This window comes from Sus scrofa, chromosome 7, assembly GCF_054392235.1.
Source record: "Sus scrofa isolate SSC_HxYL_T2T_F1_AM1 chromosome 7, Sscrofa_HxYL_maternal_Yorkshire_Landrace_v2.0, whole genome shotgun sequence".
NCBI lineage: Eukaryota > Metazoa > Chordata > Mammalia > Artiodactyla > Suidae > Sus > Sus scrofa.
In genome coordinates this window covers 41,313,089-41,384,196 of record NC_139389.1, presented here as the reverse complement: position 1 = coordinate 41,384,196, position 71,108 = coordinate 41,313,089, and the positions used below count along the sequence as shown (strand labels likewise).

Sequence of the window (71,108 nt, the reverse complement as noted above, 5' to 3'; positions counted from 1 at the left end):
CCTATAGAAGCTGGAGAATCGTCTGTTCTTCTCGTAACATGTCCTTAAACTCCTTGAAACCCCCCAGCTGCCACGGTCGTGCTACTGTTCTGGGATTTGTGCACTCTGCGTTTGCCTTATTAAATTACGATTTTCTGAACTTCAGATTCCAACACGGATTTGACCAGACAGGAAGGAAGAAGACCTGCGATCTCGCCCCTCTGAGTCAGATTCCCCCAACTCAACTCCAAGATTTCATCTGAAGTAAATGCCTAGGGGGACAGACAATCCTGCTATGACATCATTAGCCAACATTCTCTTAGGTCTCCTGGGGCTATTTGTATCTGTACAAGGCAGGCAACATATTTTTGGTGCTTGGTTACAATATACTTTTGACATTTTATTATGTATCTTTTTGTCTGTTCTCCGATGGTTCCCTATGGCTTACTCTCATCTTTTCAGAAGACTGTAAATGTTGACCATACATCTGCGTCTAACACGGTCATCTTATAAGGCCTCAGGTCATCTTATAAGGCCTCTGTAAAACCCAGAGCTGCGGCAGGTGTAAAGAGGACCCTAAACTTGGAGACACATAAACTTAGAATTCTCCTCTGCCATTTACGGTCGGTCAGCCCTCTGGATCCACAGGTTCCACCTCTGAGGATTCAAAGCAACTGCAGGTGGAAGATATCTGAGGGAAAAAAAATTTGGAAAGTTCCCAAGAGCAAAACATGAATTTGCTGCCCTGGCAACGATTTACATAGCATTTACATTGAATTTACAACCTATTTACATAGTATTAGCATCATACTAGGTAGATGAGGCTACCTAAATCTCTTTAAATCTAGAGATGATTTAAAGTATAGAGGAGGGAGTTCCCATTGTGACACAGCAGGAAATGAATCCGACTAGGAACGATGAGGTTGCAGTTCGATCCCTGGCCTCGCTCAGTGGGCCTGGCATCCGGCATTGCTGTGAGCTGTGGTGTAGGTTGCAGACGCAGCTCGATTCCTGCGTTGCTGTGGCTGCGGCGTAAGCCGGCAGCTGTAGCTCCGATTCGATCCCTAGCCTGGGAACCTCCATATGTCGCAGGTGGGGCCCTAAAAAGCAAAAATAAATAAATAAATAAATAAATAAAGTATAGGGGAGGATGTGTGTAGGTGACATGCAAATACTCTGTTATATAAAAGGGATTTGCACATCCCTGAGGGAAGTCCTGGAAACCAATCCTGGGATGACTATATGAGCCATGTGACCTTGGTAAACTATATAATTTCTTTTTTGTTCTCTTTTTTTTTTTGGGCTGCACCCTGACATACAGAAGCTCCCAGGCTAGGGGTAGAATGAGAGCTGTAGCTGTAGGCCTACACCACAGCCACAGCAACACCAGATCTGAGCCATCTGTGACCTATGCCGCAGCTCATGGCAATGCTGGACCCTTAACCCACTGAACGAGGCCAGGGATTGAACCTGCATCCTCATGGATGCTAGTCCAGTTCATTACCACTGAGCCACACTAGTAACTCCCCAATTACTTACCGTCTAAGTCTTGGTGTTTGCATTTCTAAAGGGGAAGTGATTATATACTTGTAAAGTGTTTGTCCCATGCTAGGCACCCAATAAATGGTCATTCTCAGAAATGACATGCTGTATAACACCATTTAAATGAAATTCTAGAGCCGGCAAAACTAATCTATAGTGACAGAAAGTAGATCAGTGGTTGCCTCGAGCTGGTGGGGTGGGATGGGTAATCAGCTGCAAAGGGCCTGGGGAACTTCTGAGAGGGTGGAAATGTTCTCTTATCTTGATTGTGGTAGTTGTTACATGGGTGTGTACAATTGTCAAAACACGTCAAACCGTGCACTTAAAATAGGTGCTAGTTAGTGTACGCAAATGATCACTCAATAAAGTTAGCTTTAAAAATAATGTTCATTCCCCTCTTCTCTCCATCAATGAAAATGTGTTAGATTAAGGCACTCATTCGAGAGCCAAATATATATTTTACTTGTATTTTAGGTTATTCATATTACCGTATCATTTCTTCCACAGGTTGATAAATAAATGGGTAAATAAATGAGACTTGGCTTGATACCAAATCTCACTTTTTTTTTTTTTTTTCTTTTTAGGGCCAAATCTCAGCTGCAGCTGCTGGCCTACACCATAGCCACAGCAATGCCAGATCAGAGCGGCATCTGCGACATACACCACAGCTCATGGCAACAGCAATGCTGAATCCTTAATCCACTGAGTGAGGCCGGGGATATAACCTGCATCCTCATAGATACTAGTTGGGTTTGTTAGCACTGAGCCCCAGGGGGAACGACTCAAATCACACTTTTTAACTGACGTGTATTATAAAAATGTACAAATGGGAGTTTCCGTCGTGGCGCAGTGGAAACAACTCTGACTAGTAACCATGAGGATGTGGGTTCAATCCCTGGCCTTGCTCTGTGGGTTAAGGATCCGACATTGTTGTGAGCTGTGGTATAGATTGCAGACGTGGCTCCTATCCCATACCACTGTGGCTGTGCTGTAGGCCAGCAGCGGTAGCTCTGATTTGACCCCTAGCCTGGGAACTTCCATATGCAGCAGGTGCAGCCCTAAAAAGCAAAATAAATAAATAAATAAATAAATAAAATAAAATTGTACAAAATTGTCCTGGGGTGTGAGAGGGCAGACATTGGTCTCCAAGATACAATGAAAATATATTTTATGACCACACATTTTTAAAAAATCTGTAACTTAAGGGAAAAATAGTTTTCTGGTGAAACAGCAAAAGCTTGCCATAAAGTAAAATGAGAGAGGGAGTTCTTATTATGGCTCAGTGGTAAAGAACCGGACTAGTATCCATGAGGATACAGATTCGATCCACAGTTCACAGAAACCCCAGATCCTTAACCCACTGAGCAAGGCCAGGGATCGAACCCACATCCTCATGGATACTAGTCAGGTTCATTACTGCTGAGCCACAACAGGAACTCCCTCACAATACTTTTGCTTGCATTACATTGGACATAACTTGGTCGTGTGTCCACGGCTAGCTGCAAGGTAATCTGAGGGATTTAGCCTTCATTATTTTTTTTGGCCTTGCCCACGGCCTGTGGAAGGGTGTGGTGACAATGCCAGATCCTTAACCCCCCAATGTCACAAGGGAGCTCCTAGTTTTTATTCTCAAAGAAGGCTATATGACTAGCTAAAAATCAGAGGTTCTGTTACCAAGGAAAAAAAGAATAATAGATGTTGACATAGGCAATGAGTCATCTCTGTCCAAAGTCTTATCTGGTAATAGAATATTTCATATATAATGGTGGAAAATTGGAACCAAAATGAATAACGTACATTCATACTATGGCCATATCAAAATGACTGTTATCCACAGTTCTTGAAATGGAAACATTTTAATAGCACATTGTTAAGTGGGAGAAAAATAGGTTACCAAGAATATGAGCTCTGTTCTGTAAAATTATATATAGATAATGTGTGTGTGTGTGTGTATATATATGTGGATTCTCTAAAAGCATTTCTCTCTGGAGTGGTAGGATTACATCATATAATTTTGTTTGTTTGTTTGTTTTTTTAGGGCTGCACCCATAGCATATGGAGGTTCCCAAATTAGGGGTCAAATCTGAGCTACAGCTGCCAGCCATAGCCACAGCCACAACGCCAGATCCGAGTCTCACGTGTTACCTACACCACAGCTCAGGGCAATGCCAGATCCTTAACCCACTGAGCAAGGGCAGGGATCAAACCTGTAACTTCATGGTTACTAGTTGGATTTTTTTCCACTGTGCCACAGTGGGAACTCCTGCATCATATAATTTTAATTCACTTTGTACTATTATTTTTACTAAAAAACATGTATCAGATTTCCCTGGTGGTTCAATAGGTTAAGGATCTGGTAGTCACTGCTGTGGTTCTGGCTGCTGCTGTGGTGTGGGTTTGATCCCTGGCCTGGGAAATTCCACATGCCAAGGGTGCAGCCAAAGAAAAAATAAAAGTTAAAAAAATTTTTTTTTTTTTTTTGCTTTTTAGGGCCGAACCCATGACATATGGAGGTTCCTAGGCTAGGGGTCAAATTGCAGCTGCAGCTGCCAGCCTATGCCACAGCCACAGCATCTCAGGATCTGAGCTGTGTCTGTGACCTACACTGCAGCTCATGGCAACGCTGGATCATTAACTCACTGATCGCGGCCAGGGATCGAACCCGAATCCTTATGGATACTAGTCTGGTTCCTTACAGCTGAGCCACAATGGGAACTCCTAATTATGTATCATTTTTATAAGCAAAAAAATTCTTTTCACTTAGAAAATATGTGAGGAGTTCCCACTGTGGTGCAGTGGATTAATGATCTGGCAGGTCTCTGTAGAGGCACCGGTTTTATTCCTGGCCCAGTGCAGTGGGTTAAGGATTTGATGTTGGGAGTTCCCGACGTGGCACAGTGGAAACGAATCTGACTAGGAACCAGGAGGTTGCAGGTTCGATCCCTGGCCTCGCTCAGCGGGTTAAGGGTCCGGCGTTGCCATGAGCTGTGGTGTAGGTCACAGACACGGCTCGGATCTGGCATTGCTGTAGCTGTGGCATGGGCCGGCAGCTGTAGCTCCAGTTAGACCCCTAGCCTGGGAACCTCCATATGCTGCGGGTGCAGCCCTCAAAAGACAGAAAAAAAAAAAAAAGGATCTGGTGTTGCTGTAGCTGTGGCAGAGGTCTTGGATTCCATCCCCAGCCGGAAGAAAGGATGGGAGGGAGGGAGGGAGGAAGAAAGAAAGAAAAAAGAAAGATGTGGGCATCTGTGTTTCTCAGTAACTTCCTGAGCGGAGTCGAGAGGTGAGCAGCAGCAAGGTGGGATTCCATCATTGTCCTGCAGGTGCACAAGTGATATTCAGTTCCTGGGGTCCTGGAACAGTGGCATCTCGGAGGCTACTGATCTCCAGACCTGAACTTAGGAGAGAGGTCTGCGCTAGTGCTACGGGAATCGGCTTGGCTTGGCGAAGATGGTCGGCGAAGCAGGTGAGGGAGGCGTGGTCCTGCAGAGGCTGTGCCGCGCGTCTTCCCGGGGCCTCCGGAGCCCCGCTCCGCCCTTCTCCAGCTTGCTCAGCGCCTGGAAACGCCGACCTACGTGGACTATCACACCAGACTCCCTGCCTTCTGGCTTTCACTTGGAATCAGCCCCTAGGAGGCCCTGGTAGGAGGTAAGAGAGTGGGAAGACAGAAGCAGGGGCATTTCTTTCTCTGGCTCCCCGCACGCGGGATTAGCCCGGGCTGACTGCTTCTCTGGAATGAAGGTTACAGCCCAGGTCAGGCCGGCTCCTTCTCCTCCAGCCCTCAGGCCTGAGCCAGGAAGTGCGCCCACTGTTGGTAGCCTAGGGGTACAGCACCGCCCCGTGCAGTTTCCCAGCACCTGGGCCACACCTTTGTCAAGGGTTCTTTTTCACACTATCCCGGCACGACCCAATCAGAGTGAGCCATCTGTTTCCTGCCAGAATCCTGGCCAACAGAGAGAGCCTGGGGGTGAGGAAAGGAAAGAACACCCGCATTTAAAGGGCAAGGAGAGGCAGAGGAAAGTGGACCCAAACGGCAGGAGAGTCCAAGGCAAGGCAAACCACGGTTTAGGAAACCAGGGGAGGGGCCAGCAACTTTATGAAGATTGCAAGGAGGTCACCTAAGGATGGGCTCTCAAAGGTGTCTGGGGAAAGTCCACCGGGAGGAGGAGCTGGGAAGAGGAAGAGAGAGAATTGGGTGGGTGGTTATGGGAGGAGGGTTCTGAGTTGGAGAAGAAGATAAGAGATGAAGGGGGCTGGAGAGAAGGGGGTGGAGCAGAGGAGAGAACCCAGGCAAAGGTCAGAAGGAGGCAGACAGGTCACAGAGTCCAGGTGCAGAGGCAAGTAGTAGCTCCAAGAATGAGTGTGTATATACAGCAGCACGACACATACCTACACAATCCAACACCTCTACCCCACACACCACACACAGATACACATATTTGCACACATACACACAGCACACCACACTGCATACACAACACTTGCCAGATCATAGAACTCCCTGGAACCCAGGCAACAGTCAGATCTTTGCTTTGTTGTGACACTTTGCCTATTCACTGACATCACGTTGAGCCCTGAGAAATGCCTGGTTCTGTCTACTCACACGTGAAAAAGGAGTTTTCAGTGTTTGCAGCATGGCACAGTAGGTGATTTGTGGATAAATCTGGAATGGTTCCATGGTCACTAGCTCTCACCCTGGGGTATAGGGCAAGGGCTATCTATACCTGGTTCTATGTGCTGACTTCCTGAGCAGCTTAACCCAAAGGGCCTCTAAGGACTAGCCTCCAGGGAGTTCCCTGGTGGTCTAATGGTTAGGACTTGGTGCTTTCACTGCCATGGCCCAGGTTCAATCCCTAGTCTGAAAACTGAGATCCTGCTTCAAGCCACTGCTTGGGAAAAAAAAAAAGGCCCACCTCACAGACCACAACCCAAATGCCTGTCCATACAATGGAATATTATAGAGTGAAAAAGAACCACATGCTACAGCATACATAAATCTTTAAAACAATGTTGAGTAAAAAGAGCAAGTTCCAGGAGTTCCCATCATGGCTCAGTGGTTAACAAACCCGACTAGTAACTATAAGGTTGTGGGTTCGATTCCTGACCTCGCTTGGTGGGTTAAGGATCTGGCGTTGCCATGAGCTGTGGTGTAGTTTGCAGATGCCGCTCGGATCCCACATTGCTGCGGCTGTGGTGTAGGTCGGTGGCTACAGCTCCGATTCGACCCCTAGCCTGGGAATCTCCATATGCCGCGGGTTCAGCCCAAGAAATGGCAAAAAAAGACCAAAAAAAAAGAGAAAGAAATGTAAAAGGGGAGCTCCCAATGTGGTGAAGTGGGTTAAGAATCTGACTGCAGGAGTTCCCGTCGTGGTGCAGTGGTTAACGAATCCGACTAGGAACCAGGGGGTTGCAGGTTCAGTCCCTGCCCTTGCTCAGTGGGTTGACGATCCAGCATTGCCGTGAGCTGTGGTGTAAGTCACAGATGCAGCTTGGATCCTGCATTGCTGTGGCTGCGGTGTAGGCTGGCAGCTACAGCTCCAATTCGACCCCTAGCCTGGGAACCTCCATATGCCGAGGGAGCGGCCCAAGAAATGGCAAAAAGACAAAAAAAAAAAAAAAAAAAAGAATCTGACTGCAGCAACTCAGGTCACTGCAGAGGCACAGGTTCAGTCCCCAGCCTGGTGCAGTGGGTTAAAGGATCTGGTGTTAATGCAGCTGCAGCGTAGGTCACAGCTGCAACTTGGAGTCAATCCCCGGCCTGGGAAATTCCATATGCCTTGGATGTGACATGAGAGAAAGAAAAAAAGAGAGAAAGAACGGAAGGAAGGAAGGAGGAAAAATATGTAAAAGAATGCTAAACACAAAATTCAGGATGTTGGTTTATATCTGGGAGAAAGGATCGTATAGATGGGCGTCATTGTTAATGTTTTCTCTGGAATCGGGTAGTGGATTCACCACCCAGTGTAACATAATAATAACAGCAGGCCATGCTTGGATCAAGGATGAACCAAGGGTTATGATTAATCCAATTCTGTACATCGGATGTCCTGTTACAATAAATAAAAATAAAGACTTCTCTGCTTGACCCTAGTTCTGCTTATTTTTGTACTTCCTCCCGCAGCAACACTGAGGGGTCACTGCAACCTTGCTCTTGGCAATCGGGGTTACTAGCGCAAGGCCGGGCCGGAAATGAACTGGGGGATGAGGCCATATCTGCCTTAACACTGTTCTCGATGGGTCCTTTGTGGTAAGGGTTTCCAAGAACCAGCAGAGCAGTTGAGGGAGCTGAGTAACATTTACAAGAAATGCGCCCTCGCCCCACCCCTAACCACCGCCTCATCTCCTCTCTCCCCCTTTTACCACCTCCAGCTCTTCCTCCCCACCCAGGCCCAGGAGAAGGGTAGCTCCCTGGAGCCAATAATGAAGATTTCCACAGAGCAGAAGGGCGTCCCTGACTCTCTGGAGTCTGGGAAGTACTGCCTTGACCTCCATCCAGATTCTGGGCCCTGAAGGAAACTTGAGCTGACGAATCGCTCCAGCTATTTACTAAGTAGCACTGCAGCAGAGTGGCAATGAGCATGGACCACCTGTGTCCAAATTCTAACCCGGCCAGTCCTTAGGTATGTGACCTTTGACGAGGTGCTTACTGCTCTGCATCTCGGTTTTCCCTATCTGCAAAATGGGGATGAATAACATCTCCCTCATGGAGAGAAGTGAGATTAAGACATGCAAAGCATGCAGAACAATGCTGGATGCGTAGCAGGTACTGAATAAGCGTTAGCTATTACTGCTAAGTGTTATAAAACATGCAGATGAATCAATGGGACCACAGTCTAATGCAGGAGTTTGCAAACTTTTTTCTGTAAAGGGCCAGATAGTAAATACTCTCAGCTTTGCTGGCCATAAGGTCTTTGTCGTAAGGACTCAACTTGGCCATTGCAACATGAAAGCAGTCATGGACAATTCCTAAATGGATGAGCTCTATTTATTAGCGCTGATGATTGAATTTCATATGCTCTTACCTGTTAGGAAATACTATTCCTCATTCAGTCTTTTTCAACCGTTTAAAAATGTAAAGCCCAGTTTTAGCTTACAGCCCATACAAAATCAGACTTGGTTAGGAGGCTGGAGTTTGCTGATCCCTTGTCTAATAGCAGAAGAAACATTAGCCCCTCTGGATTTCTTTGCTTTGGCTGTATTTTCAGAGCCCTGTTGAATGCTGCCTCCTCTTTGAAGCCTTCCCAGATCAGCTCAGCCAAGGGCAATAATAACTTCATCTGCTGCCTCCTTTGTGATAAGCACCTTTTTTTTTTTTTGGTCTTTTTAGGGCCCTACACAAGGCATATGGAAGTTCCCAGGTAGGGGCTGAATCAGAGCTGTGGCTGCCAGCCTATGCCATAGCCACAGCCACACAAGATCTGAGCCACGTCTACAACCTACAACGAGCTCATGGCAAGCCTGGATCCTTAACCTACTGAGTGAGGCCAGGGATCTAACCAGCATCTTCATGGGATCAAACCAGCATCCTAGTCGGGTTCATTACTGCTGAGCCACAATGGGAACTCCAAGAACACATTTTTTTCATTACTTTAAAAATTTTATCATAAAATATTTAAGACAAACCAAAAGCTACAAAGAATGATGCAAACACCTTAATCTTCACCATCTGTTTTTTTTTTTTTTTTTTTGGCCATTTTCTTGGGCCACTCCCGCGGCATATGGAGTTTCCCAGGCTAGGGGTCTAATCAGAGCTGTAGCCACTGGCCTACACCAGGGCCACAGCAACACAGGATCCGAGCCGCGTCTGCAACCTACACCATAGCTCACGGCAACGCCAGATCCTTAACCTACTGAATAAGGCCAGGGATCGAACCCACAACCTTGTGGTTCCTAGTTGGATTCATTAACCCCTAAGCCACGATGGGAACTCTTTCACCATCTGGTTTTTGAAATAAAGCACTGCCCAGACAGCTCAAGGTCTCTGTGCAGAGACCCCTCCCCAAATCAGAACCTCTCTTCCTCTTCCCCTGAGGTAATAACCACCATTATGACTCTGGGAATGTATTGCCCTGTATTTCTTAGGACTTTTTTTTTTTTTTTCAGGGCCACACCTGCAGCATATGGAAATTCCCAGGCTAGGGATTGAATCACAGCTCACTGAAGCACTAGATCCTTTAACTCACTGAATGGAGGCCAGGAATCAAACCTGAATCCTTGTGGATATTAGTCTGGTTCTTAACCCACTGAGCCACAATGGGAACTCCCTGATTTTTTACTGTACATAATAAACATCCCTAAGCAAGAGGCAACATTTGTTTGCATATAAGTACACCCATTATTTAATTGGATTTTCTTAAAAATCCAATCAAGGAATATCTCTATTTAGAGATTAGTCTCAGCAGTAGTAAGGCCCAAGGCATCCAGGTAAGTAATGATGGAATTAGCAAGATCTCAGGCTGATTTCCAAGTCATACCCTAACCCCTGCTTCCCTCCACATTCCTGTGGCCACACAGTCATATTAGTTATCTGATACCTTTTCCACACTAGATTTTATTTTATGTAATTTACTAGCTGCGCCCATGGCACGCAGAAGTGCCCGGACCAGGGATCAAACCCATGTCACAGCAGTGACAATGGCGGATCCCCAGTCCACTGAGCCACCAGGGAATGCCCACATTAGGTTTTAAACTGCCCAAGAGAAGAGACCATGGTCTTTCCCCCTTCCTCTACGACCTCTAATAACCTTGCACCCAGTATCTTGCCCTCTTCTTCAAAGAGACAGTTTCTATCATCCCTACCAGTCTCAACAGAGGATGGGGAAACTGCCAGAAACTCACTTCAAGGGAAAGAAGGGTGGGGCTTTGATAGATTTCGTTACAAGTTTGGAGGAACTTTTGAGCCAAATGTCAACTTTACGGGAAGGGATGAGGCACGCAACCCTCACATTTCAAGAGATGAGGAGTTTCTCTGTGTTTGGCCTGGGAAGAGCAGTCAGGATAGAGAAAAGGGGAACTGAGACAATCAGCCCCCCTTCCTTCTTCTCGTGCTGCCACATGGGGGCTTGGCTAAGGTAAAGGTAGATGAGGACTGAGCAATACTGTGGCCTGGACCTGCAGACACCAAGACAGCATCCAGCTTCCAGGTCAGCGTCCAAAGGGTGTGGCCACACGTGCCAAGGGGAGAATGCAAGGTGACCCACAGAGCAGGAAAAACTGTTTTAAGCTACTACCGATGCTCCTAAAGAAACAGAAAACCATGAATTCCCTGGTGACCTAGCAGTTGGGGATTCAGCATTGTTGACTGCTGCGATGTGGTTCAAGCCCCAGCCCAGGAAATTTTGTATGCTGCAGGCACAGCCAAAACCAAATAAGAAACCAATGTTTATGCATACTTGATATGGACATCAGCAGTGGTACCGTTCCAGTGTGTTTTCGGGATTAGGCAGGCCACATGCATTAAGTGGATCCATGGGTCGGATTAAACTCAACTCTCGCAAAATTAACAAGGGGCTTAAATAGATCCCTGTAAAGAAACCACAGACTAAAAATGCTAATTATCCCAGCACAAGCAGTTAAGAAAATGGCAAGGCTAACATCTCCCTTCCTCTCAAGTACACTGGAGAGGGAAGCTCTGCTAAAAAACAACCAAAAAACCCCAAAAAACAAAAAAGCGTTTCCACCCATCAACTATCATCAATGACTAAACCCCACACTAAAGGTGAAGGGAACTTGAAACAGGAACTTAGAGTGACGTAGTTCCCCTGTTAACAGTATCAAGGGTACTTGCTCTAAATGTTTCACTAGCAGGAGAGACAACTGAAAAAAGCTTCAACTGGTAGTTTTAAGATTCTTGTTATCTCTAGTCAGCCTTGTCCAATGCAACTCTCAGCCATGATGGAAAGGTTCTACAATCCCACAGCTGGTAGTCACCAGTGGCTATTTTCATGAAATCTGACTAGCACTGGGAAATAGCTATGTACACGTTATCAGCCTAGCTTGAATAGAATCTGTACTGGGAAGAGGATGGGATTTCACGGGGCCTCTGGCCATGCAAGAGTGGTCCACCTATCCTTCGGCTGTACATCCATTTCAGAAAGGCGACTATCCCAGAACTCCTATTGAAGGTAACCAGAGTTAGGCTGAAAGTTCCCTTTTTCCTCCCAGGAAAGATTTTGGCATTTACCAGAGTTGGTCAATCAAGGCACATCGGCATGCCTCTGCATGGACAACACATAAGCCACAAATAAGACAAAAGGTTTTTATTCAAAAAATGCCAAGTATAAAAAAAAAAAAAATAAGATCTCTTTAATTCCCCTGTACAGTATTTCACTCAGATAAAACCAGCAGGCTACATGCTGCTCAAAACACAGCCCCAGAGAGGATCCGGAAGGCACACCATCCAGAACTGCTTTTCATATAGACTATCCTATGTACACGTCAGCAACGCCCCGGCCCCATCACCCACGGAACCCAGACCCACTTGGGGAAGCAGGCGAGGGGGGGCCCTGCAGCAGTCAGGGAGCTGCAGCAGCTGTCCCGCCCGAGTCCCATCACCCTACCAACAAACAGCAAGCGTTGCAGCCCTCTCCCAAATGTCCCCAAAGTCAGAGGAGGAAAGGAGAAAAGAAAACTATGGCGGCAGCTGTGGAAGCTTGGAGCAGGAAGGGAACCAAATAAATAAATAAATAAATACATAACGTTGACCTCTAGGTTAGAATGCGCATCTTTCAAAAAAAAACCAAAAAAAAAAAAAAAAAAAAAAAAAACAAACCCCAATAGGTAAAATAACTTAAAGGCAAAATTAAAAAAGAATTAGATCAACTATCATCTTTTGTACACTACCATGCCAACTGTACACACATTTACAGTTTCTGTTGATTTGCATTGTTTGTGCATTTGTGTGTGTGTGTGTGTGTATGTGTGTGTGTGTGTGTGTGTGTGTGAGGTCTTGGCTTAGAAACAGTTAAGTAAAAACCAAAAAGGAAGACCAGTTCACTTGGGAGTTTTACTAAGGGAGGTGGGAAAAGGGCAGGTGGCTCAGCGTTTGGCCCTGTAGCCTCTTCCATGGCACCTTTCATATGAAGGATGGCAGGAGGGGTGGAGGAGAAAGAGGGAACCAAACCCAGGCAGATTTTTGGAGAAGCAGCAGGTAAAAGAGGCAAGTTCAAGTATTTCTCCCAGCATAGCCGGAGTCCCCACAGAAGGCACTCAGAAGAGTTGGAAGAGGTGACAGGGACTTAAAATGGTGCTAGTCCTATCCCACCCCAACCAGATTTCCCCCTACCCAACCCATGGCGGCATTCAGCAGAACTCGTGGGGAAGGGAACAGTCCCAAGGCAGGGTTCTGACCCACTCCCACCCCCCACCCCCACCCCTGGGACTTTGCAGAGTCCAGCGATGCTGGACGCTGATGAGAGCATCTATGGGAAGAGCTGAGGCCTAGGACGCCTGGAGTGGAGTCTTTTCCTCCTGTTGGGAGGCAGCCTCCAGGGGCCTGGGTTCTGGAATGAGTTGTAAATGTTGTTCCTGTATCAAGCACTGTCCCGCTTGGAGAGAAGTGTCACTGGTACTCGGGAAGCTGGAAACAGACACTTTCCCTCCCTTGAGCATCTGACAGAGAGGGGAGAACCTGCCGGAGAAGCTATTTGCTGGGCCCCGGTGAGAGGCTGTGGAGATGGATCTCAGCAGTTTCCTGGGGCAGAAGGACATCCTGCATCCATGGATGGTTCTGGATTTCTTCGAAGGATGGCCGATCTGATGGTCTCAAGGCCAAGCACCATCTGATGAGATGCTGACACTCTGGAGAAAGCAAAATAGAGGTTATGAATGACTCAACTTGTTTTTTTGCAATGCAAAGATCTTTCCAGGGGCCAGCACGCCAGGGATCCAATAGAGACCTTGCCCTTTCTAGAACTCATATTCTTCAATGAGTAACATTTAGCTCCTCTAGTCTGCTTTCAGCTAAAAAAACCCAGCTCCCCTCTTAAGCCTGTGGTTTTCAAACTTCAATAGCTAGGGCCTTTCCCACGACACCCACTCACTAGAAATAGGAAGAATGATGACAAGGGATTCTGATGAGACGTGACGAGGTGATTCAATTCACCTACTGGCTTACAAATACGAACTCCACCCACAATGAGGTCACTGGAACCACAGTACTCAGAGACCCTGCCTTAATGGAGAAGGCTCAGGGAGCCCTTAATTTTTCACTCTTTGGCCCAACAGCCAGGGGTTGAGGGATCAGGATTCTCTGAAAGGTCTTTTTAAGTTTCTTTCAGAGGAACTAAATGGTCTTTTTTGTCTTAAAATTCTCAGAGCTCTTTCTCTGACACCCCCCCGCCCCCTGCCAAGGCACCCGCAAATGCACACCCTTTGATTCCTGGGGGATTCACAGCTCTCAAGGGTAAATCGTGCCCTAGAATCCTAAGCCAAGGGTCCAGTATCTTAGAGCAAAGCCCTCCAGAACTCAAAGACTGTCCCCCGGGATGAGAGCATTGTAATTCCTGCTTCTCCTCAGTAATGGGCTTCCTAAGGAGTTCCTGTTGTGGTTCAGTGGAAACGAATCTGACTAGGATCCATGAGGACACAGGTTCAATCCCTGGCCTCACTTCGTGGATGAAGGATCTGGCATTGCCACAAGCTGTGGTGCAGATCTAGGTCACAGACGCGGCTCGGATCCTGCGTTGCTGTGGCTGTGAAGCAGGCCAGTGGTTACAGCTCTGATTGGACCCCCAGCTTAGGAACTTCCATATGCCACATGTGCAGCCCTAAAAAGATTAAAAAATGGGCGGGGGGCGCTTCCCAGAAGTTACCTGAAGAGACCCTCTGCCTGAAGAACACTTGGCCCCTGATGATCTCCTCATCATGTTCAAAGGGAATATCTCCGCAGACCATGTCGTACAGCAGGATCCCCAGAGACCAGACCGCCGCCGACCTGCCATGGTAGCGATGATAGCGGATCCACTCTGGAGGACTATACACTCGGGTTCCTGAGAGCCGGGGGAATAGGAAGGAAAACACGCTTTTAGCAAAAAATAAAACACAAAGCAGCTGAGGTCTGCTGAGTAACTCTTAAAAAAACAAAACAAAACAACCACTACGCTACTTCCTCCCCCAGCAGCTGGGTGAACTCCTGTTTTGGCCTTGGGGCTAAAGGGAGTGGATGAGCAACTTATGGCAACTCTCCAACCCAAAGCATTTCCACCTACCCTCACCGTCCAGACCATTAGCTGAAATTCTTTACAAACAGCTCCAAGAAACAAACAGGGCCGGCCACAGACCCTGAGGCTTGTGTGTGGCAGGACCACCCGCCACAGAAAGAGGGGATGAAGGTTTGCACAATCAAGGGAGTTATTCCACAGACCAGCCTCAAACTGCATTAAACATCCTTGCCCAGGAGCCGGGTGAGGGTGAGTCTCACTTCTGATGTGATGCAGGCAAGGACACTTGCACAATATCCTAAGTCAGGGTGCCCTTTGAGAGGCTGTCCTCCCCACCCTCTGAACACAGAGGCAGACACCCACACCCCTTCCTCCCCACAAGGGAAAGGTAGACAGAGCTGCAGGGCTGGCTTCAGACCACGTGATTCCTGTTTACAAACTTTGAGTTGTAAAAAAAAAAAAAAAAAAGGTGGGGGCCATCCCGCTGGTGCTCACCAGGGGGCAGCAAAGACTCAAAAAAAAAAAAAAAAAAAAAAACCCGGGGAGGACCAGCCATTAACTGTTAAATACAAAAAAATACAGCCCAACCCAGCGTCCTCCAAGGGCAAATAAACACAAACCACAAGCCCCAGTCACAAGTTTTGAAAGGTTGTCGTTGGTGAGGTTAAGCCGCTCAGATGATGACCCACCCTCCTGTGCTTTGATCTCCGAGCTCTCCATTCCATCTTCTCTGAAAGGACCCGCTCCAAGCCCCTCCCTAGGATAGGTTTTCATCCTCTCTGCGGAGACACCCAACTAATTCTCTAACCAGCAAGAGATCTTATTTCACAACATTCATTCTTAATTCCCTCACCCTACAACACCCCCCAAAATTAAATAATCAACAAAACGAATTATTCAGCACAACTACTGTTTCTATTCCTTATCCTTCCCTAGATCAAAGGAGAGAAACTGCAGCTCTAAAACTACCTTACCGAAAACTAAGTCCCTTGTAAGACAAAACAAAAATTACAAAACCGGCATCAATTTTCATCTCTCCCGCTCTCTCCTCCTCCTTCCCCCTCCTATCCTTTTACTGGGGAGGAAACTGGGTCAGACTTCAGAAATCTGGGCTACGGCCGGTTGCCCACAACCTCTTATTCATCGGGAAAGGTTGGAACCCACTGAATTCCACTCAAAAAATAAAATCATGCCAGAAACATTACAGGTTCTGCTGGCTTGAAATCGCCGGCTTTCCTAGGCTGGGAAGCTCTCTTTCGCCCCACCCCTGCTAGCATCGAGCCAGGCGGCCCGATGACCTTTACAAAGGGCCGGAGAGGGGAGCCTGTGGAGGCCTCCAGGCCAGGCCGAGTCACCTGGGCAGCTCCCTCCCGCGCAGCTCCCCCAAGGCCTGGCTCACCATCGAAGTCCGTGTAGACGGTGTCCTTGAGAAGCGCCCCCGACCCGAAGTCGATGAGCTTGAGCTCGCCGCGGTTGAGGTCGATGAGGATGTTCTCGTCCTTGATGTCGCGGTGGAGCACCCCGCAGTTGTGGCAGTGGCGAACGGCCTCCAGCACCTGCCAGAAGAAGCTGCGGGCCAGCTCCTCCTGCAGGGCCCCCCTTTCCGTGATAAAGTCGAAGAGGTCTTGCACCGGCTCGGGCCTCTCCAGGATCAGGACGAAACTGTCGGGCCTCTCGAACCAGTCCAGGAGCCTAATGACGCCGGAAAAGCCCGAGCTCACCTTCTTCAGAAGAACCACTTCCATGGGCACTCGGGTGCCATTAGGCTGCAGAGGGGGCAAGGGGGCTGCGTTAGGGCGGGAGTCGGAGGGTGCCCCTCACCCCACCCATCCTTGGGGTCGCTCCCTCACCAGTTCTCCCCAGTCGGAAATCCGGTCCTTCTCCACGTGCTTGATGGCCACCTGGAAAGCCCCCCAGAGAGTCTGTTAGGTCCCCTCGCCAGAGCCAAACACACCCTGCCGCCCCCCTGCCCGGAGCGCCCTCCCCGTGGTGGGGCGCCCACTCACCGGCAAGTTGTCGGCGACACGGATGCCTGAGTAGACCGAACCGAAGCCGCCGCTGCCCAGTAGCGGGCCCACCTGGTACTGCGACTCCAGGGGCTCCTTATCCTTGCCTAGGAAAGGGGGAGTCACAGAGGACTCAGTGCCGGCCCGGGTGCCCCCAGCTCCCACCCTGGGAAGTCCAGTCGCCCCTCCATCCACGATTTGGGGGGGGGGGACTCACCGGGCGCCAGCTTGGTGGCGTGCAGGTCGTTGCAGGGCGCGGCGCGCAGGTGGGCAAGCGAGTTGATTTTGGACAAGAGCATCCCAACCTCCAGGGTGTCGGCGTAGGGACTGCGTCTGGAAGAGCTGCAGCAGCAGGAGCTGGGGCTGGGGTTGTGCCGGTGGCTGTGCCTACGGCTGGGGGTGAGGCTGCGGGTGGCGTTGCGGCTGCGGCAGCGGCTGGCGCGGAAGGCCGAGGGCGAGTCGGAGGACGACTGGGGGCGCCGCCGGGGCTGGAGACTGGCGGACACGCCGGCGGGGTCAGGCAACGCCGAGGGCGGCGGGGTGGGCGGCTCGTGGGACTCTTGCGGCAGCGCCGCGGCACAGGGAGCTTGTAGCTGCTGCTGCTGCCGGTCCCGCCACCGCCGCTGCCGCTGCTGCCGCCAAGTCCTCTCGGGCCTCCTCCGCCACCGCGGCCGCTGCAGCAGACGCCCGGCTCGCCCAGCCGCCAGGAGTAAAGGGGCGGAGCGCGCCGGCGGGGGGGCGCGCGGGCGGGCGGGGATGGGGCGGGGCCTCTCCAGGAGGCCTAGGCGGGGAGCCGGGCTGCCAGGCCAGCGGAGGGAGGAGAGGGGGTGGGGAAGCGGCGGGACAGGGCGACTCCCCTCCGCCCCCGCCCCGCGCGCTCCGGCGCCGCACCCCGGCCCCGCCCCCGCCGGCGCATCTCCAGCCAACCAGAAGCCGACCTATCTGCATAACACGGCGCGCCCCGCTCCCGCCCCGCCCCGCTCTCGCGGTCAGAATGGTCTCTACGCCGCCACGACGTGGCGGGAAGGAAAAGGCGCCAAAATGGAGGGGGAGGGGCGCGGGGCGTGATGGGAGGCGGGAGCTGGGTGTCTAGCAGCCAGGGAGGAAGGATGGGGAGGGGCGTATCGATTCAAACCCAAACAATAACAAAGCCATCAAAGGCCGCCCGAGGCCGGCTCTGCGGCTCTCCGTTTCTCGGGGTTTTTGGGTCAAGGGCTTGAGCTGGAGCATAACAAGTTGCGCAGAGACGACGGGCGTTGGTGTGACAGGCGGGGAGGCCAGGCGGCCGGCGCGCCGGGGTGTGAGGGACCGTGTGTGTGTGTGTGTGTGTGTGTGTGTGGCGGGGGGGATGCCGACGAGGGTGGTCTTTCTGTGTGACTCAGACGTGAGACCTCCAAGTCGGCTTGGGCTGGTTGATCACGCTCTGTGGGCTCGAGTTGGGTCCTCCGGGGTTTGTGTGTTGGGGGCGCGTGGGGGGCGAAGGATCTGCAAGATGTGAGTCACAGCGGCTTCACGCAGGGAGTGGAGGTGTCACAGGCCCGGAATAAAATGAGGAGAGCTCCGCTCACTCGGGGGAGGCGTCCCGATCGCGGTTGTCACAGCCCGTGAAAAGATCAGCTCCCCAGCCCCCAATCCCCTAGCAGATTTTATTTTTAAAATGCAGAAAGGTTCCAGTGAATCCTGATTCCTAAGCAGTGATGTGTGTCAGAGTGCCCGGTAAAGAGGAAATCACGAAACAAATGTTAGTATTGTGATGCCAGATGCTGTCTCAGCCCTTCTGTGAGGGCGGGAGCGAGAGATGAATTCCTCATCTAAAGCGGGGTGGGAGGGCGCGCTTGATTTAATCAGCTTTCGCGTTGTATTCACCTTTTCATCAGCCTGTTATTACCAGTCAGGCAATACTAGCAATTATTAGCAGCCCCCGATTCTTGACTCAAAGGAAATGCCCCTCCTTTCCCTGCCCCCCCTTGGAAATAACACGGAAAACTGACCAATTTGACTTTCATCCTTTGTCCTTTTAAACTTCATGTAGAGTTGATAACGACGTGTGAAATGAGTAAATTAGAATTCTATGTAATCCATAAATTGAAATGTCAGAGCCTAAATAATTGAAAGCTAACTACATCCTATTTTAATTGTTTTCAAGTTCCTGCCACTTAAAGGAAAAATGAGGAAGTCCGTGGATCTGTGTATCTGCTGGCATTAATGAGTTTAAATGTTTCATTAAAAGTTTCCTACAGTGCTTGTTTTATAAAGACACCCAGTTGTTTCACAACTTTTATGAATTTATCTTATAAGATATTACATATTTCCCTTTTGTTGTGTACTGTGGCCTAACTCATTCATTTTTGATGACTATGAGAAAACCCAAGGGAACAAGAATTATTCCCTTTTTTACAGACAGGAAAATGAAACATAAATAGGATGACACAGGGTCATACAACAGCTAAGGGAGGAAGAGATGAAATGACCCAAATTCAACTCCAGAGTATTCAAAGCTTTTCTTCTATTGGCATCCAAAACTGTCCTTGATACTAAGATAACAAGTATAAATTTATGTGACCACCATTTCCAACCCCTCTACCTTCCCTTTCCTTTCACAAGCCATACTGGACCATTCTCCCTTGTTCCCACTCACGCAGCACTTTAGACTTTGTGCCTTTGGAGAGGCAGTCAGCCTGCTCTGAGAATTCCCCCTCTTTTATTTAAAGCCTTTGCCGACTTGAGAACACAATTCTAGTTCCACCCCAGATTGCCCAACAAACTCCAAGCATGAAATTACACATCTACTCCACTTATCTGACAACCGCACGTTTTTTAGGTTTTTTTTTTAAATCTCTTTATTAACTTTTCAGTTATTTATATCTTCTCTCCCTAGTCCTTAAATGAATACTTTGTCCAATGATTGTTGACGAAAGGAAAGACTAAAATGGGTCTCCACAAAAAAGGTCATGATTATAAAAGTCAATTTAGACCAAATTTCAGCAAATTAAAATGGAACAGACAATATAAAGGTTAGGAACAACCTTTAAACTGAGTTACCTTGCTTTCAAATCTAGTTATGTGACGTTCGTCAAGTTACTTAACCTTTCTAAGCTTTACACTGAATGGAGATAACAGTTGCACCTACATTTTAGGGCTGTTGTAAGACACAGACCAGCACAGAGTGAGATTCTAATAAATATTAGTTATGAAGTCAATGATGCTGATTGTGATTGTGACAATGATGATTAAAAGGAAGAATTTTGGGATGGTCTTGCACCTTGAAGGCTTCAAAGATAAAATGCTAGCTAGTTTGATTTTAACCTGTTTGGAGAGAATGTGATTCAAAATCATATACATTAAATCAAGTTCAATCATTTTCACTTTCTCTAGATCTTTGTAGGGCTAAATATTTAATTAGTAAGAGCTGAAGTAATTAACATTTAATATGTCTGCTTTATATGGTAGGCACTTCACAGCTGGAAATTACAAAACATGGACCTTGCCGGGCAAAGAGCTTTTATTTACTTAAAACTGCTTTTAAAGATAATTATTAAACATTCAGGTATGTTTTGCATTAAAAGTTACTCTTCCAAGATAAGGAACTTGATGTTTTGATACATCAAACTGTGGCTGTAAAAAGAAAATCTTGCACAACCTGTGCCATCTCAAAGATTTGAACAAACAATCAGAAACACTACACTAATAATTAAATGACAAACGCTTTTGGAAAAAGAAAGGCCGTGAGTATGCTAACAGTTCTCTGGAAAGGGGAGAATTTGTTCATATTAATTTGAGCAGTGGCCAAATTAATCCTATGTGGTTTCCTATTCTACCTGATATGGATCTAATCCAGTCATTGTGAAAAGAATGACTTCAGCGATGTCTATAATCACAGTTTAGAAGTTTGAAAGGGATGCCTATATATTGTTTTTCAAAGTACCCCAGAATCTAATTGATGTACTTCTATAACTAAGGCTACATAACTTTTCCCTACAAGCTATTCGCAGTTAATAGGATGGAAATATTTTGGATCTGAATCTGCTATTTCTCTCCTTTTTTTTTTGGTCTTTTTTGTCTTTTCTAGGGCCGATCCCACAGCATATGGAGCTTCCCAGGCTAGGGGTCTAATCAGAGCTGTAGCCACCGGCCTATGACAGAGCCACAGCAACGCCAGATCCGAGCCGTGTCTGCAACCTACGCCACAGCTCATGGCAATGCTGGATCCTTAACCCGCTGAGTGAGGCCAGAGATCGAACCCGAAACTTCATGGTTCCTAGTCGGATTTGTTAACCACTGAGCCACGATGGGAACTCCTGTTATTTCTCTTCTTAAAAAAAGATTTATTGTATCTTTATTTTTAAATTTTTTTAGTGAATTATTTCATTTTTAAATTTAAAGTTTAATTTTGAAAAATTTACCATTTTTGTTTATCTTACTTTCTCCTTATTCAGTGAAATAAAAAGGGGGAATTTGGAGAAAATTAGTTGTAATACACTTCTTTCTGTATCTTAAAACATCTCCAATTACCTCAACAGTTGCAAGCTCATTTAGTAAAATCTAAATTTCACATGCATTTCGTATGTGTAGAATATATGTGAAAATCCACTACAAACTGTAAGACATGAAAGAGTCTAAATTTAAAAAGGCTGAAGCCTCCTTTTTAAGTTGTAATAATTATGAATTATGGTAGTGGTGGACAGCTAGGAAATCCAGAATATCCCAACTTTAGAACAGTCAGGAAATCTATGTAGTCAAGTTAGAACTGGTTCTTGTCCTTGATAAGATGTGACATTTGTTTCAAGTTTATAAATCTTTAGTCAGCTTCCAGTTTCTCAGCAAGATTGGAGAAAGAAAGAGTTTTTATTATCCAATAAAGTATATTTAAATTCATTGACAATTCTTTTTTTTTTAAGAAATAAAAATAACCTAGATTTATTTTTGGATTTTTTACACATTGAGTACTGACAATCTGAGTGAAAATAATCAATATTTTTTGAAGGCACTGAACACAAAGATTTTACAGTTCCTGATAGGTAAAGACAAAAAGGAGTAGCTTAGAAGGTATAAAGGCTATAGATGCTTGGAGATTGTTATAAAATACTTCATTAGAAGAAAAGGAAAATGTATGCCTTGGATCATAAAGACCAGGCACATGCACAAAACTCTGTATGTTTAACTGATAAAGAAAAGGGGCTGTGTGTGTGTGTGAGAGAGAGAGAGAGAGAGAGAGAGGGATTTTGAAAGAGAGAGAGAAGAAACAGAGACAGAGAGTCAGAGACAGTGATAGAGTTCATAAGTTTGGGAGCTGATGAGGAGATTGTCTGCCATCTCTAAAATATAGAATAAAATTGCTGATGCAAGACTTGGGAAAGCCACAAAATGCATCTAAGTAAATGGAAAAAATTTTTTTTGCTCAAAAAGACTTCATGGAACACCTCACTAGGCACTAAAAAGATAAATGAAAACATTTGTTTATTGTCTATGTCATTTGCCATTTAATAGTATATACAGCCTTATTTTTCTGTATTTCTTTAGTCTCTACAACTAGATTATAAACCTATTGAGGGCAGAAACCATCCTTTCATTGAACATAAAGGCTAAGAAGATCTGACAGTGGGTCAGGCAAAAGTGGGAAAAGAGGCACTGTGATAGCAGCTAAAATCGAGCATCAGAGATGTGCTGGGCATTTTTTTGGAGTTCCCATCGTGGCTCAGTGGTTAAGGAATCCGACTAGGAACCATGAGGTCGTGGGTTCGATCCCTGGCCTTGCTCAGTGGGTTAAGGATCTGGCGTTGTCGTGAGCTGTGGTGTAGTTTGCAGATTCGGCTCGGATCCCACGTTGCTGTGGCTCTGGCGTAGGCTGGCAGCTACAGCTCTGATTAGACCCCTAGCCTGGGAACCTCCATTTGCCGCAGGAGCGGCCCTAGAAAAGGCAAAAAGACAAGAGAAAAAAGATGTGCTGGGCATTTTTTCTAAGCACTTTATATAGATCCTCAGATAAATCCTGTGACATGGGCAGTTTTAATATCCTCACTGGTTTCCAGGTAAATAAACAGAACCAGAAGTAATCTGCCCAAGGCAACATTAGGGAAGAGGCAGAGCCATCTCCTTCCCCACCATGCCAGTCTGCGCTTCCCCAAGGAAGACAGGGTAGGTTTAGAGGGTTTAGCAAGGTAAGCTATGATTAAGGTCTAACTGAAGGTAGCATCTACAGGGGCGGGGTCCAGAGGAGGCTGAAGAAGTCGTCGAAGGCTCCCTGGAGAATGTAGAACTTCATGTGGGTCTCAAAGGATGAATAAGACATGACTAGGCAGGGGCGGGGCGTTAGCCTCAGGAACTAAAGCGAAAGATGCTTTGTGGATGTTCTTTGTATTCCCCAATACATGAGACATGAATGAATAAAAGTTTCTTTAAATAAATCTAAAGCAGAAAGCCAGAGAGAGAGAAATCAGTAGGACCTCCTGATATGATAAAAGAGGTAAAAGAGATGAAAAAGGTGATAGACTTTATTCCAGTCTTTATTGAAGAAGAAACTAGAAGATTCTCTATTCAGATCACCACTGGAAGCTCACGGTTTGGGAACGGTAGCTTTCACTGTGTTAACACAGAGAGTGTCCAAGACCCACATGACCAAGGAGACATGCATTGACATGATTGGAAGACATCCACTCAATAATTTGGAGAAACTTACATCTCCAACATATACTTCCTCTTTTCCAGCCCTGTTATTGTTCTCTTTTTTAGGCTGAGTGCTGCTAAAACAAACATGGACACTCACCACAGTCAGAACTAGAACAACTGTCCTACAAATACGGAACCACTTTGTATGGCCTTCCAATATATAACATTGTCAAAGTTTCTTTGACTGTCTCAGTACGATCTTGCTTACTCTGGAGAACTGGTGAGCTGTGTACTCTTCTTTATAGAAATAGCTTTTACTTTTCCCTGAATAGGTTAAGCTTGTTTCTGTGTTCAGTGATGCTACATGATTAGAGAGACACCCACCCACGAGATGAGAATCAGACTTATCATTGGCAGTCAGAATTATTTCCCAAGTCACTCTTATGAATGGGAGTTTTGTTGGCAAAGAGCCAGTCCTCTTTTGCAGGGCTGTAAAGACAACACAGATTACATAGTTTAGCCAAATTATATACGGATTCCCCCAGTTCAGTCTATCTTTATAGACTGACGCAGGGCCATTTGGACCTCTTGCAGCTTTCTCTGATCACTCCAACCAATTGTTTTTAAACTCACAGCAATTATTTGTACTAGTAATCAGACACAATCAAATTCTTTTGTTATCTAAGTGTTCGCTGTTATCATGACTTGGTCATTAAGAGGAGTTTTAACTCAGTGCCATGAAAGGATCCATGTTTCCCCAGTGAGACCATGAGCTCTCCAACTGTAGAGACTCTACTGTTTTTTTTTTTTGGGGGGGGTTATTTGTCTTTTTGCTATTTCTTGGGCTGCTCCCGCAGCATATGAAGGTTCCCAGGCTAGGGGTCTCTAATCGGAGCTGTAGTCTCCGGCCTACACCAAAGCCACAGCAACTCGGGATCCGAGCCGCATCTGCAACCTACACCACAGCTCAGACAACGCCGGATCCTTAACCCACTGAGCAAGGCCAGGGATCGAACCCACGACCTCATGGTTCCTAGTCGGATTCGTTAACCACTGCACCACGACGGGAACTCCTACTATAAGTTTTTAAAGACCACATGGCTCCCTTCAGGAAGTGCTAAAAAAATAATTCAAAAAAAAAGTGAATTGAGGAGTTCCCATCGTGGCGCAGCAGAAACGAATCCAACTGGGAACTATGAGGTTGCGGGTTCAATCCCTGGCCTTGCTCAGTGGGTTCAGGATCTGGCATTGCCATGAGCTGTGGTGTAGATTGCAGATGCGCCTCGGATCTGGCGTTGCTGTGGCTCTGGCATAGACTGGTGACTATGGCTCCGAATAGACCCCTAGCCTGGGAACCTCCATCTGCCGAGGGTGCAGCCCTAAAAGGACAAAAGACAAAAGACAAAAGACAAAAAAAAAAAAAAAAAAAAAAATTGAATTGAGAGAGTTCCTGCTCTGGTGCAGTGGGCTAATGATCTGGCTGGGTTGCTGCAGTGGGGCCGGTTCAATCCAGGGCCCCAGGAACTTCCACATGCCATTGGCTGTGGCCAAAAGAGAAAAGACAAAAAATGAACTCAAAGCCAATTTTTGCCCTTCTCAGAAAAGCACTTTTTTTTTTTTTTTCGCTTTTTAGGGCTGCACCCGTGGCATACAGACGTTCCCAGGCTAGGGGTCGAATCCAAGCTATAGCCGTCAGTCTATGCCACAGCCACGGCAACCCCGGATCCTTAACCCACTGAGCGATGCCTGGGATCAGACCCGCACCCTCATGGATACTAGTTGGATTTGTTTCTGCTGTGCCACAATGGGAACATCCAGAAAAGCACTTCTATAAATTAAGAATGCCAGGTTTGGGATTCCTGTTGTGACTCAGTGAGTTAACATCCCTACTTGTGTCTGTGAGGATTCGGGTTTGATCCCTGGCCTCACTCAGCGGGTTAAGGATCCAGAGTTGCTGCAAGATGTGGTGTATGTTGGTCACAGACAAGGCTCAGACCTGACATTGCTGTGGCTATGCCATAGCCCAGCAGCTGCAGCTCATATTCAACTCCTAGCCCAGGAAATTCCATATGCTGCAGGTTCCTAAGCCAAAGGCTTAGAGAATTAGGTACAGTCTAGTTTATAGGGATAATATCTAATATTAATTGAGCATTTACTGTGTGCTAAGCACTAGTCTGATTAGCCACTTTATGTGCTATATATACTAGACATACATATTATATGTGTATATAATAGATATTCATGTGGCACCTGTATTTATATTTTTCTTTAATCCCCCTCATTATTATCATACCCAGGATGGTAAATAACTTGTCCAAGGTAGACAGGTGAGAAAGGTTCAAGCCCTAATACATGGAATGCAAGCTGATTAAGAGGTAGACAATGCATGGGGTAGCTCTTTGTGTGATAGAGGTCACACTCAGAGCACAGAGGGCCAAGGGCCAGATTAAATAAAATCAGGAAGCAAGGTAATGAATGGAAAGACAATAGAGTCAGTGGATAATTTCCTTCAATATTGTGCCCAAGAGAAATGAATGGGGATTGGAACAATGTGAAAAGTTAACGGTGTGAGTGGTGACCAAGAGGAATGACTGCTGAAAACGAGAGCTTCTGGCAGCGAAGTGTGTGGGAGACGGTGAGCCTTAGCGGGAGGGGAGCTGTAATCTATGGCAGCGAGACAAGAGTCTCTTGTGTCTTTGCGATGGTATTGACTGATTCAGTCAGTTGATCAATAAAAATTTGCTGAACAGCTACTTTGTTCAAGGTACGGTGCCACAGAGCTACATAGAAGCAAAAGACATGGTCCTAGCTCTTGCTTGTGAATCTGTTTATTCTGACAAGGCGAGATATATAGAATCATGGAGTTCGAGCTGAAAGGAAACTTAAAGATCTCATCTAATCTCTTGAGTTTTATAGATGACCAAAACCAAATCTCAGAGGCAGGAAGTGACTTGCCAAAGTTCCCATGACATTTTTTAGAGCAAGGATAGAACCCAGACTTGATTACCACCCCGGGTTCTTTCTAGTTTCTTCTATAGATGCAATTAGTAATGAAAGGTAGTATTTGCCAAGTAGCAGATTAATGGTATAGGCAACGTGTGGCTTCTTCCCATAATATGTTTACAATTAAATGCTAAAATTTTTTTTCTGGGGAATTTTCAGGTGCAAAGGGACTTTCCCAGTTGTCTTCTCAGCTGCTTTAGCCTGAAAACAGAAAACGGCCCCTCCTGTGTGCTCTCCGAGCACCTGTGCCACCTCAAACATGCACATCACATGTGATCTGGATACGATACGTCTAGCTCGGTAGTTCTGAAAATGTGTGGTCTCCAGACCAGCAGCACCTGGGAACTTGTAAGAAATGCAAATTCTTGGGCCCTCTCCAGATCCACTGAATCAGAAACTCTGGGGGTGGGTCAGTGATTTATGGCTTAACAAGCCCTCCAGGTGACAGTGATATGCTTTGGAGCTTGAGAACCTCTGGTCTCTCTAAATGGCTCTCCAGAGAGATTGGGAGCTCCTTGAAGGCAGGGAGCATGGCCGATGTAGTTTCTGTTTTCCTAGCTTAGTACCAAGCCTTGAACGTAGCGGATGCTCATAAGTGTGCCTGAAACAACTTATATGTTTTTTTTTGTTTGTTTTTTGCCTTTTTCTGGGGCCGCTCCCGCGGCATATGGAGGCTCCCAGGCTAGGGGTCGAATCGGAGCTATAGCCGCTGGCCTACGCCAGAGCCACAGCAACGCGGGATCCGAGCCGCATCTGTGGGCTACACCACAGCTTACGGCAACACCAGATCCTTAACCCACTGAGCAAGGGCAGGGATTGAACCTTCAACCTCATGGTTCCTAGTTGGATTTGTTAACCACTGAGCCACGACGGGAACTCCTGAAACAACTTATACGTTGAAGGCAAAGCATCCTATTAACCAGGCGTCTTTGTGTAACGATTAGCACCTTTAGAGTCACTTATTTATTTATTTATTTTTTTCCTTTGGCTGTGCCCACAGCACATGGAAGTTCCTGGGCTGGGGATCAAACTTGTGCCAAAGCAGCGACCCCCTAGCCATGGCAGTGACAACGCAGGATTCTTAACCCACTGAGCCACCAGAGAACTCCAAGATTCACTTTATGTTATGGGCTAATTTGTATCTCAAAATTTGTATGATGAAGTTCTAATTCCCATCTCCGTACCTCAGAATGTATACTTGGAAGTAGGATCTTTAAAGAGGTAATGGAGGTAAAATCCAGTCAGATGGGTGAGCTCTAGGGCAATATGACTGGTGTCTTATGAGAAAAAGAGAACTTGGAAGAGATGAACAGAGGAAGGACCTGTCAAGACAGAGAAAACAGTTATCTACAACCCAAGAGGAGAGACTTCAGAAGAAACCAACACTGGGAGTTCCCATTGTGGCTCAGGAGGTTAAGAACCCGACATAGTCTCCGTGAGGATGCAGGTTTGATCCCTGGTCTCACTCAGTGGGAACTGGCGTTGCCAGAAGCTGTGGCGTAGGTCAGAGATGTGGCTTGGATCTGGCGTTGCTGCGAATGTGGTGTAGGCCTGCAGCTGCAACTCCACTTTGACCCCTAGCCTGGGAACTTCCATATGCCACAGGTATGGCTGTTTAAAAAAAAAGAAAGAAAGATAAAAACCAACTCTGTCAACACCTTGATCTCAGACTTCTAGTCTCCAGAAGTGTGAGAAAAATTGATTTCTATTGCTTAGGCCGCCAGACTGTGTTACTTTGTTATGACAGCCCTAGCAAACTAACACTTTGTAAAAAGTTTCATAAAACCACTGGCTTTGAAATCCAGGAACTCCCATCCAAGCCTATGACAAGACAATGTTATTTTTAGATTATTCTATAACTGTCTTTAGATGTTAACCATTAAAATGTTTGTTTAAGAAATTATTCTTTCATGCTCAATAAGATCACAGATTTTTGGCGTCAGACAAAGGTAAGTTTGAATCCTGACTCAGCCACTTGGAAGTTGTGTAATTTTAACCTCGAAAGACTCAGTTTCCTTGCCTGTAATTTGGGGCTAATAATAGCTCCCTCCTAGACATAACTCAATAATTGTCAAGCATATCGTAAGCACTCAGTATATGGTGACTTAAAAATGATAATTAACCAAATTATTCATATTGGCCTTCTCTGGGAGATGGGATTACAGCACAATTCTACTGTAATGTTTGAATCAGTTCAGCAAACATAGTACTATGGTGACTTTACAGAAGCCTTATGAAATGACAGATTAAGTAGTTTTTAGGAGAAATGAATTCAACAGTCAAAGGGAATAAAAGAATAAGAAATCAGGAATGCAATATAAAGACATAATATGTAAGAATAGTTGAATTGTCTCAAACTGATGAGCAATGAAACTGTATAGAGGTAGGAATTGCTGATTTTGTTCTATTTCCCCAGCGCCTAATGCGGCACCCGGCCCTCACTATAAGCTCAACAACTTTTCATTGAATGAAGGAATGAATGGCCTTCTGCAAGGACACCTTGCAGAAGTTGTCACAAATTATGCAAAGATGTTTCAACCTGAATATGTTTACACTGAACTGGTGGCTCTGCAGCTTTTTGGTGTCATGGAATCAAAACTTTAATTTTAACCTGGGAATTCCGCTTTGGGGAAATAACCTAAGAAAATAACCCCAAAGAGGAAGCAAAGTGGTGGTTTTTTTTTTTTTTTTTTTTTTTTTGGCAGCGTCTGTAGCATGCGGAAGTTCCAGGGCCAGGGATGGAACCCTCGTCACAGCAGTGACAACATCAACTCCTTAACCCACTTAGCCACCAGGGAACTCCAAAGTGTTATTTTTTTTAAATGTCCACAATCGTAGTAATATTTAAAATATCAACTATTGGAAGAGTGTTCAGAGCCTTACCAATCCACTTCTTCATCTCCCCTCTCCAGCCTTCCGACTGGACCCTCCTGCCTTCCCCCAAACTTTTGTGACCACCTGTACAGCTCCTCACCTGCGTGGCCCAGTGCCCCATACTTCCGACCCTTTGGGATCAGTTTCCCCTCATTAAAATGTATTTGTCTTTTGCCAGATTATCTTTGTGACTCTCCTCTACCAAATTCATCTGATAAATTAATTTCAACTGAGGTGCTGATGAATGATAATGACTAAATGCGAGTCCAGTCCTGGATAACAATTGCATTTTGGCAGCACCTTCCTCTGAAGAATAAGTAATACATTTCAGGCATGTGTCCTGGCCATTTGGGGAAGATATTTTAAGCAGGGGGATTTCCTCAAACCCCTCAAATTACACCATGTAGACAGCTGCCTATTCCACATGATCTGGCCAACTCCTTGGCATACAGTTATCAGCACTCGGGGGATACTGGAGGGAACAGGTCTGTTCCTCTTCTTAACAGAGCGTGGACACAGTGACTGCACTATTTATGTCACTCAGAGGAAAAGGGCATTTACTTTGGAACTTCTCCGGAAGGCACACATGCCTCTCGCTTAGAGGTTGACTCTTCTCCACCTAATCTCTGGGGATGGCTGAGTGACCAATGCCTAGATTAACCAAAATGAATAAGCTTGGACATGGAAACACTGAGAAAGCCCTGGTAACATAATGCTAAGCTTCACAGGTGCAAAGATCCTAGACATTGTCAAGAATTTACATGAGCACACACTTGAGAAAACATTGAACCCCCTTGTAAACAGAACTGCCTTTAATCAGGTGTTAACTGTATTTTTCTATTGTTGTCTTTTTAGGGCCACACCTCTGTGCCAGGTCCAAGCTATGTATGTGACCTACACCACAGCTCACGGCTACGCCAGATCCTGAAACCACTGAGCAAAGCCAGAGGTCAGACCTGTGTCCTCATGGATACTAGTCAGATTCGTTTCCGCTGAGCCATGATGGGAACTCCAGGTGTTAACTGCATTAACTGTGCTGACGTATTTATATATTTGGAAAGATTTAACCTTCCGATATTGAGGAAAATCAGGTTGCTATCCTCACCTCATATAAAGGAACAGAGGCAAAGCTAGGTTAAGTGACTATCCCACAGTCAATGGCACATTTGGGATTTGAAGCCAAATCTTTAAATTTCGTGGTGGCAATATTCATATTTCAGAATCAAGAATCTTTTTATTTTTAAATTTTTTTTTTGGGCCACACCTGCGGCATGTGGGAGTTCCTGGGCCAGAGATTGGAACCTAAGCCACAGGGTAACCTGTGCCACAGCTGCAGCAGCATCGGATCCTTTACCCACAGTGCCACAGGGGAATGTCCCAGAATCAAGAATCCTTTTTTTATTTTTTATTCTTTTTTAATTTTATGTATTTATTTTTTCATTTATTTATTTGTTTGTTTGTTCATTTATTTATTTGTTTATTTATTTATGGCTGCACCTGCAGCTGCCGGCCTATGCCACAGCCACAGCAATGCCAGATCCAAGGCATGTCTGCAACCTATGATGCAGCTGGCAGCAAGGCTGGATCCTTAACCCACTGATAGAGGCCAGGGATTGAACCTGCATCCTCATCGAGACACTATGTTGGGTTCTTAACCCGATGAGCCACAACGGGAACTCCAGAATCAAGAATCTTGAAGCTGAGGAGCCTAGAACATCATTCTTGATTATCTAGACCCTGACTCTGCTAGTAGAAAAGAGTCTGTTTTTTTAAGAGCCAGCTGGTTCCATACAACTACACTTGTCTGGAAGCTTTTAAATGTTAAATTAAAATCTGTCTAAAAAAAAAATTAGGAGTTCCTGTCCTGGCTCAGGGGAAATGAATCTGACTAGCATCTGGGAGGACGCAGGTTGGATCCCTGGCCTCTCAGTGGGGTAAGGATCCAGCATTGCCGCGAGCTGTGGTGTAGGTTGCAGATACAGCTCAGATCTGACGCTGTTGTGGCTGTGGTGTAGCCTGGTGGCTACAGGTCTGATTTGACCCCTAGACCCCTAGCCTGGAAGCCCCCACAGGCCACGGGTACAGCCCTAAAAAGTGAAAAAAAAAAAAAAATTAAAAATCTGTCTTTTGGTAACATCCCTTCTTTTGATCTTAATCTGTGCACTCTTGGAGAACTCAAAACAAAGCTACTTCTTTTCAAGAAGCCCTTCCGTGGAGACACGGATCTTGCACTTCTCCTCCCCCAATCTTTGGGTTTGTCTAAGTCCCAGGAGATCTCACTCAGTACTGCTCAACTGTTCAACTGTTAAACTCATCAGTAACACAGAAAAGCCCCAAAGTACCAGCTCTATCATTCAGAGATCTTAGGTCTAAATTTGGGTAATAGGTTTGGAGCCCAGTTACTTACTCAGGTGCCTGTGAAACATCACCTTGGTAAACCGTATGACTCCCCCATAAAAGCATGGAATTAAGACAACAAATAAAAGCTACTATGTATTGAGCCCTTTCTGTGTGCCAAGAACTGTGCTAAGGGCCTTATATAACTTTCCCTGGGACTACTCCACGAGGCAGGTACTGACATCCAAGCTTTACAGGTGAGGAAATGAAGGCCCAGCTATTCTGAGGTCTTCTACTCATAATTGCATGTCTTTCTTTCCCTATGAGTGTGAAGGGAGGGGGAGGCAGGATAGAACTTGCTGCCCCCAGAATGAGACTTGCGTTTTCCCATCTCTCTTTGCTTAGACATTGCCTCTCCATTTTGGCCCCTTTCTTCCCAAGCGTTTACGGAGCGCCTCTCACACACCGACACTTGCTCTGAAGCGATTACATTTGGGACAAAGTAGGCAAAGAAAACAAGGACACCTCTAAATCTTTGGGGTCAAGGAAGGCTTCCAAGAGGAGGTGGGTTTTGAAACATAAATAGAAAGAGAGGAATCAACCAGTCAAAGGACAGGATGGGGAAATTCAAATTTCAGCAAAAAGGCAGAGCATGTGTCAACACTCAGAGGCACACATTTGCATGGACGGGAAAAACACATCATAGTGTAGTAAATAGGCTCCAAAAATTCTGTAAGCATAAAATCGAGGTAAGTTTGCATTCTTCTAAGGTTAAAGAAAAATGGCTGTTTTTCAGTTTGATCTGTGCTGTCATAAAAAGCACACAAAGTAAGGACAGTGCAACTCATTATGTATACAACTGACTGCTCCCTGAAGTAAAGTTCAACCCACCATGAGGAAGTCATTTCCCAGTTGCCCCTGTCAACACCCCCTCCAAATAGATGTGTAGTCAACTTCTGTTTTTTTTTTTTTTTTTCCTTCAGTCACGCCTGCAGCACACAGATGAGATCCCTGGACCAGAACTCAAACCCGAACCACAGCAAGGACAACACCAAATCCTTAACCACTTGGCCACCGGGGAACTCCCTCTGCCCCAGTTTGAGAAAAGAGAAGGATGCTAGGTGGAGGATTGATCATCAATTGCAGCTACATCTGAAACTCACATTATCACAAACTTTTACCTTGTTGCTAAGTATGGTGGCTCCTGGGGTGAAAAAGGATTGAGGGAAATCCAAGTGGACAGGTAACAATAGGTGATCATAAAGAGCTGTGTGCATCACTCTGACTAGTCTAACTTCTGTCCGAAGGGTAATAGGAAGCCATGGGAGGATTTCAAACAGATCTAACTCAAGTGCCAACTTCTGTAAAAGCATTGCCTGACCGGCACTCCTGGTGGGGAATTCCTTTAACTCAGATGGTCTGTATCGTTCCGTCTCATCTCCCCTTAGATTCAGTACCCTGTCTTGTGTTTTGTGGGTGTATATGCATTACCATATTTACAGTGTATGCTCCAAATATATTTGTTGTTTGAAAGAAAGAAGCAAAGGGAAAAGAATCTTTTTTTTTTTTTCCCCTAAAGCCCACACCTGTGGCACATAGACGTTCCCAGTCTAGGAGTTCAACTGGAGCTGTAGCTGCCGGCCTACACCGCAGTCAGGCAGTCATAGCCACACCTAATCCAAGCCACATCTGCGACCTACACCGCAGCTCACGGCAGCGCTGGATCCTTAACCCACAGAGCAAAGCCAGGGATTGGACCCACACCCTCACGGATACCATGGCGGATTCCTAATCCGCTGAACCACAACAGGAATTCCATTTGTGTTTTCCTATTTCATGATTCCGTTGATCAGAACTGAGTTCGCAATGTGGATGCACTGGTGACGCTGTATTGAAGTAAAACAGACTTTTTAATGTGTTTATAAATGTGAATGTGACATATACAACCATGTTTATTCAAATGAAACCTTTACTTTTTCATCTGCTTAATTCTATTGAACTCAAAAGTACTTGGGACTGTGGAGGACACAAGGCAATTGCGTGTGCTCTAAGTATAACATTAACCAAAGATGGAATTGATTTATCAAGTTAATATGTTTTGTGGCGTTCCTTGGTGGCTCAGCAGGTTAAGGACATGGTTTTGTCACTGCAGTGGCTCAGGTTACTGCTGTGGCACAGTTTCAATCCCTGGCCGGGAAACTTCCACATGTCCTGGGAGTGGCCAAAAAAAAAGTTAATATGTTTTATAAAGTAGGTGAAAGTGCTAAGAGTCATTTCTAAGGCTAATTTCACTTTCAAAATCCCAGTCATACCCCTTAAAGCTCCAAATCTCCATAGCCTATCCCAAAGGAGGGTGCTCATTTTATTTTATGTTTTACTTTCGGCTGCACCCCTCCTGGGCCAGGGACTGAAACCGCGCCACAGCGGTAGCTGGAGCCACGGCAGTGACAATACTGGATCCTTAACCCACTAAGCCATCAAGGAACTCCCAAGGGAAGGTGCTTGGACTGTACCAGATCTAAACCAAACTGTAGAAAGAAAAAGACCCACCCTCTAGGCCGGTGGTTCTCAAAGTGAGGTCCCTGAACCAGCAAGAGCAGCACCTGGGAACTTGTTCAAAAGGCAGAAATGCAAACGACCAGGCACCTTCCCCTCAGGCCTACACAATGGGAGATTCTGGGGGTGGGGCCGGGCCATCCTGGTTTAACAAGCCCTCCAGGTGATTCCGAAGCCGGAAGCTCAGGTTTCAGAACTACTGCTTCCGGTTACTTGGGCTGGCTGCCCTTTGCCAGGGAATGGTGGAGGAGACCAGGAGTGCGAGAATCTACTGATTCCCAGCTCTTCAGGGAGCTTTATTATCTACTGGTTTCTTTGGCCATTACCCTAATCCAGATGGAACTTAAGGCCCATTAGACAAAACATGAACCAGACCTGTTCCACAGAACTGTGAAGTCAGTTTTCCTTGGCTTTGCCTGTGGTCTCTTTTTTTTTTTTTTTTTTTTTTTTTAATGATTGCTTCATGAGCCACTCTGGTCTCTGAACTTTTCCCTTTTCTAGTAAAAGTACAAATTCCAGCTGGAGTTCTTGACCAACAACATCTTTCTACAGAAGTTCCTGCCTTCCATGCTTTGCTGAGTTCCAGAGATAAGATAAATAATTTACCAAATGTAGGTTTCTGATTACTCACTCTATTAGCATTTAGAGCAGAGAGCTTCTGCCCCTGGAGAGTTTGATTCGTTCAGAGGCAGCCCATCTGCTTTTTTTTGGTGTGTGTGTGGGGGGTGTTGGGGGGTGGAGCTGCCTGGAAAAGCCAGGGAGCTCCCAGCATCCCACACATACTTTAGGGATGAACTGCCTAAATCTTACGGGTTTTACTGGAAATTCTGGGGAATGCTATTTTCTTATTATTTAAAAAAAATGCACAGCTGCTAAGACTTTTTTTAAAACTCCTTTTCCCTCTTTTTTTTTTTAATGCTGCGTAGAAACAAAATTCCACAATTCCTTTTCAAATATTACACAAAATAAGATAGCTGAAAGGGTATTTTCAATCTTGTGCAATTTATTTATCCTAAATTCAGGCTGCACACTGCAAGAGTAATTTCAGGGAATTTTAGAGAGGGGATTAAGTAGAGTTTCTTCTAAATCAAGTGAAACTGGGAGGCAAAGGAACAATCTATTACTTCAAAGCATCATTTTTCACTCACACAATTTCTGAAGTATAGTAGCAATATCAGAAGTGATGGATGCAATAGAAGGTTCGCATCTGTAGTTATTCCATAGGCTCTTTCCTTTATGGTAAATATGTGTCTTTATTATTTTATAGGGATCCTAAGAGCAAACTGGAGTAAGAGAGGAAATCACAGCAAAAATAGCTGACTCTGTGGATTGTCCAATACAGATATAGAAGGAAAGCTTGACATAAAATCCAAGAAGTGATGTGTTGAATATGTAATAAATGGTCTTTTTTGTTTGTTTTTTCTTTTCTTTTTAGGGTCACACCCACAGCATATGGAGGTTCCCAGGATAGGAGTCCAATTGGAGATACAGTACTGACCTACATCACAGCTCATGGCAATGCTGGATCCTTAACCTACTGAGCGAGGCCAGGGATCGAACCTGAAACCTCATGGTTCCCAGTTGGATTGATTTCTGCCGCACCACAATGGGAACTCCAATAAATGCTCTTTTAATTTCTTCAAGGTAATTTTTTTCCTTTTTTTTTCTTTTTTTTTTTGTCTTTTTGCCATTTCTAGGGCCACTCCTGAGGCATATTGAGGTTCCCGGGGTAGGGGTCGAATCGGAGCTGTAGCCACCGGCCTACGCCACAGCCACAGCCACAGCAATGCGGGATCCGAGCCGTGTCTGCGACCTACACTACAGCTCACGGCAATGCCGGATCCTTAACCCACTGAGAAAGGCCAGGGATGGAACCCGCAACCTCATGGTTTGTAGTTGGATTCGTTAACCACTGAGCAACAACCAGAATTCCTCCTTCAAGGTAATTTGATTGACAACTTATTTTATCTCTTTTTTTTTTTAGGCCTGCACCTGTGGCATATGCAAGTCCCCAGGCTAGGGATCTAATCGGAGCTGTAGCTGATGGCCTATACCACAGCCACAATAATGCCAGATCTGATCCACATCTGTGACCTGCACCACAGCTTATGGCAACTCAGGATCCGTAACCCACTGAGTGAGGCCAGGAATCAAACCTGTATCCTCTTGGAGACTCTATCTGGTCCTTAATGGAGCCATAATGGGCACTCCATCTCTTTTGAGAAGAAATATAGTAAAAAAAAAAAAAAAATGGAGAGAGAGAGAAAAAAAAACAGAGGTGTTCCCGTCATGGCGCCATGGTTAACAAATCCAACTAGGAACCATGAGGTTGCAGGTTCGGTGCTTGGCCTTGCTCAGTGGGTTAAGTATCCGGTGTTGCCGTGATCTGTGGTGTAGGTCGCAGACACAGCTTGGATCTGGCATTGCTAGGGCTGTGATGTAGGCTGGCAGCTATAGCTCCGATTTGACCCTTAGCCTGTGAATCTCCACATACTGCAGTGCAGCCCTAAAAAAAAAAAAGACAAAAAAAAAAAAAAAAGAAAAGAAATATAGAGCTACATGTCTGGATGGTATAGTGGTCTTGTTTTGATAATCCCTATGAAATAGAAATTGCATTTCATCTTCCAAGTAAAATTTTTGTTTTTCCTTGGACTTTCTTCTTCTTTTTTTCTGAGCTGCACCCTTAGCATGTGGAAGTTCCCAGGCCAGGGTCTGAACCTGAGCCACAGCACCAACCCAAGCCACAGCAGTGACAACGCCAGATCCTTATAACCTGCTGAGCTACCAGGGAACTCCTCCATGGACTTTCTTAATGCAAAATCAAGACTGCACATCCTACTTCCTGTGGTTAGCACCCTGTGAATAAGGAAAACAATAACACAATGACATCTGACTACAAAGCTGTTTGCCAGCCAGGAATTTAGTAAAAAGTTGATCATCTCCTAATACCGAGTTGTACTGAAAGCCCCCTGCATGAAGTGAAAGTTGTCGGTTGGTTTGGGGAGGGCACCGAGCTGAGCAGTGAGCTCAGGTATGGAAAACACTGTATTAAATCAGGGGTTGCCCTGAAAAGGTTGAGAGAGGTGAGATGAGGACACAAAAGGAATTCCGTGTGCTTCACAGCTCTGGGTTTTGAAGCAATTAAAGAGTGAAAGGTGTAAAAATTCCACTTGTTACCTATTTTGTGTTTCTCTGGGAGATTAACCTACTTCCTTGGCTCATTTTCTTCTTCCTACATCAGTAGGTATAAAAGCTGTGGTAGCTGCAGCCTCAGATGACTCCATCTGCATCTGTTATTGTAGTTCTGGGCCTCTCAGGGATGTAATTTACCTCCACTTCCTTTGCTTTCTCCCCGCAGCAGGTAAAAAAGGCTGCCCTGGAGTTCCAATTGTGGCTCAGCGATAAAGAGCCCGACTGGTATCCATGAGGATATGGGTTTGATCCCTGGCCTCGCTCAGTGGGTTAAGGATCCAGTGTTGCCCTGAGCTGAGGTGTAGGTCGCAGACAAGGCTCGAATCTGGTGTGGCTGTGGCTGGCATAGGCTGGCGGCTGCAGCTCTGATTTGACCCCTAGCCTGGGAACTTCCATATGCAGCAGGTGAGGCCTAAAAAGCAAAAAAAAAAAAAAAAAGAAAGAAAAAAGAAAAGAAGGCTGCCCTGAGCCTAGATACATTCTCCCTTGTCGTATAAAAATCTGCTAAGCCAGGAATGGCGAGTTAATAGTCAGAGCGTGTGCAAGAGCTCTTTTCCTGTCTTCTGGCAGATCCAAGAGGCAGCAGCGGTAAATCTGAGAAAAGCGGCATGTTCGTATCCACAGACACACACGCATACACACACACACTCCATAAGGAGAACTCTCACCCAGCCACTCACTTCAGCCTTCAGCTTGCTGCATGCTTCATTTTGGAAGGTTTCATGTTGCTCCTGCAACATTTTTTTTTTTTTTTTTTTTTTTTTTGGTTGGTTGGATGGCTGAATGAAACACAACCTTCCCTGCAGACATCAAAGCAAGTCTCCAGCGTCGCAAACTCTCCATTCAGCTTCTCGTCTCTCCGGCTACATTCCAATTTAACCGGGGGCTGCCTTGCATGATAATCAGGCCTAATTACCGCTTTATCCCTTGATTGTTGTGCTGAGTTTTGGAAGGGCAGAGTTCTTTTCTCAGTTTGGTCCTGCCATCCCTTCCTCCGCCTTGCGTTCTTTAGCATCCCCCTTCAGTTTTGGCCTTTATAATTAGCAAATAGGTGAAAAGAGCAGGACTGCACCTTTGGGATACCAGTGATTCGTCCACTCAGGAAACTTGAATTCCTTTCACAGTGTGGGAAGACTTTGCCATTTCCAGGATATTCTGAACACCAGGAGCTTTCAGACACTTACTACTATGTTAGAGAGTAACACAGGGAGTTCCCCTAGCAGCACAGCAGAAACGAATCCTACTAGTCTCCATGAGGATGTGGGTTCAATCCTTGGCCTTTCTCAGTGGGTCGGGGATCCGGCATTGCTTCGAGCTGTGGTGTAAGTCGCAGACAAGGCTCGGATCCCACATTGCTATGGCTGTTGTTAGGCCGGCAGCTGTAGCTCCAATTGGACTCCTAGCCTGGGAAATTCCACCTGCCCTGGGTGGCCCTAAAAAGCAAAAAAAAAAAAAAAAAAAAAAAAAGGGAGAGAGCAAAACAAAGGCCAGGAGACATCCCCTCTCTTCAAACATACACACACTTTTTTTTTCTTTTTCTTTTTTTTTTTAAATGTTGAGAACAGAAGGAAAGTGACGTGAACCAGGACTTCTGGAAACTTTCCTGATTCTTTCACTCAGTCGCATGCATTTTGATGCCGTAATTTCTCTAGCTGAAAGAGGAATCACAGGCAAAGAATTGAAAAAATGAGAGATCAGATAATCCTGTTTATCTCCAGTTTAAGCCATCCAGTTTATGTTTTACTTTAAAGTTCTTTTTAATGTCTCACTGTATTCATTTTCTGAGTGTCTGCATGTACCAGGCACAGTGTTAGGTACTGGGGATTCCAAGATAATACCACACAACTCCTTTTTGTTTTTTAACAGCCAAAGTTTTGGCATTCGCAAGTTCCCAGGCTAGGGGTCGAATCGGAGCTACAGCTACTGGCCTACATCACAGCCACAGCAATGCCAGATCCGATCCAGATATGAATGAGACTTACATTGCAGTGTTCAGCAAGGCCGGGGATCGAAACCGCATCCTCATGGATACTAGTCAGGTTCATTTCTGCTGAGCCACAGCAAGAACTTAGGCACAACTCTTGCTCTCAAGGAAAATAAGCTGAGCCTTAAAGGAACAGATGCAGCAGGGAAGAGTGGGAAGCTCTAGAGGCCAAAGTTTTTCAAACATAATCAGAACAAGGAGTTCCCTGGTGGCTCAGTGGTGAAGGATCTGGCCACGGTGGGGGTTCAGTCCCTAGCCCGGGAAGTTATACGTTTTTGCACAGAGGCAGCCAAAAAACAGAACAAAATGAAACAAACCATAATCTGACTGAAACAAAATTGGCTTGGAGTTGATGGTTGTTGAATCTGGGTATTGAAATGTGACTGTCATTTTTACTATTTTGTCCATTGTTTCCATGTTTAAAATTTTCCATAATAAAAAATTTAGATGTAATCTGGGGACCCTGGTCTGTGACCTATCAGGAGGAAGCTGGCTGAAATACAGAACCTTTGGCCCCACCGCAGACCTACTCAGTACATTTCTTGATGGGGTTCATGAATCTACATGCTAAACAAGCTCCTCGTGCAAAACTTGAGTTCCTTGGCAAGGGAGACAGTAAGTGCCAAGAGTGGAGGTGTAAGAAAGGAAGAAAACCATTTATCAGAGACGAAAAACTTCCTTGGAGACCACTTAATGAGATCAGACAATTTCAGAACTAGAAAGAGGACCTTTGAGACCCTGAGTCTAGGCCAGAGCATCTCAAGTGGTAACCTGCCCAGGATCACCTGGGGTTCCTGTTCAAATGCTGTAGGATTCACAGTGGGGCCTGAAATCCTGCATTTCTAGATCACTCCTGGGTAAAGACTTGCTGCCACTTTGGGGACCACAGTTTGATTAGTTTTTTATAGGAGTTCCTGTTGTGGCACAATGGGTTAATGACCTGGCTTGTCTCTGTGGAGGCCTAGGTTTGATCCCAGCCTGGTGCATTGGGATAAGAATCCGGGGGATTCCCATTGTGGCTCATTGAGTTAAGAACCAACATAGTGTCTGTGAGGATTGGGGTTCGATCCCTGGCTTCCCTCAGTGGGTTAAGGATTTGGTGTTGCCACAATCTGTGGGGTAGGTTGCAGATGTGGCTCTGATGTGGTGTTGCCATGGCTGTGGTGTAGGCCAACAGATGCAGCTCCAGTTTGACCCCTAGCCTGGGAACCTCCATATGCCACAGGTGTGTCCCTTAAAAAAAAAAAAAAAAAAAAAAAACAGGAGTCCAGGCAGCTGTGGCTTAAGTCGAAGTTTTGGCTGTTTCCCTGTCCTGGGAACTTCCATGTGCCATGGGGCAGCCAAAAAAGAAAAAAATAAAAGGATTAGCTTTTTATAGATAAGGAAACTGTTGCTCAGAGAATACTGCCTGTCCCAAGCTGCAGGCGTCAGTGCATTATTTTGTGCTGCTGTTGTCTAGGGAGGCCCAGGCTGCTCTGACATGAGGACCGCAAACGTGGGCCAGTCCTGGAGCTGAGCTACAGTCCAGATTTCTCCTCAGCACCATAGGGATGATCTGAGGAGCTGCCATGTGGCTGTTCTGCTACAGTCTGTTATTTCTTAGCATACTTTATTGCATCTTCTGGCTCTGGCCTTTCAAATTCTTCTTGGAATTCCAGGAGACTTCCTGAGCTAGAATCAGATCTACTGAATGCCTGACATAATGCACTCATGGGCCAGCCATTAGCATATTTTTAGTCCTATGCTAGTGCATTGAGAAAGTTAGCTAACTATCCTCTGAATTGCAAAGACAATATGGATTAATAATCTAGTAAATATGCTCCCGAATATCAGGACCAGGACGTGGGGGTGGCGGGGGGGGGCACTCTGTCGATGGAGGAAATCCTGTTTCACACAGTGATTAGTTAATTCAGGGAACTGATTATCCCAGAACTGGTACAGATTCAAAACAGCTTTCACACCCTCCCGAAAGGATGGATAAGATAGTTTATCACCCTTAATGAAAGGGGATGCTTGGAAGGGTACTTCCCAACCTCTGAGGTTGCGGTCAGAGCAGCTGTCCCTGACCTTCTTTCCTGTCCCTGACAGGACCCTGGACATGGACCACCAAAGAACTGACCCCAGAGCATGTTTTGTAGTCGCTAATTTCCACATAGCGAAGACCCTGGAATAGGATATTCCACCCCCAGTAATGAACAAAAATGTTACCAGAATCTCCTTCCACAGACAGACACACAGACCCACCCATTCTTTGCCTTTCCCTCAAATAAAGCATCTTTTCCTCTGGCCTCGAGACAAATTCTGTCGGAAGGGAATGTCTCTGGGTTAGAACAGCCTGTGATCTTTCCCAAAGGCATAAGCGTGTCTCCTTGAAACATCACATGTTGCATTTATATCTTTTCCCCCTGATCCAATGACACATTTTCCGTGAGCCCTCTTATCTGGAAGTGCCGGCGAGGGCCCAGATGAGGGGTAGACAGGCTGGCCCAGCCCTTGCGGTCCCCATCGGAGCGCCATCTGAAAGCTTTCCCTGGGAGCAGAGTTCAGGGAAAAGTTAATATGGGGTCCTGGGCTTGTGGACTTAGGCTTTGGTGCGGCTGTGGAGTGAGGATGTGCAATGATTAAACTCTTCAGAGGCCGGGCCGGGCCGGGGTGGGGGTGGGGGCGGGGCGCGGGGGCCTCCCCGGAGCCTCGGGCCATTAGGAATCTGCTTTGTGAATGGAGCTGGAGGGGGAGGGGGTGCACATACTTGGCATTCCTTTATCTGGGTGGGCTCCTTCTCCACGGACTTTCAGGATGTGGGAAAGGGGAGATGAAAGAAGCTGCATTTCCAGCCTATCAGGTTACAGTGTGTAAAGCGGAGGGGGAGCGGGGGGGGGGGGGAGGGGCGGAGAGGACCCGCTGTGAGAGCGGCCCGGGAAACCCAGTTTGGGAACCGGCCGGGGAGAGGGAGAAAGAAAGAGTGCTGGGGCGTGCAGATCACGTTTCACATCACCTCAGAGCTGTGGAATTTCCTCTCTTCGGGGGGTGGGGGGTAGGGGGAGGCCTGTGATGAGACATCGCTGTAAGGCTCGTGGGTGATGAATAAGAGCCCAAAGGCGACTGATGGAGGCTGTTACTAAGGGGCTGGTGTTTGCCCGCAGAGATTTTGCGGTGGGCAAGGAGGGTGGGAGCCGGAGCCGTCTTCCGTCTGAGCGGCTCGCCAGCTTCTGTGACCCTTGAGGGGAGTCCATGTATGGATTTTATTTGTGTCTGACCCCTGTGGTATGCAGAGGCCCGAGCTGCGGGCTGAGGAGGGGAGCGAAAGGAATGGGACGGTAATTAGACAGGGCGGGAGGCCCTCCCGTGGGGGTGAGGGAGCCGGGGACCTGCGGGCACCCTCAGCCCTGCTCTGCGTCTCCCGGAGGCCCCGGGACGGTCCTGGCCGGATCTGCTTCTGTTCGATATTAAGCCACGTGCTGCACACTTCTTCTCCCCCCCCCCCACCGCCGCCCCGATCTCGGGAGAGATACCCTATTTTGAACAATTCTACTCAGGCGAGGGTGCTTTCTTGTCTGTTAATGAGAAAGGGAGCACCCACCTCACCCCGTCCACTCTGAGTCTGAGGGTAAGTGGTTCGTGAGTCCGATGACAGCCTCTTTTTTAGGGAAGAATAAAAATATTGGACCTTTGGGTTAAGTCCCTCTGTGGCAGAGTCAGGCATGAAGGGTAAAGGGTGGGGGGAGTTCCCGCAAGGGTGCAACAGGCTCTTCCGTGACATCTCTGCAGCCCTGGCCGCAGGGTCATCCCTGCCTGGCACAGTGGGTTAAGGATCCTGTGTTACCTTAGGTTACAACTGTGGCTGGGATCTGATCCCTGGCCTGGGACTCCATATGCCCCTGGGCGGCCAAAAATGAAATAGAAAAAGAAGAAAAAAAAAAGCAGAGGGTGGGAACTCGAGGAAGGCCAGCCAGGCAAGCAATTGGTAAAGTGTCTTTAGAGAAAGGGGTGTTTATTAAACTCTGATACCCACTGTCGTCAGGCAGGATGTACTGTTTTAATAGTATGATGGGTAGGAAGTTATTAGGTGACATATAAATCACCACATACTACAGATGACAAAAATACTGCTTGCTTTAGAAAAATTGGAACACAATAAAATACATTTGTCACAAACCTTACCAAGCTTCATTTCATCTGTTTTGTTTCAGAAAGCTGTCTAGGATATTGCAGTCTTATCAGGGTCATCATTTTCAAACATCTATTAGTGCCATATTGTACCCACGTGAGAGGTTCAGTTAATAAAATTTTCCGGTTGATAGATAGGTGGAGCAGAATTTCGCGCTCTTGTCTTTGAATGCTACTCTACTACAACTATACTGAATCCATTTCTTTAAAAAATCCTTTTAAGAGTTCCCTGGTATCACAGCGAGTTGAGGATCTGGCATTGTCACTGCTGTAGCTTGGGTTGCTGCTGTCGTGTGCGTTCAAACCCTGGCCTGGGAACTTCTGCATGCAGTGGGTGCAGCCAAGAAAAAAAAAATCATTTTACAAACCACACACTCATATTTTCCCTCTCCTTTCCAAACACCTTGCCCCAACTGTTTTATAACAAAGAAATATAATACTATTTTCTCCTCTTTGCATTATCTGCTTTCAGCTACATTTCCAGCTGGAGCTGTAGCCTTGAACCTCGCCTCAGCTGAGCTTCCCTAATCATACTATTCCTTCTTGATGTCCTCAGTAATTTCCTAAGTCCAACTTTTTTTTTTTTTTTTTTTTTTTTGCAAGGTCTATTAAATTTGGGATAGGTACTATTATTTGAACTGGTCCTTCTGGATTTCTCAGTGGTTTCCTAAGAACAGGTAAGGGTAGTCACTCAAGTGATATTTCCTGTGTGCCCTAGTAAAAAAATCCAACAGCATGTTTTTCTCTTCATAGTTGAAATGAAAATGAATTTTCGAAAGTCTGATAGTCAGCTTAGTCCCTCATAACCTGTTGTTGACCTTAGTGGTGGAGGATCTAATGTTAAAATTAGAACTGACTTTGGGTCCTGGCCTTATTTACCATCTGGGCATCTTATTTTTATTTAACTAACACTTATACAGACTTTGCTATGTGCCAAGCACTGTTGTAAGCATTTTGCAAATATTTGCTCGGCTAATCCTCAGAGGAGTAGTAGTCGTATATAACCCTATTATGAAGTAGTGTTATTATTATCCTTACTTTACAGATGAGGAATCTGAGACACGGAGGTGTGAAGCAATCTGCTAACCTATGGACGTGAATTTAAGCTTGCCTCTGCGGCACATCCCCTTTTTGGCAGGAGACACGGCTCAGTTTCCACATCCCCACCTTGCAACCTTAGACAAGTCAATCAGCCCGGCTGGGGGCGTGTGAAGGGTGTGAAACTGGGCAGCAGGGAAGACTGGGCATGAAACCCACGGGAAAAACCAAAGAGCCAAGCCAGAGGGAAGGCAGAGTTCAAGGCTGCTCCTCTCTTCCCATCCCTGAGTCGAGCAGTGACACAGGTCTCTGATACCTTCTTATAATTCGATTCACAGTCTCAGTCCTGTACCATTTCTGTTTCCTTGAGCTGCATCTAGACATGATTCTGGTCCCCACCAGCTTCTGACCTCATTACTCATTCTGTTTACAGCTTGGCCTCACCCTTCAGACTGCCCTGATTTCCCAGATAGGAATTTGGCTGCCCTCATTGACTGTGATTCAGATGTCCGCCCCCACCATGGTGCCCCAGCCCTCCTGTGTACACAGCCCCTCTGGTTGGACAGGTCCCCTGACATCACTCCTTCCCTCCCGGAAACCCCCATCACGGGGAAGGCAGGGCTCTGAGTATATCCACTCCAAGGAGGTAGGGCAGGCTCACAAGGACCTCGAATGAAATCTGGGGGCGGGGGGGGGGGGGGGAAAGCCATGGAAGGATCTGGAGTTAAGTGGGATAATGTGAATGAAGAGGGCTTTAAAGGAGGATGAGGTATGGGATAGGACAAGGCAAGGCTGGAGGCAGGGGCATCTGTGATGGGGGTGACAGACGACGAAGGGCTGAGGTGAAGCGACCAGTGAAGATCGGAGACAGATCTCACAACACTGGCCATTGCCTGAATTTGAAGGGCAGGAGCGTGGGGAGAGTCAACTCTGGAGAGTGATTCTCCCAGATTTCCCTTCTCAAGCATCTGGGAAGCAAATGCTTCAACCCACAATTACAGGCTAGTTGTGAGAAAGTAAAAGAGCCTGGAGTAGCGCCTGGAAACTGGGTATAGGCTCAAGAGACATTTACAGAATAGGACATACTTATGTCAAATCCCTAGATTTTCTTTTCTTTTTTTTTTTTTTCCTTTTTATGCCTGCACTTGCAGCATATTGCAGTTCCTAGGCTAGGGGTCGAATCAGAGCTGCAGCTGCTAGCTTATGCCACAGCTACAGCAACACTGAATCCAAGCCGCATCTACAACCTACACCACAGCTCTTGGCAATGCCAAATCCTTAATTCCCTGAGCGAGGTCAGGGATCGAACCCACATCCTCAGGGACAATATGTCAGGTTCTTAACCATTGAGCCACAACAGGAACTCCTCAAATCTCTAGAGATTGTCATTGAAATATAAATGCCCAAATGAAAGATGAAATCAAGAGCCTCAAACACCCTTGTCTTAAAAAAAAGAGGAAAGCCTGGTAGGAAGAGGCTGAGGCATGGGGAAGGCAGCGAAGGAGGTGTTTCCTGCCAGGTGCACCTGTTGGGTCACTGTGAGACTGAGTGAGAGGAGCCCAGATGCAAAGCCCAGGTTTATCTTTATCACAGTTCATCTAGAACTTCCCTGTGCCAGGAGAGGGGAGCATGGGAGATGCCAGCGAGGAGCTGGAAGCAGAGTTGACAGCTGACGAATGGGGGGGGGGGCAGCCTTCAGTCAGTCACCGACTGCAGGAGTCTGTGGGGGCCCGGAAGTGCCCCAGGGGGAGACGAACAGGCACAGGGGGAGACCAACAGGCACACGGGGAGGGTCCAGTGAGCCAGGCTGAGCAGGCCCTGACCCCAGTTGTCACTGTCTTCCAGGTCTGTCCCCTGCACTTGAAGTAGAGAGCTGGCCTGTGGTCCCCTCCCAAGATAGCCTGTGCTATCTTATTACTCAATTATTTCAGCCTCCTCCTTCTTGACGTCATTTCATTTTCCGTCCCCTGTCCCCTTGCCGTCACCCAGTTAATCCTTTCTCTCTGACCCGTGTAGCTTTTTCTTTTCATCTCTCTTTTCTCTCTAGAAACTTTGGCTGGAATCAAAAACAGTCCCCCCAAGAGGGGAAAACTCTACAACTAATTTTAAAAAATTGTTTTTCTTTGTCCATGTCTGATGGCATACATGTTTTTCATATGTCTTATCTTTTACCCCTGGATTATGACTTGTTGGGAGCCCAGGACAGTGGCAGGCTCTGAGAAGGTGTTTTATCATGAATACATGGAGCCTTCCCTATAGATCGCAGTTTGATTGACAGAGATAATGGTCCCAGCAGTCACTGTTATTTCTCCCGTGCTAGGTGCTGTGTTAATTGCTTTCTACTCATTCTCGCTGAATCCTCGCAGCAACCCTGTCAATCGCATATCAGCCTATCCCCGTTGGACAAATGAGGAAATTAAGACTCAAGGATTAAGTAACGTGTCCAGTTAAAGCTGTGAGTGTTGGTTCCAAGCCGACATCTAGTGAGCACTCGCTACACACCAGGCTCCGTGCCATTGCTTCACAAGGACTCCTCCAACAGCACCGTGGGGTAAATATTGTTTTTATTTTTTATTTTTATTTTTTAATTAAAAATATGGCTGCGCCCATGGCATATAGAAGTTCCTGGACCAGGGTGTGAATCTGAACCTAAGCTGCAACTATGCCACAGTTGCAGCAACACTGGATTCTTTAATTCACTGCTTTGGGCTGGGGCTCGAACCCTTGCCCCTGCAGAGACCTGAGCTGCTGCAGTCAGATTCTTAACCCACGGTGCCACACTGGGAACTCTGGGGCAAATACGCTTATTCTCCTTATCTTGCAGGTCAGAAGGCTGGCTCAGGGATATTAAATCACTTGCAAATATCATACATATCCTAGGATGCAGTGGAACCAAGTTGTCCCCCTAGGCTGAGGGACTCCTAGCCCTTGCTCTTTGACCTTGCTCATTAAAATACCAAAAGAGCCTGCATGCATTTTGGCTTTACCATGGAAGTGATCCCAGGGAAGGACCCTCAGGATAGCATTATATCCAAGTTCCAAGGTGCACCCTGGCCACAGAACAGAGTGGTGGCAGGACAGGGCTGGGAAGACGAAGTGGTTAATGTCTGAGAAGGGAAGTGCAGGAGCTGTGGTGAGTGGCGTTAGAACCGCCTCGGTGCCTGCCCTGCAAATGCAAACAGCCCTGGCCTGGGCTTCCCGGGGCTGGCCCCGGGTGGGGGCTGGCGGGAAGCCTGCTGGAAGGGAAGCCCCGTCTGAGGGAGCAGCCACGGGACCCTGGAGCAGTGGCTTCCCCCTCTCTGACCTTTAGCTTTGCGCTGATGAATTGGCAGCAACTGTGTGACATCAGGGAGACATTTTCTTCTTTGTGAGCTCAGAGCTTCCATTTAAAAATTCCTTGGTCACAAGACGGAGGCTGCAGAAGCCCAGGCACACTTGTGGCGGCAGCAGGTGACGTGCACTTGCTCCAAATCTTCCAGAAGTCTGCGTAAATCCCAGGGATTCCGGGCGGCCTTGGGGATGGCCATGTAAGGTGCGATCGCTGGCCTCACTTATCCCCGCTGCGCTGCCAGCTCTAAGGAGCCCCGCGGGGAGGAGATCACAGGGGCTGAGCAGACCAGGCAGGCGCCAGGGAGCCACCAGCCTCCTCTGGCACTTTCTTCTGCCTGACCAAGCTCTTCTAGTCCTTACCCCTGCTGAAAACCAGCGTTGGGTTAAAATTCAGGGAGCTCAAGAGTCATCCAAACATGTTTCTTCTTGACTTTTGTGTGTGAGATGGGTGTGTGTTGGGGGGAGCCAGTAAGCGAATGCCTAAACTTGAGAGTGCTAGAGGGAACTATGATTTTATTTTTATTTCTAAAAAATTACTATTATTTTTCAGGGCCAAACCTGTGGCATATGGACGTTCCCAGGCTAGGGGTTGAATCATCACTGCAGCCTACACCACAGCCATAGCAAGGTCAGATGCGAGCAGCTTCTGCGACCTATGCCTCAGCTTGCGGCAACCCCTGATCCTTAACCCACTGAGAGAAGCCAGGGATCGAACCCTCATCCTCATGGATGGATACTAGACAGGTTTGTAATCTTCCAAGCCACAATGGGAACTCTGGAACTATGATTTTAATACAGCGGAGGTGGGAGTTGAAGGGTGCTTAGACATCTCAACACTGCAAGCCAAGCCCCAGTTTTACAGATAAGTAAACAGCAGGCTCAGAGAGGGAAAGTGACTTGCCTAAGGCTTCACAGAACCTTAGTTGCAGAGGCAGGACTAGAATAGATCTTCCTTTCTGGGTCTCAGTTACCTCACAGATAAAATGACACAGTGAGGGATTTCTCTTGTGGCACAGTACATTAAGGATCCAATGTTGTCACTTGCTGTGGTCCGGGTTTGATTCCTAGCCTGGGAACTTCCACATTCTTTGGGGGGGAGGCCCCAAAAAAGTGTCACGGTGGAATTTAATTTAGTGATGTCCAATATTCCCCTCCAGATTTTTTTTTTTTTTTTTTTTTTTAAGGACCATAGCTGCGGCATATGGAGGTTCCCAGGCTAGGGGTTGAATTGGAGCTACAGCTGCCTGCCTACACCACAGCCACAGCAACATCAGATCCAAGCTTCATCTGTGACCTGCACCACAGCTTGAGTAAACACTAGATCCTTAATCCACTGAGAAAGGCCAGGGATTGAACCCGAATCCTCATGGATTACTAGTTGTGCTTGTAACCTGCTGGACCATGGCAGGAACTCCATCCCTCCAGATCTTAGAATACAAAACCGTAGTTGGCTGACCCTCCCTGGGTCCCTGGGGGACCCTAGTGGAGCTGGTGGAGCAGGGCCCTGACCAAGGAAGGATGCGTGGCTAGGAAGGTTGGGGGCGTGGTAAATGAAGAGATAGATAGATACTCCTGGACTTTGGGAAAGATGATTTCATCACCTCCCACATGAGTCCCTTCCCTGGCCCCTGCCTTTGGAGAGACTAGCATTCATCCCAGAGCCACCATCTTCCCTTTTTCCCTTCCTTCCCAACCCACAGACACACATATTTCTTGATTTCTGCTTAAAAGCTGGACCACTGTCACTCCAGCTTATGTATCTGTAGCATTCCACTATTTTGGCGGGGGAGGGGGAGTGGGGGGGGGTGTCTGAGCGGAAGAGGGAGGGAGAGCAATGCCCGAAGCCTGAAGAAATTCCTGAGGCCAAGGATTGAAGCCCTAGTGACAATGTCAGGTCCCTAACCTGTTGAGCCACTAGGGAGCTCTTCTACTACCTTTCATGGAGGAATCACTCACTGCGTGCAGGGGACTGCATACTTTACATGATCACACTTAACCCTCCTTCCTCCATCCTCTGCCTTAGGTCATCATCCTCATTAAGTAGATGATGAAACCTAGGCTCAGAGATTTACATATTTGCATATTCCAATAGCTAATAAGTGATGACTCCCTAAAGTTACTCAAATCTGACTGGTGACCAAGCTTCCTTTCCCACATGACCTCTCCTGTGTTGCCCTCCTGCATTACATCTTCAGCAGCCCCAAAGCTCTGGCTGTGGCCCATAAATTCACCAGAATATGAGGGGTGCTAAGACCAAGGTCAGGAGTTTCCTGGTGGCTCAGCAGATTAAGGATTTAGTGTTGTCATCACTGTGTTCCATCCCAGGCACTTACTCATGATGTGGGCTTGCCACAAAATAAATAAATAAATAAATAAAGTCTAAGTTCACTGGCTTCATTCCTGTAAGGAACCAATACCTTTGTCCTATTTCAAGACCACAGACTGTTGTACCCTTGAATCTGCCCCCTTATCTCACAATAAATCCTCGGGATTGCAGCTCATCATAGGGAGAAGAACCAGGATCCTTTGCGTCTTTCATGATTACTGGACAACAAAGTCCAAGTGATCAGTTACCATTTTGTTCCTCTGAGCTTCCTTGGGGCGAGAGAGAATGCAAACCCACCATGTTGTCCTCATTGATCAACTACATTACACGGATGAATTTGCAGACATTTCCTAGAGTGGCAGTTTGGGCACCAAACGACCTTCTGGCCTCGCTGAGTTTTGTTCCTTGTGGCATCTCCAATTGGTCATCGGGTCACACAAGTCGGGGGGTGGAGGCAGCAGCTGCAAAGGCAATAATACCCTGTTAGGGTCCAGGGATCCTCCAGGAGTGGTGATTCTTCTCCAAGAGATGTTGATGAGGGTCTGAGGTTGAGAGGCTAAGTGGGCGGGATTGGGTGTGAAGCCACATAGGCAAACTCAGGGACAAGCCGTTCTTTGCACATTCTTTGTTCATTCCTTCCAAATACACTTAACTGGGTGGATTAGATCTGGGATTGTTTTGGACCCAGAATTCCAAAGCTAATCATCAAGAAGGTAACATTCTGGAGTTCCCACTGTGGCTCAGCGGGTTAAGAATCCAACTAGTATCCATGAGGATGTTGGTTCCATCCCTGGCCCTGCTCAGTGGGTTAAGGATCTGGCGTTACTGTAAGCTGTGGTGTAGGTCACATATGCAGCTTGGATCTGGCATTGTGGCTGTGGTGTAGGCCAGCCACTGCAGCTCTGATTTGACCCCTAGCCTGGGAACTTCCATATGCTGCGGGTGCGGCCCTATAAAAAAAAAAAAAAAGTTAACATTCTAACTGGAGACCAACACATACACAAGCATGATTATACAATGTGAGAGATGCCATCACAGAGCTGTGGTCCCTTAATGGATGGAGGAAGTCGTTCTGCTGTACTGGGGGTGAGGGGCTGGTCTGGAAAGGCCACACTGAGAAAGTGTCCTCTGAGCCCAGTCTTGAGATACAAGGAGAGAACATTCCAGACCTGGAGAAGAGCTGGAACAAAGGTACAAAGGCCAGAGCGAGCACAGCTAGATCAGGGAGCTTGGAGCACCTTCCACAGAGCTCTGGCTTGTCTTTTTACGAAATGAACCTCCTTTGCAGGTGTCAGCCTATGTCATCACAATCATCATAGCTAATGTGTATAGAATTGACTAGAGTTCTCTTCTGGCGCAGTGGGTTAAGGATCCGATGTTGTCACTTCATCGGCCTGGGCATGGCCAAAAAAAAAAAATGGATTTGGGGAAGGGTGTAATGTGGGGGGGCGGTGAGGGGGGGTGTTACAGATTGAGTGTTAATTAGGTTTAGATTTTGGAGAGCTTTAAATGCCATCTAGAAGGTCTGAATATCATTTTATGGTGATATAAAGAAAAAGGCAGGTGAGAGGGTACTCCCCCACCAGGGCACTGTGCTAGCACACACCTCTTCCCACCGTGCAGCGCAGTGAAAGGTTTTGAGCAGATATATTCAGTTTAAGAAGATTAACTTTGTGTTGGATGCAGGATTTTTTTTTTTTTTTTTGTCTTTTTAGGGCCGCACTGGCGACATATGGAGGTTCCCAGGCTAGGGGTCAAATCAGAGCTGCAGCCTCCGGCCTACACCATAGCTGCAGCAATGCCAGATCCCAGCCGCATCTGCAACCTACATCACAGCTCATGGCAACCCTGGATCCTTAACCCACTGAGCAAGGCCAGGGATCGAACCCACGACTTCATGGATACTAGTTGGGTTCATTAACCGCTAGTATCGATGGGAACTTCTTTATTTTATTTATTTATTTATTTATTTTTGTGGATGCAGGATGAATTGGAAGGGAAAGGGTTTAGCAGTGGAGGGTCCATTGCAAGGGATGATAAAATCTAGGCATGAAGGATGGGGAGTTAGTGCCTGAATTATGGTGATGATGATAATGGAATGGGGACATTTATAAAGATGCTAACACATGAGAACTATATATACATATATATGCATATGTAGGTATATATATGTATATACACACATATATATTTATTTTTTAAATATTTATTTATTTATTTACTGCTATACTGGCGGCAAGTCTAAGTTCTGGGGCCAGGGATTGAACCCGCGCGGCACAGCAGCAACCTGAGCCACAGCAGCGACTATGCCAGATCCTTAACCTGCTGAGCCACCAGGGAACTCCTAGAAACATATTTTTTATGTATAAATTCTGGTTTGTCACTTTTCCAGATTTGATTTTCAAATCAGTGTTAGGTTTTTTGTTTTCCTTTTTTTAAGCTGTGGAGTTCACTGGTATTGCTATAATACATTCTCTTGCAAGTCTTGTCTTTGAGTCCACTTGTTGCCGGTACCTGAATGAGACCCAGATCTATAAAAGCTTGAATCTGAGGGTAAACTTGGCCCCCTACTGACTTGGAGAAGAATCTAAACTTGGCAAAATGCCTCCATCGCTCTTTAAGCAGCAGCCTGAAAAAGTAGCTCTCTACCTACCCCCCACCTAATGAACTATATCTAATAGCCTCTCTTTAGAGAGTCCTTTGAGAAAGAGATGGCGTTTGTTTTTGACCTCATTATCCATTTCAGCCTGTCCTTGATGAAAATAATCGCCCCTTAGGCAGGTACATTCCTCGCATGCCGCTCTCTGCTGGCGGCCGAGGCGTTGTTAACCCCAGTGACCATGGGAAAATGCTGCTGTCGGCTTCCGAGAGTCTAAAGGGAGTTGGCACAAGATAACAAGGGGTGAAGAGGTCAGAGTGGAAGCCCCTTTCATCTTTTCAGGCTGTTTCCAACTCAGACAAAGGATCCTGTCCAGGGGTGCAAGGCCCACGCGGCTTTATTTTACGGTCTGGCCCTGAATGGGGGTTGGGAGGGCTGTGTCGTATCTGGATATTGTTTGGGAGGCGAAGGCCTGGCTCCCGGGAAGTCCTCGACTCCTGGGGGAATGCTAAGTGGAAGGAAGGGCAGGCAGCCCCTGCTTCGGCGGAAGAGACCACCCACCTCCTCAAAGGAGAGTGTGAAGGGCTTGAATGGAAGGAGAAGTCCTGCAGGATTTATCATTCAGACAGTGAGATTAAGGGTGGGAGGCCGTTTAGCCGCTTCCAATCCGGGTGGCTCTAGAATCTGCAGCAGAAGAGGCAAAGAGGGGAGGGTTGGATGGAGAGGTGAGGACAGTTTGGAAACCCCTGCCCCCCCCCGGGGGGGGGGGAAATCCAGATCAACCCCCTGCTTGCCATTAACCTGCTTTGTGACTTTGAACCAGTCATTTCTCCCTTTTTGCAAAATGAAGCAATTGGAAGCTTACCAGAAATGGCTTCAAGAGGCTACTTTGGAGGAAGGGGAGTTTACGCTGCCCCATCTCCTCCCCAGTACGCATTCTCAGCTTGCTTCATTGACTGTGTTTTTTTAGAAAAGCAACTTAGCCACATTATCAATAACTGAAAGTCAACAACTCTGTATTATCAAAATCCCTGGCCCATTCCCCAAAACCTTCATGCAATAATGATTGTCTTCCAAAAAAAACAAACAACCCCATCAAAAAATGGGCAGAAGATCTAAACAGACAATTCTCCAAAGAAGACATACTGATGGCCAAAAAACACATGAAAAGATGTTCAACATCACTTCATTATTAGAGAAATGCAAATAAAAACAATTATGAGGTACCACCTTACACCAGCCAGAACGGCCATCATCACAATGTTGACAATAAGTGCTGGAGAGGGTGTGGAGAAAAAGGAACCCTATTACACTGTTAGAGGGAATGTAAATTGGTGCAACCACTGTGGAAAAAAGTATGGCGTTTTCTTCAGAAAACTAAAAATAGAACTACCATTTGATCTAGCAATCCCACTCCTGGGCATCTATCCAGAGGAAACCACGACTCGCAAAGACACATGTACTCCGATGTTCACTGCAGCACTATTTGCAACAGCCAAGACATGGAAACAACCTAAATGTCCACTGACAGAGGAGTGGATAAACAAGATGTGGTACATATACACAATAGAATATTACCCAGCCATTAAAAGGAACGAAATAACGGCATTTGTAGCACATGGATGGACCTAGAAATTACCATGCTAAGTGAAGTCAGTCAGACAGTGAGACACCAACATGTGGAATCTGACAAAGGGCACAATGAACTTTTTGCAGAACAGATACTGACTCACAGACTTTGAAAAACATGGTTTCCAAAGGAGACAGGTTGGGGGATAGGGGGATGCACTGGGGGGTTGGGATGGAAATGCTATAAAATTGGATTGTGATGATCATTGTACAACTATCAATGTAATAAATTCACTGAGTAATAATAATAAAGAAAACTATGATTGACATTAGGATGGATTTCCCTATGATGGTTTTCTCCCCGCCCCCGCCAGCTGAACCTGCTGCATATAGAAGCCCCCAGGGCCAGGGATTGAATCCTCAACACAGCAGCAACCCAAGTTGCTGCAGTGACAACACCAGATCCTTAACCTGCTCCCCTGGAAGTAGAAACAGCTCCCCTCTGCTTTTCCAATGTTGCTTACACCTTTTTTCAGCTCTCTTCAAATTTCCTAATTCTTTTTTTTAGGGGGGCCGTGCATCCTGGGCATATGGAGGCTCCCAGGCTAGGGGTTGAATCACAGCTGTAGCTGCTGGCCTGTGCCACAGCCACAGCAACTCAGGACCTGAGCCATGTCTGAGACCTATGCCACAGCTGATGGCAATGCCGGATCCTTAACCCACTGAGCGAGGCCAGGGATCAAACCTGCCTCCTCATGGATACTAGTCAGGTTTGTTACTGCTGAGCCACAACAGGCACTCCAAATTTCCCAATTTGGAGTGTCATGTTTTCTGCTGGGGCTGACTGTCAGAGAATATATATCATTAGTGTTTTCCAGATTCCAACACATAATCTATGTGGACTCTAGCTACATGGTATAGTGTAGAGTGTATATGTACCTACAGTAATTCAATTAATCATTCCCCTATGTAACTGCTTCCCGTTTTTTCAGTATTAAATACCTACCTCAGTGAGGAGTTCCCTGGTGTCCCAGTGGATTAACGATTTGGCATTGTCACTGCAGTGGCTCAGGTCTCTGCTCTGGTGCAGGTTCAATCCCTGGCCCTGGAAATTCTGCACGTCAGGGGCAGAATCAAAAAAGAAAAAAGGAAAAAATCTCAGTGACCTACTCACCCGACAAGAAACCAAGATTTCTTTTCTTTTTTTTTTGGCTGCCTGCATGGCATGTGGATGTTCCCAGGCCAGAGACTGAACCTGAGCCACAGCAGTGGCAACACCAGATCCTTTAACTACTAGGCCACCAGGGAACTCCTGAGAAACCAAGGTTTCTTTCTTTCTTTCTTTTTTTTTTTGTGGCTGCCCCACTGCATATGGAGTTCTCTAGTCCAGGATCAGATCCAGGCCGCAGTTGCCACCTATGCCACAGCTGCAACAACTTTCTATCCTTAACTGTGGATTGAACCTTTGTCCCAATGCTCCAGAAAGGCCAACTATCCCATTGTTGTGCCACAATAGGAACTCCTCAAGGGTTCTTTTAATTGCAGACACTTCCTTTCCTTTTTGGGTTCAAATTCATGGCAGCAAGTGTGTTTTCAGTTGTAGACCTTGGCTGCCCTCAGGGAACTTACGAAAGTGAGAAACATGATGCTAGAGAGATCAACCTAGGCAAAGTGCAAGGCAACATGGCTGGAAATTCAAAGACAGAGGAGGGGTGGATGCAGGTTGGTTAGTTGGAAAAGGCCTGCTGATGGGCAGGGCCATTTCAGGACACGGCTGTCTGATCATCAGTCTGGTTGACTTATCATAGTCTAGCAGTGGGCCTCATCTGATTTTGTTTGATAAGTATATAAAATCAGAATGCCAGTTTAGCTTACAAAGAGAAAAATGTCTTTCAGGTGGATCTGAATCTTGGCGTCAAGATGTCCAAGCACATTATGTCCTACAGACAGAGAGCCAGGTGTTTGGGGAGCATAGAGTTTTTCCAAAGAATGGTCAGACGACTTGAAAGCTTAAGGGCAGCAGGCTGGATAGCCGAACTCACCCATCTCCACAGTAGGGATGACCTTGACCATGGAGACTTAATATCCCAAGTCTGTTGGCCAAGACCCCCTTCCCTCTAATCTAATAGTGCTCAGATATGCATGGTCAGTTTGAGCCTTAGTAACCCCACCTTTCCCCGCCTTTGACCTTCCCTTTAAGGGATGCTTTACCACCCTAATCTGCACAAGAATCACCTGAGGATCTTGTTAAGTACAGATTTGGATTTAGTAGCCTGGGGTGGGGCCGGAATGTTTGCAGTTTTAACGGGATGCCAAAATGCTTTCAGTCTAGTATAATCTAGTCTTTTGGAGCCCCTTAAAAGAATGTTTTTCTTATCTCTGCTCTAATCCCATTTGTTGGTAATTTATAGTTTAACATAGGATGGGTCATCTTTTGTTTTCGTCCCTAGTTGAGGAGGGGCCACTTGGTGGTAGCTCCTAAAGCAGCAGGAGGGACCTTCACTGGGGGGAAGCAAGGGAACCAAATTTTGGCGGCGTGAACTTTATGGTTTCTGACTTCTCCCCAGAGCCCCGGAGCTGCAGACCGACTGCTCTCCCTTCACTTTCACCTCAAGCTGGAAAACCTAGCTTCCCCTTTTGACAGAGAAGGGAAAACAAAACCTATAATTTTTTTTTTTTCTTTTTAGGGCCACACCATAGGCATGTGGAAGTTCCCAGGCTAGGGGTCATATCGGAGCTACAACTGCTGGCAAACGCCACAGTCACAGCAATGCTGGATCCCTGACCCACTGAGTGAGGCCAGGGATCAAACCCTCAACCTCATGGATACTGGTTGAGTTTATTTCCGCTTTGCCAGAACAGGAACTCTAATTTTTTTTTTAAGGAAATGCTTTATAGGCCCTTCCTTCCTTCCTTCCTTTTTTCCCACAAGGAGGCATATGGAAATTCCCAGGCCAGGAGTCAAAATGGAGCCTCAGCTGCTGGCCTACACCTCAGCCACAGCAACATGGGATCTAAGCTGCATTTGTGACCACAGCTCATGGCAATGTCAGATCCTCAACCTACTAAGCAAGGCCAAGGATTGAACCCGCATCCTCATGGATACTAGTCAGGTTCCTAACCCGCTGAGCCACAATGAGAACTCCAAAACTTATGTAAGTTTTTGTGAAATGATTTAGCTTGCACCTTCAAAGCCAGTCCCCTCATAATTTTTAATGAAGAGTTGAAAAGAATAGGATCAGGAAATTAATCACAAGTATATTACTAACAGTGCTTTACATTTAAAAAATACCTGACAATTTTCCAAATCACTTGAATATCCACAATCTGTTTGATAATTTCAACATCCTTGGAAGGTAGAGCAGGCATTATTGTCCCTTTTTTCCTCCATTTTCTAGATAAAACAGCATCAGAGAAGTCAAATGATATATGCAGTTTCAATTAGCTACTAGGTGGTAAAGCTTGGGTTCAAAGATTTTATTTTATTTATTTTATTTTTTAATTGAAATATAATTGACTTATAGTATTATATTAGTTTTGAAACAGAAGAGAAGGGGGCAGGGCACAACTTTTAAAAGAATGACAGAGAGTTCTTGTGGCACAGCGGAAACGAATCCAACTAGGAACCATGAGGTTAAGGGTTCGATCCCTGGCCTTGCTCAGTGGGTGAAGGATTCAGCCTTGCCACGAGCTGTGGTTTAGGTTGCAAACGTGGCACGGATCTGGCGCCTGTATGGCTGTGGTGTAGGCCGGCAGCTGTAGCTCTGATTGGACCCCTAGCCCGGGAACCTCCATATGCCACAAGTGCGGCCCTAAAAAGCAAAAAATAAAAATAAGAGAATGACAGAGCCCTTGAGGATATGACAAAAACTGGTTAGAACCAACTAGGTCCAAGACAGTGGATGATTCAACTTCCCCTGGACCTTGAGCCTCTTCATACGCTCATTGTAACACATTAGCAGCTAATGGACATGCCCACAGGTGCCAGGACAGTTCTGAGGCCAACTATAAAAGGCCAAAAAGTAGGCAGTGGCCCAATTCCTGGAAATTCCTACCCCTTTTCTGAAATAGTTGGAATAATCCTCCCACTGCTAGCCTATGGAAATACCCAGCCCATAAAAACTAACCACCCCAGGAGTTCCCTGGTGGCTCAGCTGGTTAACCATCTGGTATTGTCACTGCTGTGGCGTGGATTTGATCCCATCTACATGCTGCCAGTATGGCCAAAAATAAAAAATAAAAAAGACAATGAAGACAATGGGGTTGAGTCTGGGATTGGCATGTGCGCACTGAGGTACATGGCCAATGGGACCCGCTGTCCTGTGCTAGAGTTCCTAGCACAGGAGCTCTACCCGATATTCTGTGATAATATACAGGGGAAAAGAATCTAGAAATTGAATGGATGTGTGTATATGTATAACTGAATCACTTTGCCGTATGGCAGAAATGATCAGTCTTGTAAATCAACTATATCTAAATAAAACATCAAAAGATGAAGAAAAAAAAAAGGTAGTGGGGTCGAGTCCCAGTCTGGGTTTTGGCTGGGTTCCAGCCCTATCTGAGTCACTTTTAGGTGTACAACAAAGTGACTCAATATATTTTTCCGTTACAAAATGACCACCGTGATGAGTGACCATCTATCCCCAAAGTGATTCACTTATTGTCTGCATTTCCCTTGCTGGACTTTACATCCCTTGACTTATTTATTTTATAACTGGAAGTTTGTGGCTCTAAGTCTCTCACCTGTCTCCCTCATCCCTCCACCCACCTCCCCCACCACAGCCACCAGTTTGTTCTCTGTATCTGAGTCTGGGTTCAAAGCTTTTAAATATTCCGCAGGCATTCACATGTACTATCAGCCCCTTGACATGCACACCGCATTTGCCCACAAAATGATTCAAAAGTACCAAGGACCCAGAGCCAGGAGGAGCCTTGGGACTCAGATCCATATTTTCCCTCTTAGCCTGGGCTGCATGTCTTCTTGACTTTTTTTTTTTTTTTTTTTTTGTCTTTTGTCTTTTGTTGTTGTTGCTATTTCTTGGGCCGCTCCCGCGGCATATGGAGGTTCCCAGGCTAGGGGTCGAATCCGAGCTGTAGCCACCAGCCTACGCCAGAGCCACAGCAACGCAGGATCCGAGCCGTGTCTGCAACCTACACCACAGCTCACGGCAACGCCAGATCGTTAACCCACTGAGCAAGGGCAGGGACCGAACCCGCAACCTCATGGTTCCTAGTCGGATTCGTTAACCACTGCGCCACGACGGGAACTCCTGTCTTCTTGACTTTTACCTAAAATTCCAGCAGTTGCTGCTTCCATGTTTCCTATGATTTGATCCTGCCCATTTTTTTTGGACACACCCCGGGCCAGGGATCAAACTTGTGCCACAGCAGTGACCCGAGCCGCTGTAGTGACAACACAGGATCTTTAATCCACCGAACCACCAGGGAACTCATGATCCTGCTCATTCCTACTGCCACTGTCCCCACCCAGGCTTTCCTCATCACTCCCTTGAATTTTTACCACAGCATCACTCTAGGTTATTAAAACTAGTATAAACACGGATGGAGCCCTACTATGTGCCAGGCCTTGTGCCAAGTTCTGAGGGTAGGGATGACGGCGTCCTGGCTCCTGCCCTCCAGGACCTTCCTGGAGACACCAAGACCTGGAACTGTCACTGTAACAGGACAGTGGGGAGGTGAGAGACCTGCCTGGGGGCTGGGTGACGGCAGGTTGTTCCTTGCCTTTGGTCTCTGGCCTTCTTGTTCTCTCCCTGACGGGCACTCAGTGTTCTGTGTGTGCCCTTGTCAAGATCCTTACCTAATTTCACAGTCCCAAGACTTCAGCTTGGTATTTATCGTTATTATTATTATCTTCTATTGAGGTAGAGTTTGTTTGTTTATTTATTTATTTTTGTCTTTTTAGGGCCACCCCTGTGGCATATGGAGGTTCCCAGGCTAGGGGTCCAAATGGAGCTATTGCTGGCCTACGCCAGAGCCACAGCAATGCCAGAACTGAGCTGCATCTGTGACCTACACCATAGCTCACAGCAATGCCAGATCCTTAACCCACTTAGCGAGGCCAGGGATCGAACCTGCCACCTCATGCTTCCTAGCCGGATTTGTTTCTGCTGAGCCATGACAGGAACTTTATTTATTTATTTCCTTTTTTTTTTTTTTTTTTTTGCTGCTCTTTGGCATTAGAAATTAAGTCATAACAACTCTTCCTATGGCCGAACCTGTGGCACATGGAGGTTCCCAGGTTAGGTGTCCAATCAGAGCTGCAGCTGCCAGCCTATTTTACAGCCACAGCAACACTGGACTGAGCCACATCTGCAACCTATGCCACAGCTTGCAACAATGCTGGATCCTTAACCCATGGAGCAAGGCTGGGGATCGAATCCGCAACCTCATGGTTCCTAGCTGGATTTGTTTCTGCTGTGCCACGATGGGAACTCCTCAGCTTGGCATTTATTACACTCCATTATCGGGCCCCTGCACTCTACCGTTCCTCATCGCCACTCTTTGTGCCTCTCACAACTTCCTCCTGATTGGCCCAGGCACTTACAGTTGCAAATTTCTATGATCTAGTCAAAAAATCATCATAATAATAGTCCTATTTATTGCTTGACTGTGGTGTCACTCTACTAAACACTTTTTCATGTTATTTCATGAAATCCTTCTAACTCAGGGTGGTATGTAAGCCTTGTCCTCATTTTGAGAGAAACAAGGTTCAGAGAGGCTAAGTAACTGGCTCAAGTCACACAGTCAGAGCATGGCTGAGGAGAACTCAGCCCCTCAGGTCCAACCCCAAGTCATCCCACTCTTGCCCTCTACCCAGCTTAGATGAGTGGAAAATGGGGTATATAGGGGTTAGTAAATTTGTCTCCTCACTCTCTGCTCCCAGACCTGAAATACTCTTCCTCCTTCAGGGATCTCAGCGGCACACTCCCCTCAGGAACCCCCGGGGGCTCTCTCTCACCTTGATTTCCCTTCAGCGGCTTGCTCCCTTTACACCGCGTGATCATGGATTACTTAAGCTCCCATTGCCTTGGAATTGTTCTCTCGTGGTTTCGTGGGGGTGCATCAGAGCCTGGCTACAAACTACTCTCAGACTTGAGAGACAGCCAACAGCCATAATAATAACTACCAACGCTGCTGAGAGTGGAGACGTCATTCAGAACACCAGCCGGAGCATCAAGAAGGCCTCGCCATATAATTAGTACGGTGGTAACTCTGGGCTACAGCTTCTCCTCTGAAAGTGCAGGGGCTCCATCTAGATGGTCTTGGTCTTCCTCAAGAAATATTTGTGGTTCTGCGTTTGTTTGTTTGCTTTTAAAAAGGAGTTCCTGTTGTGGCTCAGAGGTAATGAACCTAGCTAGTATCCAAGAGGTTGTGGGTTTGATCCCTGGCCTTGCTCAGTGGGTTCAGGACCCAGCCTTGCTGTGAGCTGCAGTGTAGGCTGCCGACGCAGTGTAAGGTCTGGTGGATCTGGCGTTGCTGTGGCTGTGGTGTAGGCCAGCAGCTGCAGCTCCCACTCAACCCCATAAGCTGCAATTGCAGCCCTAAAGAAAAAAAAGAAAGAAAAAAAAGAAAGAAAAAAAAGAAAGAAAAAAAAGAAAGAAAAAAAAAGAAAGAAAAAAAAAGAAAGAAAAAAAAAGAAAGAAAAAAAAGAAATATGTGTTTTCTTTTCTTTTTTTGGCCACCCCATGGCATATGGAGTTCCTGGGCCAGGGATCAGATCTGAGCGGCAGTTGCAACCTATCCCGCAGCTGGGCCAATGCTGGATCCTTAACCCAATGGGCTGGGCCGGGATCGAACCTGTGTCCCAGTGCTACAGAAATGCCACCAATTCTGTTGTGTCACTGGGGAACTCCAAGAAATTTTTGCCATACTCCCCTCATGCACCAGGAGTCCTCAGGAATAAAATAGACAAAACTCCTTGCTTTCATTCTATTAGAAGGAGACAAATAAACAAAGTAAATACTTGAAGTATATATTATGTCAGAGAGTGATAAGTGTTGGGGAGAAATATAAAGCAGGGAAGGGGGAAAGGAAATGCCAAAGAGTGACATTATCTGACTTACACTTTAAAAGACTCCCCAGTTGTTGGAGGAGAATAGACAGTAATAGGATAAGCCAGTGAGTGGGAGACCAATTAGGAGGTAATTGCCGAGATCCAGATGAGGGCGGGTGCTGTGGCTTGGACAAGGAGTTGTGGTTAAAAGTGGTCAGATTTGGGATATTTTTTGAAGGTAAAGCCCAGAGCAATTTACTGAAGGATTATATGTGGAGCCAATTTAAGGACGTCTCCAAGGTTGCTGACTTGGAAGAAACACCTGAAAGATGGAGTCCTCATTGGCTAAGCGGAGAAAGACGATGAGAAGGGAGTGGTTTTGTTTTTCCTAGAGATTTTCTTTTTTCTTTTTCTTTTTTCTGTCTTTTTAGGGTCACTCCTGTGGCATATGGAAGTTCCCAGGCTAGGGGTTGAATCAGAGCTGCAGCTGCCGGCCTACACCACAGCCACAGCAACACCAGATCCAAACCGCATCTGCTACCTACACCACAGTTCACGGCAACTCCAGATCCTTAACCCACTGAGCAAGGCCAGGGATCAAACCTGCGTCCTCATGGATACTCGTCAGATTCATTTCCACTGATCCATGACGGGACCTCCAATAATGCATCCTTGAATTGGTTTCCCTTTCGTCTCTCTTTCTCTTACCCTGTCCCTCATTTCTGCTCTCTAGAATTTTGTTCCCTTATAAACTCCCTACCTGCAAACCTTTTATGAAGGTTCTGCTTCTAGGAGAACCTGGGCTAAGACAGTGGCATTTAACACAATGAGACTGAATGAAATCACCAACGGATTAATGAAGACTGGGAACAGATTCAAGGACAAAGCCCTAGGACCCTCCAACATTTGGAGGTGAAGGAGGTAAGGAGGGCCTAGCAAAGGAGATGCTGAGAAAGAATCGAGCAACCCTAGCGTCATGGAAGCCAACGGAAGAAGCTGAGCAGTCCAGTAAGCTGAGGACAAAATCATGACCATTAGGAGGGAACTAGTGACTTTAACAGAGAACAGTTTGGGTGGAGCCAATGGAGTGATTGAAACGGGTTTGTGAGAGAAGCTGGAAGAGAAGGAGGGTCAAGAGAGACTTTTTTTTTGGATAGGAGAAATTATAGCATATTTATATATATTTACATGCTGATGGCAAATGATTCAGCAAAGAGGGAAAACAGATGATGCAGGAGAAAGGAGGGAGCAGGACGGGAGGGAGGAGGGGATGGGATCAGTGGCCTGGGCAGGTGTTTGCCTTAGATAGGCACAAACGTCGGCTTATCCCCAAACTGCAGGCAGGAAAGCAGGGTCTGTGGCAAATGCTCACATCCCACGATTGTGTGAATTGCAAGGTCACGAAGACTTTGAGTCTGGGAGTTCCCTGGTGGTGCAGCAGGTTAAGGATCTGGCATTGTCACTGCTGCAGCTCAGGTCACTGTTATGGCAAGTGTTCCATCCCTGGCCTGGGAACTTCCACATGCTATGGGGCACGGCCAGCATGCGGAAAAAGGGGGTAGGGGAGAAAAAGACTTTGAGTCTTTGCTTTCCACCAACCACCTCCATTTTCAGAGAAGATGTGACTTGTCACAGACATGTCACTGATTAGAAGCCAAGGCTCCTCTGCCCCTCCCCCACCCTACACCTCACCAGCACCTTCGGGCAGAATCCTGACCATACCCTGTCCCTTCCCTGCTGTGCTCTGGGTAGTGGACATTAGCGAACTCCAGGAAGGACATTAGATAGGGGACCAGAGAAATGGGCAAGTTTCAGAATAGGACAAACAAGCCATGGGTGGAGTTAATCTGAAGGTCTATTGATGAGTTCAAGGGATTTCCCTAGATGTATTTTGTTTTCTTCTTTTTAGGGATGCACCTGCAGCGTATGGAAATTCCCAGGCTAGAGGTCGAGTCAGAGCTGCAGCTGCTGGCCTACACCACAGCCACAGCAGCACTGCACCCAAGACAAATCTGCAACCTATGCCATAGCTAGAGACAATGCTGGATCCTTAACCCACTGAGGGAGGTCAGGGATCGAACCTTCATCCTCATGGATACAAGTTGGGTCCTTAATCTACTGAGCCACAGTGGGAACTCCCAAATCTTTTTTTTTTTTTTTTTTTCAATTGTGCCCACAGCATACAGAAGTTCCCAGACCAAGGATCAAACACTTGCCACAACAGTGACCTGAGCCACAACAGTGACAACACTGGATCCTGAACCCACTAGGCCACCAGGGAACTCCAAATTTGTACAGTCTTATAAGAATAAACTCTTTACGTATTTAGCTATGACTTCAGGCCCACTGGCCAGGCTCCTGTAACCCAGTTATCTCAGACCTGGACTGAGAAGGGGTGTGCAGTATGGGGCAACCGTGTCTGTAATCACTGCAAAGATAGCTCCCTGAGTGTGGATTCAAAAATATAAATTATGAACTGCTCTTAGGCACAAATTATTCCCATGTGAGCTTGCTGAGCGTGATCCACTTATCTCTAGGGCCAATCGCTAGTTAAATCCTGCCCAAGTAGCTGAAAGCCTGTTTGTTTTATGACAAAGAGGGGGAAGGGGCCCTGCTGCAATTCGGGGCCAGGATAGAACCTCAGGCCAATGCTCTATTATGTCTGTTCGGGGAACCCTTCAAGTTGGCTCCGTTTGCGACGCCTCTCTTCACCCTCCCTCCCCAACAGTATCCGAAGAGACACACTGGCCCCAGTTCCAACTTCCATCCCTCGGGTGTGGAGGGCAGGCCAAGGGGACCAGGAGCTGGATGTCACCCAGAGATAACCCAGGGCTGCTTCTCCGAAGAAATGATCGGGAGCTCTTCACTTCTGTTGCCCTTTGCAGCTGTTTCAAAGCACCTGCAGTATCTGTGATTTCATGGAATCCTCCCTGCGACCGACCGGGAGGGAGGGGCAGCAGGTTTTATTATTACCGTGGTGCAGCCCAAGAGACTGCGGCTCCACGAGGAAGCAGGACTCTGTCCGGGTCACACGGTTAATAAGCAGTTGAACTGGGACTCAAGGCCAGGTCTCCTGACCATGACTCGGACACCCGGGTAACAGGAAGTCTCAGCAAACCCTCCTGGAGGGGTGGCCTTCCGTCCCAGGACCAGACACTTGCTGTGAGCCCAGCTCTGCCCTCAGTGGCTGTGTGACCTTGGGCAAGTTGTTTGAGGGTCTCTGTGCCTCTTTGCTCCTGTGTAACATGAGCAGAATAATAACGCCAGAGTCCCCATACAGTGTTGTTTTTGTTTTGTTTTAAACTTAGCCTCCTGGATCATCCCAGAAATTGGCCAATGTTACTCTTCGTTATTTATTTTATCTTATTTATTTTAAGGTCCACAGGTGCAGCATATGGAAGTTCTCACGCTAGGGGTCGAATGGGAGCTGTCTCTGCAAGCCTATGGCACAGCCACAGCCACAGCAACGCCAGATCCTTAACCCACTGAGCAAGGTCAAGGATCAAACCCGCATCTTTGGAGTTCCCTTCGTGGCTCAGTGGTTAATGAACCCGATTAGGATCCATGAGGATTGGGGTTCAATCCCTGGCCTCGCTCAACAGGTTAAGAATCTGGTGTTGCTGTGAGCTGTGGTGTAGGTTGCAGATGAGGCTCGGATCTGACATTGCTGTGGCTGTGGTGTAGGCTAGCAGCTGTAAGCTCTGATTAGACCCCTAGTCTCAGAACCTCCACATGCCATGAGTGTGGCCCTAAAAAGCAAAAAAAAAACACCTCATTCTCATGGATACTAGTCAGGTTCGTTTCTGCTGAGCCACAACAGGAACTTCCTACTTCGTTTTATTTTTTTCCTTGGCCATGCCTATGGCATGTGCAAATATTCGGGCCAGAGACTGAATTCCCACCAGAGAAACCTGAGCCACAGCAGTGACAATGCCGTCTCCTTAACCCACTGAGACACCAGGGAACTCCCCCATAGAGCGTCCTGAAAGGAGGAAATGAGATGTTACAGCGAGAGCAAAACACACCGTCTGGCTGAGCGCAAGACATGGGGAAGTGTTACAGCCCCCACCCCCCAAAGTCTTTTCCTCTGAGGCACGACCTAAAGGCTGCATTTAAGAATCCTGCACAGGGGTCCCTGCTTACCTTCCTCCTCCCCTGCCCTTCCCTCCCTCCATCTCTTAGTCTCTCTATGATAATGCTTCCTCCCATTTGTCCAGCTCTTTTTAACTTTTCAAAGTGCTTTCTCTCCCAGCACCTCTTGAGATGCTCCTGACAACCCCGTAGATAACAGAACCTGAAATCTTCACTCCCTTCTTACAGATAAGGGGGGACCAAGGTAAGGGAGGCCAACCAGCTGCTCTGAGCCAACGCTTCTGTGAGCCCCGGAGCTGGGACTCTCCCTGATGTAGTTATCACTCCGGTTCCGGGAAATCTTTTGTTGTGTGGGTTTCCTTTTCTGCCTCTGAAAGCGGCAGGAGGAGACCTAATTGAATCTCTGCGAGCTCAGGCTTACCTTTCAGACGGAAGAGCGTGGAGAGCAAAGTGGTGGAGAGAACCACCCCCAGGCCACCCTGCCTCCCTGCACTTCAAGACCTGGGCTTGGGAGCTGGGAAGGCAGCTCCGGCTAAGGAGCAAATTCCAGCTGACTCACCAGGCGGGTAAGAGTTGAAAAGGTCAAAGGGTGCTGCTCTCGCCTGAGACTCCAGCATCAGCTCTGCCACTTGATATCTGAGGACACCTTGAACGAGCCAAGGTGCGCCCCAGTTTCCTCATCTGTAACAGGAAGACGGGATTTAGATAATGTTTCAGCGGCTCTCGTGAGAACCTGAAAGGGATTTGCTTGAGTACAGCGGCGGTATTTCTTTTCTTTGGCCGCGCCTGTGGCATGCGCAAGTTCCCGGGCCAGGGGTCAAGCTGGCACCACAGCAGCGATCTGAACCATGGCAGTGACAAGGCTGGATCCCCAATGCAATCTGCTGAGCCACCAGGGAACACCTACGATTTTTTTAAAAAACTTTTTTAGGATGAAAGTTTTCAAGCAAATTCAACATCAACAACAACACTATTGTGAATGAAACGCCAAGGATCTATTGCCTCGCTTCAATCACCAGCATTCTGTCTTTCTCTGTCCCCTGGCATCTCTACCTCCATAGCCCACCCACTTAATGGTTATTTTGTAGAGTTCTTTCTTTCTTTTTTTTTCCAGGTGGAATTAACAAACATGGAAATGCAGCAATCTTACATGGGCAACACTGATAAATGGATCTGCCCCTGTAAGCTATATCTCTATCATGGCATAGAATATTTCCGCTTTCCTGAAAGTTCTCTAGTGTCCATCCTGGGCAAACATCACACATGAGTGTGGCACATGGGGTTGGCAAATGCTCTCTTTTCGGGTCCAGCTAGGTCAGAGTCAGATCTGCTGTCTTAAACTGTTATCCTGCTTCCTGTTTCCGTCCACTCCTGTCAGCCGTGTGTCCCTGGAGGTCATGGGCTTCTGGTGCATGTGATCAGGGCCCACTTCTTAAGTGAGGAAGACTGGCTACACATTCTTAGAAGCTCTCTTTTGTTTTTCTGACATATTTATTCTTCCTTGGGTTTTTTCTTTGTTCGCTTCCATTTTTCACTCCTGAAAGCACTCATAAGTGCCTTCTCACACCTGCTGCTTCTCTCTTTTAGAACATCCTCACTTTTCTGTGTTCAGCCCATCTTCTCTGCTCACTGTCCTTCGTCTTTTCAGTTTGTTTGTACTCTGGACACTTGATACTGAGCCATAACTTCAGGGTCTAGCCCAAGGCATTTGGTCAACAGTGAGAGAGGGAATGAATATGCAAAGGGCCATGTGCTCCAGAAACACCTGAGTCTTGTACCTGTAACACGGTCCACTAAGCAAGCCCAACCTGCCAGACCTGCCACTTCTGGATCACATCTTCCTCTCTGCACTGAGCACAAGGCTATTTGCTATTTATCTGCCCCTTTGGAAGCCCCGGCATTTGAAAGGAAGGAGTCTGATTTCCTGGCAAAATGTGACCCAAAGGATCATCCTCCTCCCTCCCCCCATCATTTAAAAACAAAACAAAACAAAAATCCCAGAGCAAGCTGGGCTATCAGAGATACTTCCTGTTTTCCTCTCTTGAAAGCATCCTGGATAGATGAAACTGAGGGATCAAAGGGACTGTCTGCCTCTGGGGCCTGGGGACTGGCAGAATGGCTTTTAACCCTCTGCTGTCTCCTACTGTGAGTGGCACAGGCAGTTTGTGTCTTCTATTTCCTGGGAAGATATAACATCTTGAGGGCAAGGGTCTCGTTAGTCATTCATTTGTCAAACATTACTATACCCTACCAAATGCCAAGCTTTGCTTGAGCATCTGGGGGTCCAGGGCCGAATACGACACAGTCCCTGGCCTCTTTCATATAACAGCAATAAGACCACCAGTGCTACCATGATTAAGCACTTTCTCCACGTCAGGCACTCACCACGTGGTTTTCATACATTTCCTCACAACAAGGTTGTGGGGTGTTATTATGCTCATTTTACAGATAAGGAAAGCGAGGCTTATGGAGGTTAAATCGCCTGTCTTGGGTACATGACTAGCAGATGTCACACTGGGGTTAGAGTCCAGCGGTCTGACGCTTGAACTCACCCTCTTCGTGGCTGCGCTACGTCTGCCCCTTGGAGAACTTACCGCCCTGTCTGCAACATGGTAGTTACTCATTGCTAGTAATTTCTGCAAATGCAGTTTATTTCTGGGCTCAGTCAGGTGGCTTCTGATACCAGGTTTCTTTGAATCCCACTTCTTGTTAATGTACTATTTTGGGGATGAGTCAGCTTGCAGCCCCCAAGGTCTGGAAATAAGCTTGAGAAACCAAGAGGCCACGTTGGCCCTGGTTGTGGAACAAAGAGCATGTCAGGCTTTTGCTTGCCTCTGCTCCCCCATGTCTGGAACAGATCAGTCCCCTCAGTGTTGTTTTTTAGTGGCGGGAGCATTTCCTCCATATCCTTAAAAGAAACCTGAGGTGATGCTGACAGGTAGCAACCAAGCGAACATATACAGAGCAATTATTCTGGGCTTTTGCTTATACCATCTTTTGCATCCTCGCAACAATTGTTTTGTTTTGTTTCTATTTCTGGGGCGGCTCAGAGTGGTTAGTTAATATATCCAAAATCACACAGCAAGAAAGAGCCAGGATTTGATCCTAGGTTTGACTAACTCCAAAACCTACACTTTAATCATTCTGTCTCCCTGATGCTGAAACTTGGCAGAGGGAGGAAGGAACTCCCTTCCTGCTGAGATTCCTGACAAACCATAAGTGGCAGGTGAAGATACCAAGTAACCCTGAGATCAGTTGGTTAGGGATGCCTGGCACAAAAGGATCTTAAGATGCTTCCAACTCTGCAATTCTATCTCTTTAAGACCCAGAACTCCCATGCCAAGCCTACACCATGATCCTCAGAGATTTCAGGGGTGGGGAAGCTGGATTGAACGTGCTGACATACAACAAGCAAAAAAAAGAGCTCAGCATTTTTGCCTCGCCTCAGTGGCTCCGGCCCTTTTCCCCCCCCTTGCTCTCATTTATTTATTACTATGCTATTCCCTGGCCCTGCTGCTGTGTCAATACTGATAAAAGCAAATCGCCCCACAAAACAGGTGCAGCTGGAGCTGCCCCTTGGACAGCTGCCAGGGAATGTGATCGCTCAGCTGGGGTGACCTGCCCCTACCCAACCCCCTTCTCGGGTTCCAGCCCAGGGCATGTGTCCTTGGGCAGTTAATGTCGGTCTGCGGTCTGAGCGTTCAGAGCCTGGCATCTCAGCTGGCATCGTGGACTGAAGCTGGCGGGTGTTTTGCGGGTGGGGTGGGTGTGTGCAGGGCAGAGGGAACCTCCTAGAGTTATCTACCGATTTGTTTCCTCTTTCGGTTTCTTCCAACAAATTCATATGGTAATACTATGTCACCCAGTCCCTCCTGCTACTATTTGAAAATGTCTCCTAAGAATATCACTGCCTGATTTTTCCAGGTAAGAAATATTTTTTCCAGACCTACCCATTTCCAAATTCACACATACACTTCAATTTCATGGCCCCAAAGACATTTTCTGAGTAACCTCCCAGGGTTTAGCTGAGAGTTCACCTAAATAAACATTTTGCAAGCCAACCCTGTTATCCAGAATACATTTTGGTGCTACCAAGCCATGTGACTTTGACTCCTTTGAAAAAGATTATATTTCATTCCCCCTCCCCCATTCCTGTGTTTTGTCCGTAAGCATCCTTTTCCCCACTTCCCTAGGGCACCCGCCTTTCCGGAAATGCCCGAGCCCAGCGGGCAGCCTCCACATCCCAGGGAGGTAGAACTGGGGCAAAAAGGCTGTGGCAGCACAGCCGGGCCTGGGGCTGGCGTTGGGGCCAGAGCCGGAGCCTTAGCCGCCAGGCGGCCCGGCTGCCGCAGAGACGCGCATTTCGGGGAGGGGAGGAGGGTGCTATGCAAATGAGGCTGCGGCGTGCGCCCCGCCCCCTTACCCAGGGGCCCTCGGGTTGCCAAAACAGACCATTCCCCAGAACAGTCGCCTAGAAACGGGCGCTGTCATAGCAGCCTCTCTAGCGGCGAGCCAGCGGCGCTGCCAGGAGGAGCTGGGTCAGGGTGTTCAGACCTCCTCAGCATCCCCTCTCCGCTGAGTCTCTACCTCAGGGAAGGGAGTGGTGCCTTGGGCCTCTCCTTGGAGCAGGGGAGGGCACTAATTGGATTGGAACACTGCAGAAACACATCAGCTGCTTCTCCCTGGGGGAAAGGAGTGGGGGTTGGGGGGAGGCTGCAGACAGTCTTTGTGATG

At 46.9% G+C, this 71,108-nt stretch overlaps 1 protein-coding gene and 1 long non-coding RNA gene across 7 annotated transcripts; both read right to left on the bottom strand.

Moving 5' to 3' along the window:
- Positions 1 to 11,765: 11,765 nt before the first annotated feature.
- Positions 11,766 to 17,398, bottom strand: PIM1 (Pim-1 proto-oncogene, serine/threonine kinase). The gene is made up of 6 exons (XM_005665927.3): positions 16,905 to 17,398; positions 16,688 to 16,794; positions 16,532 to 16,582; positions 16,081 to 16,447; positions 14,334 to 14,510; positions 11,766 to 13,320 (listed from the first exon to the last, which is right to left on the bottom strand). The coding sequence occupies exons 1-6, from the start codon at positions 16,984 to 16,986 to the stop codon at positions 13,163 to 13,165; spliced, it is 942 nt and encodes a 313-aa protein (XP_005665984.1). The 5' UTR covers positions 16,987 to 17,398; the 3' UTR covers positions 11,766 to 13,162.
- A 29,593-nt stretch (positions 17,399 to 46,991) lies between these two features.
- On the bottom strand, positions 46,992 to 67,116 carry LOC102163428 (uncharacterized). Of its 6 annotated transcripts, none has more exons than XR_002345693.2 (5): positions 66,934 to 67,116; positions 57,561 to 57,662; positions 55,275 to 55,382; positions 53,261 to 53,383; positions 46,992 to 50,561 (listed from the first exon to the last, which is right to left on the bottom strand). It is a non-coding gene; the product is annotated as an uncharacterized LOC102163428 (long non-coding RNA). The 6 variants fall into 6 exon arrangements; XR_014809197.1 differs by lacking the exon at positions 66,934 to 67,116 and adding an exon at positions 66,796 to 66,918 and having other exon boundaries at positions 49,492 to 50,561; XR_001297838.3 differs by lacking the exon at positions 57,561 to 57,662 and having other exon boundaries at positions 66,934 to 67,115.
- Positions 67,117 to 71,108: the final 3,992 nt, after the last annotated feature.

Excerpts from the sequence above, each read along its gene's own strand:
- PIM1 (XM_005665927.3), bottom strand. The coding sequence starts at position 16,986 with ATGCTCTTGTCCAAAATCAACTCGCTTGCCCACCTGCGCGCCGCGCCC. Across the intron at positions 16,583-16,687 it reads GTGTCGCCGACAACTTGCCG|GTGGCCATCAAGCACGTGGA; the intron begins GTGAGTGGGCGC and ends GGGGCTTTCCAG. Across the intron at positions 13,321-14,333 it reads CAGGCAGAGGGTCTCTTCAG|AGTGTCAGCATCTCATCAGA; the intron begins GTAACTTCTGGG and ends TGCTTTCTCCAG.